At 44.9% G+C, this 72089-nt stretch overlaps 1 long non-coding RNA gene across 1 annotated transcript; it reads left to right on the forward strand.

The window, feature by feature from the left end:
* The first annotated feature begins 3677 nt into the window (after positions 1 to 3677).
* On the forward strand, positions 3678 to 55682 carry LOC143818092 (uncharacterized). Its single transcript, XR_013224303.1, has 3 exons — positions 3678 to 3806; positions 21236 to 21371; positions 55268 to 55682. It is a non-coding gene; the product is annotated as an uncharacterized LOC143818092 (long non-coding RNA).
* Positions 55683 to 72089: the final 16407 nt, after the last annotated feature.

Consider the following 72089-nt stretch of genomic DNA (forward strand, 5'->3'; position numbering starts at 1 on the left):
TACTGGATTCTGGAGTGGATGGGTAGCCAATGTAATGACTGGCACAAGGTAGAAGCATTGGTGTAACGGTTGGTGAGGAATATGATTCTGGCAGCAGAATTCAGGACAGATTGGAGCGGGGAGAGTTTGGTAAGAGGGAGTCCGATTAGTAGAGAGTTACAATAGTCCAGACGAGAATGAATAAGTGAGACAGTAAGAGTTTTTGCAGAGTCGAAAGTAAGAAAAGGGCGAATTCTAGAAATGTTTTTGAGATGCAGATAAGAAGTGCGAGCCAGTGATCGGATGTGGGGGGTGAATGAAAGCTCGGAATCAAGGATGACCCCAAGACAGCGGGCATGTTGCTTTGGAATAATTGTGGAACCGCACACGGAGATGGCAATGTCAGGCAAAGGTAGGTTAGTAGAGGGAGAGAACACGAGGAGTTCAGTTTTTGACAGGTTCAGTTTCAGATAGAGGGAGGACATGATGTTAGAAACAGCGGTAAGACAATCACTGGTGTTTTCTAAAAAGGTCGGCGTGATAACAGGAGAAAAGGCATATACGTTTAATATCCCCCAGAAGGAATACTCAAGTTTTTTTTGCAGCCCTCAGGTTGGTTCAATCTGAAAATACCCTCAGACCAAAAAAAGTCATCCACCCCATGATCTCCAGGCTGCTGGGGCAATGGAGACTTGAAAAAACGAAATAATGGGTGTTTATGAGTTGAGCAACTTTTCTGTTTTGATTTTAGAGGCTGTTCCGATCAGGAGATGTAATAGGGCATATTGAAGGGGTTTTAAAAAAGTTATTAATATTTCTTTTATCTGATTTTATATCTAACAAAATGCCCCAAAATATTAAAAGCTATTCTCTTATAATAAAATTAAACTATAATTGTAATTAACTGAGTGTTGTGCAATAAATATTTTATGCACAACTACTAAGTTAAATGGATTATCGGGGGCTTTTATTTTTTTCCTATGAAGCTAAGAACTTACTAGCAAGTAGTTGCTAACTACCTGCCTGTTCTGCCCTGTGAAAATCAGGATCTCATGTCCTGATTCTGCTCTGAAGCATTACAATGAAACCCTGCAAAGTGCCCTGGATGAAGTGGCACCTCCTATACATAGAACAACTCGGCACAGACGGCGACAACCGTGGCACACGCTGCAAACACGTTTCCTGCAGCAGTGCTCCAGGTGCGCCGAACGTCTGTGGAGAAAATCTAATCTACCCGAAGATTTCATCCATTATAAGTTCATGCTAAAAACATACAACTCTGCCCTTCACCTCTCCAAACAAACCTATTTCAACACCCTCATCACCTCCCTGTCAAATAACCCTAAACGTCTCTTTGACACTTTCCAGTCCCTACTCAACCCAAGAGAGCAGGCCCCAACCACAGATCTCCGCGCTGACGATCTGGCCAATTACTTCAAAGAAACAATTGACCACATTCGACAGGAAATCATCTCCCAATCTCTTCATACCATGCACTGTCCTCCCTCCCCCACTGCATCTAGTTCACTCTCTGACTTTGAACCAGTTACAGAAGAAGAAGTAAGCAGGCTCCTTGCATCTTCTCGCCCGACCACTTGCACCAGTGACCCCATTCCGTCACATCTCCTCTAGTCCCTTTCCCGGGCTGTCACCTCCCACCTAACAAAAATATTCAACCTTTCCCTCACTTCCGGTATTTTTCCCTCCTCATTTAAGCATGCCATCATACATCCATTACTTAAAAAAACCTCCCTCGACCAAAATTGTGCCGCTAATTTTATAGACCTGTCTCCAATCTTCCCTTCATCTCTAAACTCCTCGAACGCCTGGTCCACTCCCGTCTTACCCGCTATCTCTCAGATAACTCTCTTTTCGACCCTCTTCAATCTGGCTTCCGCTCTTTACACTCTACTGAAACTGCCCTCACTAAAGTCTCTAATGACCTACTAACAGCTAAATCTAATGGTCACTACTCCATGCTAATTCTCTTGGATCTCTCTGCAGCATTCGACACTGTGGATCATCAGCTCCTCCTCACTATGCTCCGCTCCATCGGCCTCAAGGATACCGTTCTCTCTTGGTTTTCCTCCTATCTCTCTGAACGATCCTTCACTGTATGTTTTGCTGGTTCCTCCTCCTCTCACCTTCCCCTTACTGTTGGGGTTCCTCAAGGATCAGTACTAGGCCCCCTCCTCTTCTCTATGTATACTGCCGCTATTGGACAAACAATCAGTAGATTTGGTTTCCAGTACCATCTCTATGCTGACGACACCCAATTATACACCTCTTCTCCTGTTATCACGCCAACCTTTTTAGAAAACACCAGTGATTGTCTTACCGCTGTCTCTAACATCATGTCCTCCCTCTATCTGAAACTGAACCTGTCAAAAACTGAACTCCTCGTGTTCTCTCCCTCTACTAACCTACCTTTGCCTGACATTGCCATCTCCGTGTGCGGTTCCACCATTACTCCAAAGCAACATGCCCGCTGTCTTGGGGTCATCCTTGATTCCGAGCTTTCATTCACCCCCCACATCCGATCACTGGCTCGCTCTTCTTATCTGCATCTCAAAAACATTTCTAGAATTCGCCCTTCTCTTACTTTCGACTCTGCAAAAACTCTTACTGTCTCACTTATTCATTCTCGTCTGGACTATTGTAACTCTCTACTAATCGGCCTCCCTCTTACCAAACTCTCCCCGCTCCAATCTGTGCTGAATGCTGCAGCCAGGATCATATTCCTCATCAACCGTTACACCGATGCCTCTACCTTGTGCCAGTCATTACACTGGCTACCCATCCACTCCAGAATCCAGTACAAAACTACTACCCTCATCCACAAAGCACTCCATGGCTCAGCACCACCCTACATCTCCTCTCTGGTCTCAGTCTACCACCCTACCCGTGCCCTCCCCTCCGCTAATGACCTCAGGTTAGCATCCTCAATAATCAGAACCTCCCACTCCCGTCTCCAAGACTTTACACGTGCTGCGCCGATTCTTTGGAATGCATTACCTAGGTTAATACGATTATTCCCGAATCCCCACAGTTTTAAGCGTGCCCTAAAAACTCATTTGTTCAGACTGGCCTACCGCATCAATGCATTAACCTAACCATCCCTGTGTGGCCCATTCAAAGAAAAAACAAACAAACCATAATCAGGTTCCTCTCATACACTTTATGCAATTAATAGCCCTCTGTGTCTGTACTGCTACATACTTAGGCAGTTAATTGGTCCATGCAGCTTTACATGAACACCCGAGCCTTACACTATGGCTGGTCCAAATAACGAAAGCAATTGTTACCATCCACCTCTCGTGTCCCCCCTTTTCCTCATAGTTTGTAAGCTTGCGAGCAGGGCCCTCATTCCTACTGGTATCTGTTTTGAACTGTGAATTCTGTTATGCTGTAATGTCTATTGTCTGTACAAGTCCCCTCTATAATTTGTAAAGCGCTGCGGAATATGATGGCGCTCTATAAATAAAAATTATTATTATTATTATTATTATCTTTCCCAGCTCAGGCAGCGATGGTCCTGTTTCCTTTCATCTCACATATCTCACATCAACAGAGCAGTCATTTCTTTTCTAGGTCTGCTCTGTTAACGGGGCGTTACTGCTAACATCATGGCGACTAAAAGCCAACTGCCCTCATACAGCGGAGAGCTTTGCTGTTAATCAACCTGACATCGACAGTGATGCCCGGTCAGCAGAGCATAGCAGAAGAGAAAAAACTGCTCTGTCTATGTGACATCACAAGAAGCAGATGAACTGTCAGCAGGAACAGTTCAGGAGCTGGAAGAGATCTTTTCAGGGCAGAAAGTGCAGGTAATTAGAAACTACCTGCCAGAAAGTCCTTGGCAGCATAGGAAAAAGAAAGTCCCATGTAACCCATTTAAGTGGATGTACCAATTTGATTAGTTTCTCATAATTAAAATGGACCATAATTTTAGGACACAAAAAGAATAGTGATCCGAATTCTTCTGATTGTTAGAAACAAATGCTTGTCGAAAAATCGGAAGCATAAATAGTTTATAACAAGGTGCCATCACAGCTATTATGTTAGCATGGCCACAGCTTAATTAAACTACGCATTAAAATACTAGCAGTAAAAAATATTAATTATGCTAGAAATTACAGCCACCATTATTGTGTAAATATCGTCCCCATGTTACAGAAGACGTGCATCAATAAAGCAGGCACAAACCTACATATAACATCTGTGGTCCCTGTGCTCATCCTAGCCTGTGCTTCAGGAAGAGAGACGTTCATCTTAAAGCATGCAGATAGAAGCTAAGTGCACTTTGCAAATCTATTGGGAAAACTATAATCATGTATTGGAGAATTGCAACAATTAACAACAATTCCCTAAGGTATTGTAATCTGTTATCAGACCAATACTATGATAGCAGCTCCCACATAAGAGGGACTTTCTAATATTATTCCTCATGAAATATAATGTGACATGATGGAAGTACATTGTGTATATTCTTCATAGACTGCATGCTGATTGAATTCCAATCAAATAATCAAATAAATGTACAATATAATAAATGATATGTGCAAAATGTGGTCATTATCTACTTAGTGTAAGTGAATCTTCAAACATACATGATGAAGCAGTCATACAGCAATGAGTTATGGATGTGAGCTGCATAAAATAAATAATACAGCTGTACCATACTTTTCTAAGTACATAAATACAGTACATGCACACATACAGTACATGCATACATGCAGTCAGCTATGGTGCAATGTTTAAAATACTGATTTGCTAGTAGGGTATTATATATCTTACATTGATGTCTGTAGATAACTTTTTATGACCAGTGCACCTTCTGGGTGGTAGTCATATCTGATGATAAATCGCAGAGGAATGTTCTACTATTTGGATAGTTTCACCAGAGCTGGATTCCTTTTCTCATGGTTGCTGTTGGCCCGAGGGGTCAGTCATCATCGTCCCCACCTTGCTGTCAAATCCTGGATATACTGGTCTGACTGGAGGTCGTTATTGCAGCAACCCAGCCCAGTGACCATTTAGAAGATCTGGTCATGTCAGTTAGGGCGCGGTGGACAAATGTCCCTCCTGGGGGATAAGTCAAAGCTATTATGATGGATAATTATTAGGGAATCTTTTATTTGAGGCAACTGAAATTTTGACAAAGAATAAGCATCAATTACTAGAGAACATTTAACATAGTGACATAATGTAGATTGTAGTCCTGTCTCCCATTGTACCGGTATGTCAATTATCTAGCCATGTTTAGTTCTACTCACTCTACTTGGTTCAGAAAACTTTGTAAAAAAAAGTAAGCATGCCTAAATTGTATATAAAGACATAAACGTTTTGCCTGGGTCTGGGATTCTAAAAAAAATGGCTCATTGCGGACAATATTTTCATATTAAAAAATAACCATTGCTTCCTATTCATCAGCCACTATCCAAAACTGCTGCTTTGTTGCTCCATGCTGGTTCTGCAGCAATGATGTCAGGTCCATAATTCATGTGAACACTGCAGCCAATTACTGGCCTTGGCAGTCACGGGCTTTCATGCAAAAATCACTGCTGCAGCCAGACATTGGTCTTGGAAGCCATGTGCAGTACTTGCCAATGGTGCCACTGCAGCCAATCACTGGATGAGGATGTTAATAAAACTCCATTGGGCATGATTGCAAGATCCAAGGCACGTCTAACCTGGGGGAATCAAGACAGCTTTTCTCCTCTCTGTAATGAGAGATAATAATGCAGATATTTTCCACTGCTGCCCTGCACTGTTATGACCCCAACAATGCAAATGATATACCGTAGTACAGTATTTATCAAGCAGTATATTCCCAATACCGATAGGAGACCCACAGATTCGGACCCATAAAGTCCACCAACTGACAGACTACAGAAGATTAGTGTGTTTAGTCCTTCGACAACGTATGTTACTAAAAGTTGCTGCGTTTTCACAACTGTTTGCACATAGGACAGGACACATAGCCCATTGGGAAGAACAAGTGCCCATTTGGATGCTGCATTTTTATTTTTGCAGAGCACAGGGATTCTGTTTCTAGAAAATTACCATAATTACGTTACTGTTTTATGACACTGGGGTTAAAAATGGATGGGCAAGTTGTAGTTTAGTTATTTGCTAAGGGACCATATTGAGATGTGAAATATTGTTTTTATGCAGCAGTGACTTTTATTTGCAGCAAATCTACTTTAGTCCAAAAGAAACTTGCCATCTGTTTTAATGCTAAAAACACTGACAGGGAAGAAGCACTTAAATGTACTCCAACCAGACAGGAGCGTCAGATAGAAAGGTCTGTGAGAAGAATCCGGAGGCTGGCGGAGTACCCCTTAGAGACTTAGAAGGCATACTTCTCTGGGGTCAGCTATATTTTAGATACTTAGTTTTATTCTGTATATCAGATCCATTTTTCCAGAATGTGTTACTATCAATCGAAAAGAACTGGAAGAATAATAGAGAGGTGACATCTGCTAAATGTACTCTCACTGCCAGAACATTACTGAATCTCTGACTGTGGCCTGCAGTGTCAGGTAGTCTTTATTTTTTTTTATATTGGGAATACATTCTGAACGTATTGATATTATGGACAACGGCTTCTTAGCAGATGATTTCCAAACCCTACAACTATTATCACTGCTGCCAAATGGTAAAAACATCTATAAGATGCTTATCTTTTAAATAGGACACGGATGCCACACCATTAGTACCAGAGTGCTCATAGGCCCAGAACATGACAGTAATAGTCCTTAGCGGGCATGTTATCCATAGTAGGATCATCGCTAGAATCCGCAGTCACATATCCATATAAAGGAACGTGATCGTTCCTTTAATAACATCAATACACTGCCGGGCACAGCCATTGGTGGCAAAGAAATAAGCCAAAAGTAAACTAAAGAGGTCAAAGCTTATTTTGTGCATTTAATTGATTTTAGTTGACATATACAATTAAACTCATACCCAGCTATAGTTATACAGGGTGTCCAATGAAAACATGTTTTCACCTAGACACAAGATAAGCGATAACTTATTGATTGGTGGTGGCCGACCACTGTGACCCATTCCAAATGGCAGAACAGGGCATTTTTATCCCCTGTAGAATGGAGCTGCAGCACCTTTGCTCAACTGCCGCTCCATTCATTCCCTATGGGGCTGCCATCAGGGCAGGGACTAAAATTCAGCCGTGGCATTTGAAGTTACACAGGCCCACTTGTCGCCTGGTGAATGTATAATATCTTTGTATGCTTGTAGGTTACAAGAAGTGAGGGGAGTGTAACATGACTATATAACATATAATCACAGCTGTATCCAGCATTACAGCACAGTCCCCATAGAATGTAATACAGCACAGTCCCCATAGAATGTAATGCAGCACAGCCCCCATAGAATGTAATACAGCACAGCCCCATAGAATGTAATACAGCACAGTTCCCATAGAATGTAATACAGCACAGTCCCCATAGAATGTAATACAGCCAGCCCCCATAGAATGTAATGCAGCACAGCCCCCATAGAATGTAAAGTATCCAGTCCCCATAGAATGTAATGCAGCACAGCCCCATAGAATGTAATATAGCACAGCCCCCATAGAATGTAATACAGCACAGTCCCCATAGAATGTAATGCAGCACAGCCCCCATAGAATGTAATACAGCACAGCCCCCATAGAATGTAATACAGCCAGCCCCCATAGAATGTAATGCAGCACAGCCCCATAGAATGTAATGCAGCACAGCCACCCATAGAATGTAATACAGCCAGCCCCTATAGAATGTAATGCAGCACAGCCCCCATAGAATGTAATGCAGCACAGCCCCCATAGAATGTAATACAGCCAGCCCCTATAGAATGTAATACAGCACAGCCCCCATAGAATGTAATACAGCCAGCCCCCATAGAATGTAATACAGCACAGCCCCCATAGAATGTAATACAGCACAGACCCCATAGAATGTAATACAGCACAGCCCCCATAGAATGTAATACAGCCAGCCCCTATAGAATGTAATGCAGCACAGCCCCCATAGAATGTAATGCAGCACAGCCCCCATAGAATGTAATACAGCCAGCCCCTATAGAATGTAATACAGCACAGCCCCCATAGAATGGAATACAGCCAGCCCCTATAGAATGTAATACAGCACAGCCCCCATAGAATGTAATACAGCACAGCCCCCATAGAATGTAATACAGCACAGCCCCCATAGAATGTAATGCAGCACAGCCCCCATAGAATGTAATGCAGCACATCCCCCATAGAATGTAATGCAGCACAGCCCCCATAGAATGTAATACAGCCAGCCCCCATAGACTGTAATGCAGCACAGCCCCCATAGAATGTAATGCAGCACAGCCCCCATAGAATGTAATGCAGCACAGCCCCCATAGAATGTAATACAGCCAGCCCCCATAGAATGTAATGCAACACAGCCCCCATAGAATGTAAAGCAGCCAGTCCCCATAGAATGTAATGCAGCACAGCCCCCATAGAATGTAAAGCAGCCAGTTCCCATAGAATGTAATGCAGCCCCCCCACCCCAAAAGCCCCACAATCCAATTATCACTCATTGATATATATATAATAAAAAAAAAAATACTCTACTCACCTCTCCTCGTGCCCCGCGTTGCTCCTGGCTCCGGTCTCAGCAGCTGCAGTCTGCCCGCCCAACACACAGCAGGTGCGCGATGATATGACGTCATCGCACACACGCAGTGTCAGCGCCAGGCATAGTGGGGAATGATGGGAGAGGGAGCGTCAGCGGACGCTGTCTCTTCCATCATTGCATTCAACTGTACCGGCGTCTATGACGCCGGTATAGTTGAATGAGGGGCGGGGACTGTGCCAACAGCGGGGGGAGTGTGCCGACAGCGGGGGGAGTGTGCCGACAGCGGCACACTCGAGCAACCCACTGCTGCCACCGGCCCTTCTGGCATTTGCCAGAACTGCCCTATGGCCAGCCCGGCCCTGGCTGCCATGCACTGCATTTGGCTTTTTGCCCTAGTACTATGGATCAGCAGTTGGGCATTCCGGTCTAATGGGTATAAAAGTGCCATGGGTTTAGGTGATAACGTATTTTCACTGGACAATTCTTTAATATTCCACTAAAAAGAACTGGAAAGTAGATATATGCTGCCCAATCTATGGGAAGCATGTATCTGACACTGGATGTATGATTTCAGCCAGGTATGTTTGACTCTGAAACACTGCAGAATTTCACAGAAAAATGTACATAGATTGTAAGCTTGTGAGCAGGGCCCTCATTCCTCTTGGTATCTGTTTTGATCTACTGTATGTGCTTATTGTTATGCTGTGATGTCTATTGTCCCCTCTAAAATGTAAAGTGCTGTGAATATGTCGGCGCTATGGAAATAAAATTATTATTATTCGTACTAAAGCTGCTGGGGACTAATCAGACAGGTTGGTCCCTGGCGGCTTCTCCTGCTAGCTCCCCTTGAGTGACAGCTCTCTCCCCATAGGGAAAAACCTGTCACTCCAGAGAGGCCGCTCTCCAACTAGTCTCTTTAAGGTATGTTCTTCAGTGAAACACTATAGCATTTCGTAGTAAAATATACCTTGCTAAGATCATACAGCCAATGTCCGATACATGCGTCATACGGATCGGGAAGTATGTGTCCGCTGTCAGGTTCCCTTTAAATACACCTCTCTCTTTCACTTCCTTTTTTGTCTTGTTGTGTCCTGTGTTTTGTGTCTTAGAGTTAAGGCTCCTTGCACCCTATGGACCAGTAACTAGTGGGTTTTGTCCATAGGTCACATATTCTTGCATTTGAGCCTTATATCATTACTTAATACGTAAAGCTTCAACTGTCTCTTGCTGCCATTGATTCATCCATGTTTTATCACAAGCTCTTGTTGATGACATTTGTTTTTCTCTATTGTATTTCTCTGTTCAATGCTTGCCATTATTAAAGGGACAGTGTCACCCCCTCCAGCTGTTATAAACTAAAAGAGCCACCTTGTGCAGCAGTAAAGCTGCATTCTACCAAGGTGACTCTTTTAGTTTTTGTTGCTGTTATTCCCAAAATAAAGCGTTTTATAACTTCTCCAAAATACCTTTCTTTAGACCTGGAGGCAGGTCTGAACCCCGCTCTTTGAAGCGCCAAACTGCCGTCAGTCATATCTTCTGGGGCGCTGGTCGCCGCCCCTTCAGCACTGTTTTCCTTGGAAATCCGGCGCCTGCGCTGTGCTCTTCTGCCTGGGGCAGGCGCATTGAGCATTGGCCGTCTGACCTCACCTGCTGGGTTGCAGACTGCGCCTGTGCGGGCAGTGCGGCCACCCAGCTACTGAATCCCCGCCCCGCAGTGTGTTATGCATTATGCACAGCGCAGGCGCCGGATTTCCGAGGAAAACAGCACTGAGGGGGCGGCGACCAGCGCCCCAGAAGATATGACTGACGGCAGTTTGGCGCTTCAAAGAGCGGGGTTCAGACCTGCCTCCAGGTCTAAAGAAAGGTATTTTGGAGAAGTTATAAAACGCTTTATTTTGGGAATAACAGCAACAAAAACTAAAAGAGCCACCTTGGTAGAATGCAGCTTTACTGCTGCACAAGGTGGCTCTTTTAGTTTATAACGGCTGGAGGGGGTGACAGTGTCCCTTTATTTTCTGAAAAATCTCAATAAAAATTACAATTAAAGAAAAAAATGAAACCCTTTGGGAAATTATTGGGGAAATGATAGGTACAATTTGGTCTGGCAGCAATTAACTCGATGGTGATCAGTCACATAACTAAAAAATCTCGCCATAAGGCAGGATTAACATTACATGTAACTTATAATAACAATAGTGACTTAACCAGTAAAGCAAAGCAAAAAAAAAAAAACATTTTCCAGCATCACAACCCTGTCCTAAGGCACTCTAAGATAGCATGTGCTAATTATGTATATTTATCTGGGAACATTTAGGTTGTTGCCTTTATGAAGGCCGTAATTACCTACTGTGAATAATGTGTTAAATCTTTTGTCTGTTTAGTCCAAAATAACTGTTGTTTCCATCCACATATTTGACATGTTCCGCAGCGTTAAAAAAACAAGGATGCAACATGTAAAACATGACAAAGAAAGGCACAAGGCAAGAAAGAAATGCAGGCTGTCCTTGATAAAATTTGCATTACTTTAAATTGTTGGCAGATAGAAAGCTAAGTATATCAGAACCTGTCTTCCCTGTTCTGCGCGGTTTCTTGAGATGCCTGTTATATAAATTGAAAACAAGTTGTACATTTTAATGCACCTTACCGAGCATTACACAGAAAACAAATGGATTCTGCGTGTCTACTGGCCCGTACTCAAATTTAGCCCCAAGAAACATTTTAGAATAGAGGCTTAGAAAGCATTGCCCTCTAGTGGTAATACATTTAAATCATATAACTAAGGAAAACTCGCTGTAGCATGAAAATTTACATTTCTGTGTGTTCTCATGACCCATTACAGCATGCTTCGAAAAGGAACACTAGAAAGACATTCCTTGCTAGCCATGTCGGCAAGTTATGTAAAGAAAAGCGTTAGGTTTTCATATCTGTTTTGCACAGAACTATAAATCATTATTCTTTTTATTACAGTGTGTTCCTTTTGTTATAGGTCTCTTTGTATTAGTATACATTCACCAAAAAGACATATAGTACTGACAAGGTTGATCTTTATATATACAGTGGGGAAAAAAAGGATTTAGTCAGCCATCAAGTGTGCAAGTTCTGTCACTTAAAAAGATGAGATAGGCCTCTAATTGACATCATAGGTAGACCACAACTGTGAGAGTTAAAATGAGAAAGCAAATCCAGAAAATCACCTTGCCTCAACTGGCAAGATTTATCTAGCAAATTATGGTGGAAAATAAGTATTTAGTCACCTAAAAACATGCAAGATTTCTGGATCTCACAGACCTGTAACTTCTTTAAGATGCTCCTCTGTCCTCCACTCATTACCTGTAGTAATGGCACCTGTTTGAACTTGTTATCAGTATTAAATCACCTGTCCACAACCTCAATCAGTCACACTCCAAGCTCCACTATGGTGAAGACCAAAGAGCTGTCGAAGGACACCAGAAACAAAATTGTAGCCCTGCACCAGGCTGGGAAGACTGAATCTGCAATAGGCAACAGCTTGGTGTGATGAAATCAACTGTGGGAGCAATAATAAGAAAATGGAAGACATACAAGACCACTGATAATCTCCCTCCATCTGGAGCTCCACGCAAGATCTCACCCCGTGGGGTCAAAATGATCACAAGAACAGTGAGCAAAAATCCCAGAACCACACGGGGGGACCTAGTAAATGACCTGCATAGAGATGGGACCACCATAACAAAGGCTACCATCAGTAACACACTACGCCGCTAGGGACTCAGATCCTGCAGTGCTAGACATGTCCCCCTGCTTAAGCCAGTACATGTCCGGGCCCATTTGAAGTTTGCTAGAGAGCATTTGGATTAACCAGAAGAGTATTGGGAGAATGTCATATGGTCTTATGAAACCAAAGTAGAACTGTTTGGTAGAAACAAAACTCGTGTTTGGAGGAGACAGAATGCTGAGTTGCATCCAAAGAACACCATTCCTACAGTGAGGCATGGGGGTGGCATCATGCTTTGGGGCTGTTTCTCTGCAAAGGGACCAGGATGAATGTTCTGTGTGCATGAAAGAATGAATGGGGCCATGTATGGTAAGATTTTGAGTGCAAACCTCCTTCCATCAGCAAGGGCATTAAAGATGAAACGTGGATGGGTTTTTCAGCATGATAATGATCCCAGGCACACCGCCAAGGCAATGAAGGAGTGGCTTCGTAAGAAGCATATGAAGGTCCTGGAGTGGCCTAGCCAGTCTCCAGATCTCAACCTCATAGACAACCTTTGGAGGGAGTTGAAAGTCCATGTTGCCCAGCGACAGGCCCAAAACATCACTGCCCTAGGGGAGATCTGCATGGAGGAATGGGCCAACATACCACCAACAGTGTGTGCCAACCTTGTGAAGACAGAAAACTTTTGACCTCTGTCATTGCCAACATAGGATATATAACAAAATATTGACATGAACTTTTGTTAATGACCAAATACTTATTTTCCACCATAATTCGCAAAATAGATCTTGCCAAATCAGACAAGGTGATTTTCTGGATTTGTTGTCTCATTTTGACTCTCATAGTTGTGGTCTACCTATGATGTCAATTACATGCCTCTCTCTGTTCTTTTTAAGTGGGAGAACTTGTACAATTGGTGGCTGACTAAATATTTTTTCCTCCACTGTATGTAGAACTAAATAGAAACATCAGGAACTATTCTCGTTGGATGGTGACATCTGTGGAATTTCTCAAAGAAGGGTGTTTTTCAACAGGCAGCATATCTTCATGAGGCAGGTTTCATGCCATGTCCTACTTCCTGTTCAGAACACTGCCAGGTGCTTCGCCTGAATACTTTTGTCAGAGCCACTGATACCATCGCATACTGAATAAAAAAAAGCTTCTGCAGGCAGGTGCCGGTCATGGCACCTGTGCTGCAGCATAATCGCATGGTTACTTTGCACTTATTCTCAGATTTACTTGAGCGAGATATAAAAAAAGTAATTTTGAAAATGGCGTCGCCCATGCCTGCGCAATAGCAGGTGTCAGCGATCTCCTAGAACTGCTACTGCGCAGGCACGGGCAACGCCATCTTGGTAGAGGACATTTGCGTGCACCATTTTAAAAATGTCATTTTTTTTTACCTCGCTCAAGTAAATCTGCAAAAGGGAATATGTGCAAAGTAACCATGCGATTATGCTGCAGTGCAGCACATTTTTTATTCAGTATTAGGGTTGAGCGAAACGGATCGGACAAATTAAAAAATCGCCGACTTTCGGCAAAGTCGGGTTTCATGAAACCCGACCCGATCCTAGCGTGGGATCGGCCATGCGGTCGGCGATCAGCGCGCAAAAGTCGCGTTTCGTATGATGCTTTCAGCACCATTTTTCAGCCAATGAAGGAGGACGCAGAGTGTGGGCAGCGTGATGACATAGGTCTCGGTCCCCACCATCTTAGAGAAGGGCATGACAGTGATTGGCTTGCTTTCTGCGGCGTCACAGGGGCTATAAAGGGGCGTGCACGCCGACCGCCATCTTACTTCTGCCGATCGTAGCATAGGGAGAGATTGCTGCAGCTTCATCAGAAGAAGGGATATAGTTAGGGAGGGAAGATTAACCCCCAAACTGCTTGTGCTGTAGCGATTTCCACTGCCCAACACCACCTTTGTTTTGCAGGGACAGTGGAGGCTATATTTTTGTGCATCAGCTCTGTAGCTTATTAGGCTGCCTTATAAGGTTCCCTGATAGCTGCATTGCTGTTTGCACCGCTGCTGTGCAAACCAACTGCTTTTTTAAAAGCAAAAATCCTGTTGCTCCTTTCTGCACAGTTATCTTGTTTATTTGTCCACACTTTTGTGTGCAGCAGTCCTTTTTATTGCTGCCATACTTGTCCTGAGATCATTGTAGGGAGATTGAAATTGTACTACAGTCCTTGTATTTTTTCATATATCTTCCAGCCACTTTCTGCCACTTACATTGCGTTGTTTTATACACTGGGCCTGAGTTTTCTTTCAGTCTCCCAAAAAAAAGGAGATTCAAATTCTCACAAAGTGGATATATTTTAGTCCTGTTAGTTTGTCGTATATCAGCCAGCCACTTTCTGCCACTTACATTGCGTTGTTTTATACACTGGGCCTGAGTTTTGGTTCAGTCTCCCCCCCAAAAAAGGGAGATTCAAATTCTCACAAAGTGGATATATTTCAGTCCTGTTAGTTTGTTGTATATCAGCCAGCCACTTTCTGCCACTTACATTGCGTTGTTTTATACACTGGGCCTGAGTTTTGGTTCAGTCTCCCCCCAAAAAAGGGAGATTCAAATTCTCACAAAGTGGATATATTTCAGTCCTGTTAGTTTGTCGTATATCAGCCAGCCACTTGCTGCCACTTACATTGCATTGTTTTATACACTGGGCTTGAGTTTTGGTTCAGTCTCCAAAAAAAAGGGAGATTTAAATTCTCAACAAGTTTATATACACCTTCTACCTTGTTTTACAGTACCATATAACGGTTGTTATTTTGGTTAGATTTTCCAAAAAATGAGGAAGTCTGGTGGAAGAGCCCGTGGTGGTGCATCTGGTGGTAGTGGCAAAAGCACAATAGCACCTAAGGCTGGAGGTGTTGAGCCAGATTTCAAATTATTTTGCCCCACCTTCCCCTGCTGACACGTAGCTTGCCTGAAAAATGTCTTGCTTTTGGCCTCCTCTTACTGACTTCTCCAATTCCTCCATTTGCAGCTGCTGAATGTCCACCATATGCCATTTTTATACCTCCCTAAATGGGCTGACTCCCCCCACAGGGCCGTGGTCACCACCTGGTGCAAGCACCCGTGCGAGTGCCATTTGCCTGGACAGGTGGTTGTGCCCACTCTTGGGCGACGGCACTGGCACAGGGTCCCTCACAGTACAATGAAGTGTCTCTGACGGTGGTGGTGCACAACCAACGTCAGACACACCATCGTAATATGAGGGGCCCTGTGCCAGTGGGAAGTGGTGACCACGGCACTCAGGGATTCTTGGGAGGTGCTCAAGTTGGGGATCCAACCCGTAAATAGCAACTAAAATTATACTTGGCACTCAGGAGACATTTGTTGAAGATCCAAAAGTAGATTTTATTTTAGTGCATCCAGCTCAACATATAAACGTTTTCGGTCTCGACAACTGAGACCTTCATCAGATATAGTTGTCAACGCTGCAGTGTATATACAAAAAACAAGAGAAATGCTTTTAAACAAAGAAAATACTGTTGCACAAAAACACATGAGAAACAGATGACAAGGTATGCAATCCATGCTGTATAAAATAAAGAGACAGTCTGCATACAAATATAAACTGTGACATGCAGTAAAGGTAGCAGGAGTGGGTGGTTGGATCCGGCCTGGACCAGCGTGAATCGTGAGTCCTGTACAAAAAAGTGCTGGAGAGTGTACGTGTTAAGGTTTATGCTAAAAAAAAAAATGAAAAGGTAACATTGAGAAGGTAACATGAAGAACATAGGATGTGACCTTGTGGTGGGTCTAGCATTGCGTCACAAGCACTATCCTAGGTGAAAGGATACGGGAGGTGGACTAATCTCCACTAATGAGTGTAGGGGTATGCAATTAGGGTGCACAGTGAGCTACCTGTAAAAAAGAGAGAATATGCATGAGAGCATTAAAGACAAAGGAGCTGCACAGTGAAGGGGCACAAAATATACTGTGGAATACAGGCCCTGTGCCAGTACCGCCGCCCACGAGAGAGTGTCCCCCCCACCTCGAACAGTGCTCTACCACTTGCAATACTTACCTCTCTCTGCTCCACCACTGTGTAGTCTGTGCTGTTAAATCCTTCAATGGCACTGCCAATACAAATTTGTTGAAATGATAGATGATAGTTAAAATATACAGGGGCCCTGGCCTCCATTTAGACCAGTTAATACTTTGTGCCTACTACCACTGTCTGCTACTCAGCAGAGGAAATTTTTTTGGCAGACATTTAGCCCACTTTATTATTTGGGCCTACTAACTGTGTCTGCCACTCATTACAGTTGACCTCCGCTAAACAAAGCAATGCCACCTGTTTAGTGCTGTTACCAATTTTGAACTGCATTTAGGCTACTTTATTATTTGGGCCTACCAACTGTGTCTGCCACTCATTACAGTTGTCCTCCACTGAACAAAGCAATGCCGCCTGTTTAGTCCTGTTACCAATTTTGAACTGCATTTAGGCTACTTTATTATTTGGGCCTACTAACTATGTCTGCCCCCCATTACAGTTGTCCTCCGCTGAACAAAGCAATGCCGCCTGTTTAGTCCTGTTACCAATTTTGAACAGCATTTAGGCTACATTATTATTTGGGCCTACTAACTGTGTCTGCCACTCATTACAGTTGTCCTCTGCTGAACAAAGCAATGCCGCCTGTTTATTCCTGTTACCAATTTTGAACTGCATTTAGGCTACTTTATTATTTGGGCCTACTAACTGTGTCTGCCCCTCATTACAGTTGTCCTCCGCTGAACAAAGCAATGCCGCCTGTTTAGTCCTGTTACCAATTTTGAACTGCATTTAGGCTACATTATTTGGGCCTACTAACTGTGTCTGCCACTCATTACAGTTGTCCTCCGCTGAACAAAGCAATGCTGCCTGTTTAGTCCTGTTACCAATTTTGAACTGCATTTAGGCTACTTTATTATTTGGGCCTACTAACTGTCTGCCACTCATTACAGTTGTCCTCCGCTGAATAAAGCAATGCCGCCTGTTTAGCCCTGTTACCAATTTTTAACTGCATTTAGGCTACTTTATTATTTGGGCCTACTAACTGTGTCTGCCACTCATTACAGTTGTCCTCCGCTGAACAAAGCAATGCCGCCTTTTAGTCCTGTTACCAATTTTCAACTGCATTTAGGCTACTTTATTATTTGGGCCTCCTTACTGTGTCTGCCACTCATTACAGTTGACCTCCACTGAACAAAGCAATGCCGCCTGTTTAGTCCTGTTACCAATTTTGAACTGCATTTAGCCTACTTTATTATTTGGGCCTACTAACTGTCTGCCACTTATTACAGTTGTCCTCCACTGAACAAAGCAATGCCGCCTGTTTAGTCCTGTTACCAATTTTGAACTGCATTTAGGCTACTTTATTATTTGGGCCTACTAACTATGTCTGCCCCTCATTACAGTTGTCCTCCGCTGAACAAAGCAATGCCGCCTGTTTAGTCCTGTTACCAATTTTGAACTGCATTTAGGCTACATTATTATTTGGGCCTACTAACTGTGTCTGCCACTCATTACAGTTGTCCTCCGCTGAACAAAGCAATGCCGCCTGTTTATTCCTGTTACCAATTTTGAACTGCATTTAGGCTAATTTATTATTTGGGCCTACTAACTGTGTCTGCCCCTCATTACAGTTGTCCTCCGCTGAACAAAGCAATGCCGCCTGTTTAGTCCTGTTACCAATTTTGAACTGCATTTAGGCTACATTATTTGGGCCTACTAACTGTGTCTGCCACTCATTACAGTTGTCCTCCGCTGAACAAAGCAATGCTGCCTGTTTAGTCCTGTTACCAATTTTTAACTGCATTTAGGCTACTTTATTATTTGGGCCTACTAACTGTGTCTGCCACTCATTACAGTTGTCCTCCGCTGAATAAAGCAATGCCGCCTGTTTAGCCCTGTTACCAATTTTTAACTGCATTTAGGCTACTTTATTATTTGGGCCTACTAACTGTGTCTGCCACTCATTACAGTTGTCCTCCGCTGAACAAAGCAATGCCGCCTTTTAGTCCTGTTACCAATTTTCAACTGCATTTAGGCTACTTTATTATTTGGGCCTCCTTACTGTGTCTGCCACTCATTACAGTTGACCTCCACTGAACAAAGCAATGCCGCATGTTTAGTCCTGTTACCAATTTTGAACTGCATTTAGCCTACTTTATTATTTGGGCCTACTAACTGTCTGCCACTTATTACAGTTGTCCTCCACTGAACAAAGCAATGCCGCCTGTTTAGTCCTGTTACCAATTTTGAACTGCATTTAGGCTACTTTATTATTTGGGCCTACTAACTGTGTCTGCCACTCATTACAGTTGTCTTCCGCTGAACAAAGCAATGCCGCCTGTTTAGTCCTGTTACCAATTTTGAACTGCATTTAGCCTACTTTATTATTTAGGCCTACTAACTGTGTCTGCCACTTATTACATTTGTCCTCCGCTGAACAAAGCAATGCCGCCTGTTTAGTCCTGTTACCAATTTTGAACTGCATTTAGGCTACTTTATTATTTGGGCCTACTAACTGTGTCTGCCACTCATTACAGTTGTCCTCCACTGAACAAAGCAATGCCGCCTGTTTAGTCCTGTTACCAATTTTCATCTGCATTTAGCCTACTTTATTATTTGGGCCTACTAACTGTGTCTGCCACTCATTACTGTTGTCCTCCGCTGAACAAAGCAATGCCGCCTGTTTAGTCCTGTTACCAATTTTGAACTGCATTTAGCCTACTTTATTATTTGGGCCTACTAACTGTGTCTGCCACTCATTACAGTTGTCCTCCGCTGAACAAAGCAATGCCGCCTGTTTAGTCCTGTTACCAATTTTGAACTGCATTTAGGCTACTTTATTATTTGGGCCTACTAACTGTGTCTGCCACTCATTACAGTTGTCTTCCGCTGAACAAAGCAATGCCGCCTGTTTAGTCCTGTTACCAATTTTGAACTGCATTTAGCCTACTTTATTATTTAGGCCTACTAACTGTGTCTGCCACTCATTACATTTGTCCTCCGCTGAACAAAGCAATGCCGCCTATTTAGTCCTGTTACCAATTTTGAACTGCATTTAGGCTACTTTATTATTTGGGCCTACTAACTGTGTCTGCCACTCATTACAGTTGTCCTCCGCTGAACAAAGCAATGCCGCCTGTTTAGTCCTGTTACCAATTTTCAACTGCATTTAGCCTACTTTATTATTTGGGCCTAGTAACTGTGTCTGCCACTCATTACAGTTGTCTTCCACTGAACAAAGCAATGCTGCCTGTTTAGTACTGTTACAAATTTTGAACTGCATTTAGCCTACTTTATTATTTGGGCCTACTAACTGTGTCTGCCACTCATTACAGTTGTCCTCTGCTGAGCAAAGCAATGCCGCCTGTTTAGTCCTGTTACCATATTTGAACTGCATTTAGCCCACTTTATTATTTGGGCCTATATCTGTGTTTCCTCCTCATCCTGCCCATTGCCCAGCCACTGCTAGATGAGTCTGCTGGTACATTGACCCAGACCACTACATTCCCCTTGCACTCTACACAGCCAGAATCTGACCCTGCTGAAAGTCAGGTTCCCCTTTCCGCATACTATACCACCTTACACGGGGACAAAGAGGAAGGTGCAGATGAAAGTGCAGGTTCCTTCATCAGGTGGGGGGAGCATACTCGTTGGCGACGTCACTGGGACAGGGCCCCTCATAGTATGCAAAAGTGTCTCTGCCGGTGGGAGGCGCCACCCGCTGTCAAACACCGCCGTACTATAAGGGGCACTGTGCCATGGCCAATGCCAACGAGTGGGCCCCCCTGCTTGCTCAGGATCACAGCACTTGCAAAGTTGAAATACTTACCTCTCCCTGCTCCACCGCCGTGACATATTCCGCGTTTCCTGGGCCCACGAAAATCTTGAGCCAGCTCTACCCCCCCACAACTTTAGCCAAATGACGCCCAGTTTTCAATGCCTAACTATTATTATAAAGTAAATTAAGATTGACAAGCTTCAGTAATAAGAATTTATGTTTTTGGCATTAAAATGGGCACTGTAGGTGTTTTCCTGTCCTCCACTCACTGCCGACTTTGATTCCCCATTGACTTGCATTGGGTTTCGTGTTTCAGTCGGCCCCCGACTTTTCGCAATAATCGGCCGATTTCACCAGACCCGACTTTTGACAAAGTCGGGTTTCGCGAAACCCGACTCGATCCGAAAAAAGTAAAAGTCGCTCAACTCTATTCAGTATGTTATGGTATTCATTATGCAAACTAGGGGGCGGGTTACTGAGGGATCAGTGACCTGTCAGCAGTTTATGAATATCTAATCAGAGCACCATATACATGAACCCCGCCTTAGGGCACGAGAATCTCATTAACACAAAACTAAAGATAAAGATTAATAATCAGCCACAAGATGGATTTCATCAGCCAAGGTATCATTTTATTCAGTATAACGGCGCCAACCTGACACTGTGTTAGTTACTTTGCACAACCCTGCTGACAGGTTCCCTTGAAATAAAAAAATCCAGTGAAAGGTCCTCTTTGAGCAAAAACAAAATAAATAGATGCTGCTTAGTGTTAAGTGAGCGCCCTCAGTTATAGGCCGGAGTCACACTAGCGTAGAATACGGACGAGTGCTATGCGAGAAAATATTGCATAGCCCTCGGACCAGTGTTAATCTATTGGGAAGGTCACATCCCCTTTTTTTTCCTCTGGCGTATTCTACGTGCGAGTGAAATCGCAGCATGCTGCGATTTTACGCGTATATCGGCGGAGTCTCGCCAATGAAAATCTTTGGGTGCGAGAAGTGGCAGGACCATCAGAGGCAGGAAATTGCCTCATCCATTATCAGGAAGCTTTGGCATGCAAATTTTCCTGGCAACCTCTACAAAAAGCCTGGAACACGCCTTCACGGAGTTCAGCCACACGGCCAGACACATTAACGTGGAAATGTTTTGTTGCAGGAGAGGCCAGAACTTTGGGACCAATGTGACGCACATTATTCGGACCGCACACGAAAGGATGCAGCATGGAAGCTAATATGCAGCCACATGTTCACCAATTATGGGGAAAGACCTCGTGAGATGCTGCAGGAAATTAGTAAGTACAATCATAAAAACATAAAAAAAACAGACAAATAAATCAACAAATGACCATAACATCATCATATGTGATGTTGTTGGTAATATCCTGCATATTTCGCACTTTACAATTGCCAAGTAGCATGCCACATTACACTGTAACCTACATTTGGCAATACAAACACTGTGATCAAAATTTAAATCATTTATGGTGTTACTTTGCAGTGTCTGATGTAACTAGACGTTGGCGCACCTGCCGTGACCAGTACCACCGTGAGCTCCAGCAGTGGGCCAGGAGTGGTGCTGAAGGCACACAAAAAAGAAAATACATATATTATGACCGATTACATTTTCTGGCACTCGTTATGGATTTATGTCCATAAGTGCATGCCTGACCGCACATTTTCCAAATGGCCTTACGGCCCTATCTTACCATATTTTCTGGCGTATAAGACAACCTTTTAACCCCTGAAACTCTTCTTAAAAGTCAAGGGTCGTCTTATATGCCGGGTGTCGTCTTATAAGGTGGGTGCGGACCAATGTGCATATGATGGGGGGAAGTGGTCATGATGATGAAGAGAGGGGGCATCTCACAGGGAAAGTGTAAGCAGAGTATCCCCCTATTACCTAATTGTGGCAGCAATGCTCTCTGCGGGTCTCTATGCTGGGGCGGCGGCTGCTCCTCTTTGTGCAGCGTGGGGGCTCTGTACTGGGGGGTGGCGGCTATTTGTGCAGCGTCGGGGCTCCGCCGGCATTTCCTCAAAGCCCGGAGGCCCCGGCAGCTCCATTGCTGCGATGCGGTGGCCTTCGGGAAATTGGCTGCTGGGGGTGGCGCATGCTCAGATTCAGATCTCATCCTGACCGTGATCATGACTTCACAAAGGTCCTTCTTGCAATGCATCCCTGGGAACGAAAGCTGCCGAGTGCACCGCTGAGAGCCGGGAGAACTCCGTGGGCCATCGGAAGGTAAGTATATCCCTATTTTTTATTTCTATTCTTTTTTTTTACATGAATATGGATACCAGGGCCTGAAGGAGAGTCTCCTCTCCTCCAGACCCTGGGAACCATCCGGGGCCACTCCCTGCACCATATGCGGCGACCTCAGAGCTCCACACACGCTGAATAAGACGACACCCGACATATGAGATGACCCCCGACTTATACGGGAGTATATCCCAAACTCTATATTTTAAATGGAAAAGTTGGGGGTCGTCTTATACTCCCAGTCATCTTATACGCCAGAAAATACGGTAGTAAACACATCACGCACTTTAAGTGCAGAGGGCTGACGAAGTGGATGATGTACATGTGTAGTAGCCATGCCATTATTTCCATCCGCACCATCATCGCCATCATTTGCTGTACAGTCATGGATTCTGATGAAGTTGTGAAGTATCACACATGCTTTAATAACCACATTCACACTTCCTTCACTAAGTTGAATGGCTGACTGCAGGACCTGCCAATTGGCACTGAGAATGCCATACGCACACTCCACCAATAGTCGTGTGTGGGATAGGCAGAAATGAAACACTCTGCGCCGGTGGTCCAGAGCTGTACGTGGATAGGTCCTCATGATGTTACGGTTCAATTGAAAGGCCTCATCAGCAACCATAACAAGAGGCACCGCTTCCATGGTAAACCCTGGTAGCTGACTTGGGGGTGGGAGGTCCAAGTCATTACTGTGCAGCCGCCGACCCATTATGTAAGAATTAAAGACTCTGGAGTCTCCAGTTCTTCCATAGTCCCCAATATCTACAATTATACAGTAAACCTGTATGTGCTGTCAACCAGGGCCAACAACACTACAGAAAAAAATTGTTTATAATTGTAATATTGGGACCCTGAGTTTGGCAGCTTACGAACACAAATGTGCTTCCCATCCAGGGCTCCAATGCAGTTTGGAAACTGGCCCATTTCCTCAAAACCAGGGGCTATCCGCATCCAGTCTTCTTTTTTGGGCTCAGTCATTAATGATTGATGCAGTTGGGACCATATTTCAGAGGAAGTAGAACGGACAATGCCTGAGATGGTGGACTTCCCAATTAAGAACTCAACATGTAGAGCCGCATAGGAGAGCCCGGTGGATAGGAATCTGTTAAAAAAAAAGATTAAAGGACATATCTATGCATCATGTTAACAGTTTAGGACATCATAAAAGTTATGGACAGTGCAAACTAAGCCCTGGCTCAGCAAGTGTCAACAGTGTTAAATGGCTACGGAGCAGATCTAAATTACAAACAACAGGGAATGTGAACAGCAAAATGTACTAAACAAATTAAATTTGAACCAAAGATACAAACCATTAAAACAAAAGGAAGGGAACAGTGTATTTAGGTAAAATGCAGAAAAAACATAAGCAACATAGAGGATGAATACATACCGTAATGTAAGTAAAAGGCGCGCCTCTGCAGAAATACACTTGCGCATCTTGGTGTCCTTGAATGTGATCCCAGGGTGCACAGTCTCAAGAAGAAGGTCAAATTTTGGCACAGTCATCCGACAATACTGGTCGAACTTGTCAGTATGGCTGCATAGTGAAGCATACAGACGGTGGAAATGCCCTTTAGTCAGCCGTCACCTCAGAAGCGGATGGACCCACATTCTTTTCCGCCTCCTTGGATCCACAATCACTACGTAAGGCTCCCTAAAACGTTGGGACAAAACCCAGTGGAAAATTACACACTCAGTTGTCTTTAAGGTAAGCCTCTCTGGCTTACGGATGCCATATGGATGTCATACGGATACATAGGTGCAAGGAAATTGCATCATCGCATGACAAACGGATTACACATGGATGACCATATGGAGAACACTCGTGTGACTCTCGGCCTAGTGAATCGGACCGATTTTTTATACGATAAGTGTGACGCCGGACATAGGGTTATTCGAGCATGCTTGGGTGTTATGGAGCATTATGTTTGAGTCCCCACAGCTGCATGATTCATGGCTTTTAGACAACCACAATACATGCGGGCATTGCATAACAAACAGGCAATGCCCACATGTGTTGCACGCTAGTCATGCAACCATGGGGACTCGCACATATTACTTGAGCCCTTCGATACTCTCATAACACCCGAGCATGCTCGGATGTTATATCTGAGCTCGCTCGCTCAACACTAATGCTGCTTAAACACAGTCCACTAACATTTAGCAACTATATCGTAGCTAGTATGGCTCGTGCAGATAACACTTTTTGCTTAATGCAGGCAATGTGGTAAAATAACAAAATTAATCTAAACTCATTTGATATATCCCTTGAGAATTTATTGCTGCCACCTTGTGTCCCAAAATGTTTTTTTTTGTGCTTGGTTGCAGAATCAACGCGACTATCTAAAAATATAGCCTGTGAAGACAATCACTGGACTTTCTGGTGTATGTGGCACAAGACTGGTAAAGTCAGTGACTGGCTGCAGTGGTAACATATGCAGAAAGGCACTTTATTGTTGCAGCCAAGTAAAGAAAGACCTTTTTGGGAGCACTGTAGTGGTGACAATAAAGCAACAAGGGATGTAAAGGGTTATTTTTGCATTCCATTACATTGTAACCTTCTGCCCCAATTTAAGACTCACTTGCAGCTGGATGTGTTCTGTATCTTCCAAGAAAAAAAATGAGCAAAAACTGATAAGCCGAAAAAGAGATTCCCTCATCCCAAGAGTGCAGAAAAATAACACTTTATAGAAATCCTGTAAGCCCGAAAGTTTTTAAACCTTCCTTGAACAGGCTCCAGTGAGTGGAGAAGCTGACTTTTCTGTATACCTAGAAAATTTAAAGACAATTATCAAGATGTCTCTTTCTCCATAATAAATATTGGAAGTCATCTTCCTATTGTTGAGGTAAGGATTCCCTTTACAGACCTCTGTATTTCACTTTGATTAGTCTTGTTTCCAGGGCTAAGATCAACACTAACAGCTATTATGGCCACCAATTGTGGTGCCTATTGAGGTTCTCACTTACCTTTGTTACATAGAGGTTAATATAGAAAGGTGCCTGACCTTGTGGAAAACCTGTCCAGGATAGGTGATGTTTAGGTAACAATCTTGGATGAGTGTAATTCTGGCAGAGACTATTAAATACGAAACCAGAAAGCTACATCAAATGCCATAGTCCGGGGGTAAGCCTGAAGAATAATTAAGAAGAATCTTAGCCACTAGATTCTTTTCCATAAGATAGCCAAGTTGTAGGGAAAAAACATGACATTAGGGTATCCGTGAGTCAAAAGTAGCTTAGATGTTGGTTAACCTACTCACCATCCATCCACCATACCCACCTCTTTCACCGAACTCTTGCCCAAATACCTGATGCGGTGACCATTGCCAAATAAAAACTTTATACTGAAACTGGATTAAATGGCCACAGCAGCCTTTTATTAACATTTAATAAAACGATTTAACAATAAAGTCCAAAAGAGGGGGTGTGGTCAGTGTGGTCCTCGAAGCCCCAAAACCTAATCTTAAGTATCCACAGCCCACCGTGGCCCCAGGTCAAGTCTTACCCCCAGCCGCTATGCACCAGCTCAGGGGCAGATGATAAACAACCTGTCCGAACCACTAAACAATTGACGGGTCCCTTGATTAACCCTTCCATAGGATTGAACAGACCCCGTCCAACCAAAATTCCTTAGGGGAGTCCAGGACCTCGTGAGATCCCCCCTACCAATCCACCATTTCCATTTCCACCAACTTCGAGGACCTTCCCCCCCACGCCACCAACATGAATGTTCTGACCACTTAAACAGTCATGTCCCCCCACACTTTCAAAGCTGTCTCGATACCTTCCTGTATGGCCAAGCACCACATATCCGTGCCCACTGCGTTTAAATGGATGCCATCTGCTCTCCAATAACTTCCTTCACCGGATTCCAAATCCACGTGCCTAACTACCACCGCGCCATTCCTTCCCATAAAATGAGAGACTGCTTTATTCAACGTAATCCTCGCTTTATTAACCCCCGCCACTGATCTTGCTCCTCGCCATACCTTCCTCGGGATAATATCGGACCAAACTACCACCACTTTTAGAAACATCGCCCACAGCTTTAGCATGTCAAACTTAATGTCTTTTATCAACTCTCTGCAAGGCCTCTTACCCAGATCATTCCCTCCTAAATGTATTACAACTATATCAGGAACACGGTCCAACCGGACGAAACGATGAAATTCAGACAAAAACTGACCCCAAACCATCCCACTTTTACCAATCCACCGTAGGGTTGCCGATTCCTGAGGAAAGCCCAATTGACGCCCCGACGGGCGCACCGCAGCCCTCAATGCTGCCCAGAAGACAAATGAGTGTCCCATAATCCAAATTAACCGATGATGATGATCTGCAACAGAAAAAGGAGGGGAGACAAACATCTCAGATCAGGTTTGGCCGAATATAAGACCGAAATCTCTCGGATTCCCAGCGACCAATTTTCTTTATCACATCCTCATGCAAACCCAATTTAGCATCTTCCATTGCTGCCCCAATCCTGAACGAATGACCATTATATTCCGTGGCTGGTAAACCCCCTTTCTCCAAACAACGTCTAAAAACAGCTATAAATTGGAACTGGGACAAAAAGGAGCCGTCAGCATGAACCAACAACGGTTCCTTTAAGGACGCCCCGTGTTGCATAAAATTCCTCAAACAAAACACCGGACACAAGGGAGAACCCCGAACCTCAAACAGTACAACTTTACAACCTCTCCCATTCACGTCTGTTTTTTGAGGAGCGAAGGAACACCACCACCCTATCATCATAGATGTCCACATCTTCCCTCAGCAAGCCCCCACTCATAAATCTGGATGGGCTAATAAGTTCCCCTAGGCGGAACGCGCCAAAAAACGCCAAAGAAAACGCGGCACTAAGCAAATCAATTTCCCATGCAGAAGAGCATATGACCGATAATTTTCTTCCAGTTACCAGCAACCCTTCATATGAAACAGGCCGCCTGCCGTCAACTGACTTCCTCCCTCTCTGCATACCTCTTACCACTTGCCGCACCAAAAATGATTTGGTTTCATCCGTCACTTCTCTGACTTTAAAGCCAAATGATAACCCCACCACAAACTTACCCAGTTTGGACACTGACCAGCCTGACTCCCAGCCATGACCCAACAACAACAACAACAATTTACTCTTGTCCTCAATCTCAGTGCTGATTGATGCCCTCCAAGCCTCCCAAATATTCCATGCTTGGCTGTACTGCCTCCAAGACCTGTCTGCCAATGACCTAGAAAAAAGATGCCTCACGGCCCGCAAGGCAGGTTCCATAATTCCGCTGGACACTCCGTGCCCTGCGAGTCCGACTCCGAGCGACGCTCCCACTGTGAACAAAAAAGAGAATCAGCAACAGAGTTAAAAGAGCCGAAACCAACTTCCGCTACAATCCATAAATTAAATTTCAAACCTACAAACACCAAGTGCTGCAGTACTTTCACGACTGCCGGTGATGCCGACGATAGAGTATTTATCGCCACCACTGCACCTGCATTTTCACAAAGAAAACAGATTTTTCTGTTTTGAACCATCTCCCCCCACCGAGCCAGCGCTACCACCCTGGGGAACAACTGAAGCAAAGTGCGGTTTCACACCAAACCCGAATCACTCCATGACTGAGGCCACATCGACACCATCGAGTCGCCACGAAAATACAGACTGAAACCGCTGCTTTCATCTACAGTCATGGCCAAAAGTATTCACACCTCTGCAATTCTGTCAGATAATACTCAGTTTCTTCTTGAAAATGATTGCAAATGCAGCGCCCCAGAGACCTGGTCGTTGCAGTAACATCGCTCCGCCGCTAAGGGGAGTGATGGTACGTCTGATGGCACTGAAGGAGTTCACCTGACCAGGTATCACAGACACCAATACACTTCATAGTCTGGCCTCCAGGGGGAGCAAAGGGCACTATGTATCAGGCCACTCCTCACAGTCTGGTAAAACTGGGGGTTAGATAGAAAGTTAGACAGAAAGCTGACTGGGTTGGAACCAGGCAACATCCTGTGGCAGAGGGGAAGATTCAAGGGGGTCCCTGTCAGGGGTGGGATCCTGACAGAGGCCTAGCGAACAGAAAGAACGTTACGGGACCGCGCCTGCACTTCATCGCAGCGGTACCCCAAGAAAGGACAAGAAGCGAGGTTTATTGTGAAGAGTGAGAAATGAGATCAAAGCAACAAGGAGAAAACACCAGTAGGAGTCATGCTGTAAGATCGAGGCAACATCCTACTGAGGCGTGTAGCCGGTGGCCGGAAACGCGAGGAAGTACTGGCTTCAAGCCTTACTTCAAACCAACGGCAGGACAGTCAGTTATAGGCGGGCTGTCTCACCTAAATCACCTAAGCAGACATAGGGGGCAACAGTGGGAGAGGGGCGACTCTAGAGTCCCGGAAGAACTCCAGGCCTACCCGTCATACGGGTGCGTCCTAGCCATATCATCTGGGGGACGGAGAAGAACATCAGAATCAGTTGTGAGGAAACATCAGAAACAGACACAACAGTTGTGAGGACTATCCCGTGGTGCTCAGCAGGGAAGGACTACAACACACAAGCGCTAGAAGGAAGGCACAGATTTCCACCTGCAAAGGGAGCTCTGGAGGTGCCATCGGACCGGCCGGTCTCAGACAGCCCTGTTAACCATACTCTGGATTGAGGATCCTGAAGCCTTCAGTAAAGAGGTAAAAAGACTGCAACCCTGTGTCCTCGTTATTCATCGTACCCTGCACCACACATCATCACTTTCAACTTTTACTGGACGCCCCTTAGCAGGGTCACAGACCGGGTCTAGCCACCGTGACAATCCCAGAACCGAGACAGAGAGGCCCGGTACCGGGTACCCCACGGCCATGTGACAGTGGGGGCGCTCCACAAACACAAATTCTTTGGTATTATTATCTTTATTTAATTTGTCTTAAATGAAAAAACACAAAAGAGAATGAAGCAAAAAGCGAAACATTGATCATTTCACACAAAACTCCAAAAATGGGCCTGACAAAAGTATTGGCACCCTCAGCCTAATACTTGGTTGCACAACCTTTAGCCAAAATAACTGCGACGAACCGCTTCCGGTAACCATCAATGAGTTTCTTACAATGCTCTGCTGGAATTTTAGACCATTCTTCTTTGGCAAACTGCTCAAGGTCCCTGATATTTGAAGGGTGCCTTCTCCAAACTGCCATTTTTAGATCTCTCCACAGGTGTTCTATGGGATTCAGGTCTGGACTCATTGTTGGCCACTTTAGAAGCCTCCAGTGCTTTCTCTCAAACCATGTTCTAGTGCTTTTTGAAGTGTGTTTTGGGTCATTGTCCTGCTGGAAGACCCATGACCTCTGAGGGAGACCCAGCTTTCTCACACTGGGCCCTACATTATGCTGCAAAATTTGTTGGTAGTCTTCAGACTTCATAATGCCATGCACACGGTCAAGCAGTCCAGTGCCAGAGGCAGCAAAGCAACCCCAAAACATCAGGGAACCTCCGCCATGTTTGACTGTAGGGACCGTGTTCTTTTCTTTGAATGCCTCTTTTTTTCTCCAGTAAACTCTATGTTGATGCCTTTGCCCAAAAAGCTCTACTTTTGTCTCATCTGACCAGAGAACATTCTTCCAAAACGTTTTAGGCTTTTTCAGGTAAGTTTTGGCAAACTCCAGCCTGGCTTTTTTATGTCTCGGGGTAAGAAGTGGGATCTTCATGGGTTTCCTAACATACAGTCCCTTTTCATTCAGACGCCGACGGATAGTAAGGGTTGACACTGTTGTACCCTCAGACTGCAGGGCAGCTTGAACTTGTTTGGATGTTAGTCGAGGTTCTTTATCCAACATCCGCAGAATCTTGCGTTGAAATCTCTGGTCATTTTTTCTTTTCCGTCCACATCTAGGGAGGTTAGCCACAGTGCCATGGGCTTTAAACTTCTCGATGACACTGCGCACGGTAGACACAGGAACATTCAGGTCTTTGGATATGGACTTGTAGCCTTGAGATTGCTCATGCTTCCTCACAATTTGGTTTCTCAAGTCTTCAGACAGTTCTTTGGTCTTCTTTCTTTTCTCCATGCTCAATGTGGTACACACAAGGACACAGGACAGAGCTTGAGTCAACTTTAATCCATGTCAACTGGCTGCAAGTGTGATTTAGTTATTGCCAACACCTGTTAGGTGCCACAGGTAAGTTACAGGTGCTGTTAATTACACAAATTAGAGAAGCACCACATGATTTTTCGAACAGTGCCAATACTTTTGTCCACCCCCTTTTTTATGTTTGGTGTGGAATTATATCCAATTTGGCTTTAGAACAATTCTTTTTGTGTTTTTTTCATTTAAGACAAATTAAATGAAGATAATAATACCAAAGAATTTGTGTTTGCAATCATTTTCAGGAAGAAACTGAGTATTATCTGACAGAATTGCAGGGGTGTGAATACTTTTGGCCATGACTGTACCTTGATGAACAAACCCAAAACGTCAGCATCCACAACTGGGCGAATCCAAATTGAACGACCATTATAATTCTCCAAAAACCGTTCCCACACTTTCAAATCATCTCTCATCTCCTTTTTTAATCTGATAAAATGGAGAGGGGATTTTACCCCTGACGTCGCCAACGATAGCCGCCGACAAAAAACATGACCCATTGGCAAAATCCTGCATGCAAAATTCAGTTTGCCTAATAAGGACTGTACCTCTTTCAAAGTTAATTTACGTGCACTCGCTGCTCTCGCTACCTCAGCCTTCAAAGCCGTCACTTTTTCTTCTGGCAATCTGCACTCCATAGCCAATGTATCGATCTCGATCCCTAAAAAACTGAGTGAAACAACCGTCTTGTCAGCCGCTAAAGGAATCCCAAATTTTTGAGCCATTCTCTCCATGGTATGCAATAAAATTGAACAGTCGGCTGCCTGTGCTGGAACAATAAATAAGAAGTCGTCGAGATAATGGATACAGGAGTTTAAACAAGAAACATCCTTAACCACCCATTCTAAAAACGTACTAAAAGTTTCAAAGTATGCACACCATAGCGAACAACCCATCGGAAGACAACGATCCACAAAGTATCCTTTATCCCAAAAACAACCTAACAAATGCATGCTCTCTTGGTGCACTGGTAATAAATGAAATGCTGCTTCAATATCTGTTTTTGCTAGCAGTGCCCCTTTTCCACATAATCTCACCCAGTCTACAGCCGCATCAAATATAGTTTATATAAAACCGAACACAACTGAGGATCAATCCCGTCATTCACTGGAACCTTTTGGGAATAATAAATGATGAATAAGTCTAAATTTATTTGGCTCTTTTTTCGGAACTACCCCAAGTGGCGATACTCTCTGAAAGGTTACTGAAAGGGGACGATTCGAAGGGACCGGCCATCCTGCCCAAGGTGACCTCCTTTTTCAACTTTTCTGAGACCACGTCTGGAAACTGCAAAGCCGATTTAAATTCTTTTTTGACAACCTAATCTCTTTTTCAATAAATGGGATCCTACACTGTCTTCCAAATTATTATGCAAATAATATTTCCTCATATTTTCTCTAAATTACCTATCTGAATTGCAGTCATTGTTATTTTCCAGTCATCTACTATTCTAGTATAATTGCAATGTTTTGGAACAAACTGCCTATGAAAACAGTATCTTTTTAAAAAAAAATAAACACTCAAAATGCATGTTCCAAATTATTATGCACAGCAGAGTTTTCAACCTTTTTTATTTTATTTTGAACAAAAAAATGGTCAATTGTGAAGTTATAAGCATTATCAGCTTATTACAAAATGAAATCAAACAGTTTTCAAGTGAAAACTTTATTCTAGGTGATGTTACATTTGCACATAGGACCCCTTGTTCGAAAGAAGCTTCTGAACTCTCTCGTCCATTGAATTTGTCAGTTTGTGGATGGTTTCTGCTTCAATTGTTTTGCATGTGGACAGAATACCCTCCCAGAGCTGTTGCTTAGATGTGAACTGCCTCCCGCCATCATAGACACTCCTTTTGATGATGCTCCAGAGGTTCTCAATGGGGTTGAGGTCAGGGGAAGATGGTGGCCACACCATAAGTTTGTCCTATTTTATGCTCATAGCAGCCAGAGATGCAGATGTGTTTTTAGCAGCATGAGACGGTGCATTATCATGCATGAAAATGATCTTGCTGCGGAAAGCACGGTTCTTCCTCTTGAACCATGGCAGGGAGTGTTTTTAGAAACTCCACATAGATTATAGAGTTCATCTTTACCCCTTCAGGGATCATAAAGGGGCCGACAATCTCTCTCCCCATGATTCCAGCCCAAAACATTACTCCACCTCCTCCTTGTTGGCGCCTTAGCCGTGTTTTCATGGGGTGTCCATCAACCAGCCATCCTCCACTCCATCCATCTGGACCATCGAGCGTTGCACAGCACTCATCGGTGAACAAAACAGTTTGGAAGTCAGTCTTCATGTATTGTTTGGCCCACTGGAGCTGTTTCTGCTTGTGTGCAGTGGATAGAGGTGGTCGACATGATCGCTTACGCACCTCTGAAGGACCCTGCATCTTGTTGTTCTGGGGACGTTGGAGGCACCAGCAGTTTCAAAAACTTGTCTGCTGCTATGACCAGGCATTTTTGCAGCTGCTCTTTTAACCTTACGCAATTGCCTGTTGGAAAGAGTCCTCAATTTTTCCTTATCAGCACGCACACGTGTGTGCTGGGAATCAGCTACATACTTCTTGATTGTGCGATGATCACGATGAAGTGTCTTGGCAATGTTGATTGTAGTCATGCCTTGACCTAAATACTCCACAATTTGTTGCTTCTCAGCAGCCGACACATCCTTTTTCTTTCCCATTTTGGCCAAAAATGTAGGCTGCTTAATAATGTGGAACAGCCTTCTTAAGTAGTCTTGCCTTTATTTGGACACACCTGCCAAACTAATTTGCACAGGTATCTGCAATTGCTTTCAGTGATATAAAGAGCCCTGACACACATCACCGTCAATGAGTTTAAATGACTAACAAAAAATTCTAACCTTATCACTCCTAAACTCTTTGTGCATAATAATTTGGAACACAGTGTAAAACCTTCCCTAAAACCATCTCTCAACAACAATGCCGCCGCTACGTCAGGGTACCTATTTAGATAAGCTTCCATCTCTTCCAGTCGAACTGGAGTCACCCCTTCTTTCAATTGCATCACTTCCTTTCTGCCTGCTTCCCCGAAAACATTTTGCGGCTCCGTGCATTCCCCCACAAGATGAGCATTCGTGCCTAAACTTACATTTTCCCCAGAATCTACAGTTTCCTTCATTAAAGGAGAAACACAGTCCTTTTTGCATAGCCACTGAGTGTCCTGACTGCCCTGAACCCCCAGTGCCCCCCTGAAAAGGCTGACCCGACCTAGAAGGAATCATCACCTTCATCCATAATGCAATATCCTTGTGGTCCCATCTAATACTAGGTCGAACTGCTTTACGCTGGCGAAACTGTTCATCGTATCTTAACCAGCCTTGTCCCCCATAGACCCTATACGCCTCACCTATTGCACCCATGTAACAAAATAGGCCTGAACAATTCTCTGGTGCCTTCTCCCCAATTACACTTGCCAAAATGGCGAATGCTTGTACCAAGAAAGTTCTAGGGATTAACCGGTACCTCCTCCTTTCTTCGTCCTGTTTTTTAGTATCCTCCTTCCTAACCTTATCCAAGTTGAAATGTTCTAACGGCAACAGAGAAAAAATCTCTATATATTCCCCTTTCCATATCTTGTCTCTCACCTTGCTTTTTAAGTGAGCCCCCAAAGGGCCTTCGAAACATACATATACCTCTCCTTTCGCCGCATCATCCAGGTGCACCGTGTCATCCTTCTCTTTCTCATCACCCGCCCCTGTGCTAACACTAGTACTAGCCGAGTCATCCATAACTGTGTTGCCTCCAGAAGCCCTACACCCCCCTGTTACGGACTGAGTACTACTAGCATCAGCAACCACTGTATTTGAATTCCCCCATTGTCAGCAAAACCTCTAGTGCCTAATACGGAATTCCCATCCCCCAACCAAGCTGCCGATGGAGATGCTCCTCTCACACCTCCTCCAGACCCCTGTAAAAAGGCTAAATCCCTAAGCCCGTGTAACAATAAACACATGCCCCCACTCACCCCACCAGACAATAACTCCCGCCCCGTATTCTCAATAAGCGGTAAGCAGGGATTAAGAGGAAAATTAGGCTCACTCTCACCTGGCTGCCTGGGTGCTGTGACCCCACCAGCAGTAGATCCTGCATCCTGATGAAAACATCCTGTAGCACTCATAGATAGATCCTCTGCTCCCTTTGTAGCCACTGGGTCGACCTGTAGGCTCGGCTGCTGGACATTTTCAGCTGGTGCTGTAGCTGCCAGGCCAGGGACCCCTGAGGCTGATGCTATGCTGTAAGTGACTCCTGTCATGTTTTGTGCTGCCACACATGAGCTTCCCTGCGCTTGTGCAGGGAATGCAGAATCACTGCCCGAGGCTGCTGATCGCTGCCTGCCTCCCAGGAAAGCCATGGGAATCGATCCCCCAACTCGGCCTGCACTGCTCCTCTGCCTACCGTGTGGCGCCGTCGCTGACCGCGCGCTGCTGCCTGGGCCAGCCGGCTGCAGCCCGCTATAACTCCCACGCTGAGGGGCTGAAAGGTAAGGCCCCCGCCTCCTGGTCTCCCGCTATCAACCTCGCAGAGCAGGCCTTGCTGCCGTGCAAGCGCCCGCCATCCCTGGTCCCGACTCCTGCTGGGGGACACTCACCACCGCGAGGGAAGCAGACGCCTCCCCCTGCTGCAGGTCCCGCCGTCTGCTCGGATTCCTCCCGGTTCTCTGATGAGGCGCAGGCTGCCTGCGGCCAGTGACAGGAACGGAGGGTCCCTGGAGGGGCTCCGTACTCTGCGTCGGACCCTGGGGGCAGCATCTGGGCTAAGGCACGCCAGAGGCCTAGCTCTCCACAGCCCTCTACCGACAGATGGGGTTTGTGAGCCTCCTGCTGCTGCCCCTGCAATGGGCTGCTGATGGAAGTCTGCAGCCATGCTGTTCCTTGGGTGCCCGCAGCCTCCCTCAAGCTTTGAAGCAGGGCTTCCACCTCCATATCTGCCATGTGATAGGGAGCTTCTTCTAACAGGTGGGTACCTGACTGTTTGTCCCACCAATATGGCTGCACTATTTATAAACCTCCCTTTTTTGAATCCCTCTGCCCCTCCCAAACAGTGATCTCATCACCTCAGCATTACCATTAACCCTATATTTACTTTTAAAACCAAAACGCTCCTTATCATCCCACGTCTCCTTGTCATGCCGGCCTCTCTTTAAAGGGCCGGTGGCCCAGTACGGCCTCACTTGATTTCCATGATTTCTTGACATGTATTTTCTCGTTATTAAAAATCATAGTAGGACCATTTGTTACATAACTCAGTTGCCAACATAGCTTAGGGTTAAGTTTCATAAACGTTCAAATGATCATTATTTACATTATAAAAATGTAGAAGGTTTTTTCAATGACTTCAATATGTAATGCAAATTACCACCATAATGGAGCTAACAGTCCTAAATTGTCACCTAATTTTCCAACAAAGAGAGTTAATGTTAAGATCAACGTATTCAATAAATACAAGAAAAAGTTGTTTGTGTTCTTTATTCCATCAAATACTTTAAACAAGCCATTTTCTCTTATCACTGGGAAAGGAAGCAATTTCCTTTGTATACGAGTCATCATATCATGTTCAATCTGATCCTTTATCTTCAGGTAAATGTTTTGTCCCATTGTTTATAATAGGCATATCCCTACTTGTACAATGGTACATCAGTCAATCTACTATATAATTGTCTAAGGGGCACTTCCGTCTGTCTGTCTGTCTGTCTGTCTGTCTGTCTGTCTGTCCCAGAAATCCCGCGTCGCCAATCAGCGACGGGCACAGTCCTGCCGCAAATTCGCCCCTTCCTACTCTCTGTCAGTGCCCCCTCCAGTCAGCGCTCACACAGGGTTAATGGCTGCGTTACACCACGTTATGCCGATAACGCAGTCCGTTAATGCTGCTATTAACCCTGTGTGACCAACTTTTTACTATTGATGCTGCCTAAGCGGCATCAATAGTAAAAAGATCTAATGTTAAAATTAATTTAAAAATAAAAAATCGTTATATACTCACCGTCCGTTGGCCCCTCGAATCCAGAACTGGCCTTTCCTGCTCCTCGCGACGCCCCGGTGACCGCTCCATGCATTGCGGTCTCACGAGACCGCTACGTCATCATCTCGCGAGACCGCAATGCACTCTTGGGACCAGAGCGCGCGAGGAGCATCGGTAACTGCTTTGCCTGGATCCGGGGCCAATGCAAGGTGAGTATATAACTATTTTTTATTTTAATTCTTTTTTTTAACAGGGATATGATGCCCACATTGCTATATACTGCGTGCAATATACTATGAGGGCTGTGCAATAAAATACGTTGGCTGTGCAATATAATACATGGGCTGTGCAATAAACTACGTGGGCTGTGCTATATACTACGTGGGCTGTGCTATATACTATGTGGGCTGTGCAATATACTACGTGGGCTGTGCTATATACTACGTGGGCTGTGCTATATACTACGTGGGCTGTGCTATATACTACATGGGCTGTGCTATGTACTACGTGGGCTGTGCAATATACTGCGTGGGCTGTGCTATATACTAAAAATGTTAAAAATAATGAACAAAACAAAAAATCATTATATACTCACCTTCCGTCGCTTTTCCTGCTCCTCGTGACGCTCCGGTCCATGCATTGCGGTCTCACGAGATGATGACGGAGCGGTCTCGCGAGACAGCTACGTCATCATCTCGCGAGACCACAATGAATTCTTGGGACCGGAGCGTTACGAGGAGCATCGGTAAATGCCTGGGCTGGATCCGGGGGCCGACAGAAGGTGAGTATATAACTATTTTTTATTTTAATTCTTTTTTTTAACAGGGATATGGTGCCCACATTGCTATATACTACGTGGGCTGTGTTAGATACTACATGGGCTGTGTTATATACTGCGTGGGCTGTGTTATATACTATGTCTTTGTGCTATATACTGCGTGGGCTGTGCTATATACTACATCGCTGTGCTATATACTACGTGGGCTGTGTTAAATACTGCATGAGCTGTGTTATATACTTCATCTCTGCTATATACTACGTGGGCTGTGTTATATACTAGGTGGGCTGTGTTATATACTACGTCTCTGTGCAATATATTACATGGCTGTGCAATATATTACGTGGCTGGGTAATATATTACGTGGCTGGGCAATATACTACGTGTCTGTGCTATATACTATGGGGGCTGTGCTATATACTACGTGGCTGGGCAATATACTACGTGGGCTGTGCTATATACTACGTGGACTGTGCTATATACTACGTGGGCTGTGTTATATACTACGTGGGCTGGGCTATATACTACGTGGGCTGTGTTATATACTACGTGGGCTGTGTTATATGCTACTTGGCTGTGCTATATTTCTCTGCTGTATTTGTGCATCATGAGTCATGGTATGTGTTAAAGAGGGGGGTCCACTGAGACTCTTTTGCCCTCAAAAACCTGGAGCCGGCCCTAGCTTCACTGATTGTTCGAGGCCGGGCGCGACCAATCAGTGACAGGCGCACTCCGGCCGCGAATTGGCGCAGAATTTGAACCAAGCTTCGCTAATTGGTCGCGCCCGACTGGCCGAATCCTGTGTATAAATTGCATTATTCTGAAAACTTCATAAATAAACTACATACCTATTCTAGAATACGCGATGCGTTAGAATCAGGCCACCATCTAGTGTCAATATAACAGTTTAAAAGGAGTTAATCTTTTTCTATTCAAAAATACAGTATACAGTGGGGAAAATAAGTACTTAATATGCAAGGATTTTGCAAGTTTTCCCACCTACAAAGAATAGAGAGGTCTGTAATTTTTATCGTTGGTACACTTCAACTGTGAGAGACAGAATCTAAAAATAAAAACCAGAAAATCACATTGTTAGATTTTTTAAATAAATTGCATTTATTGCATGAAATAAGTAGTTGATGACTTACCAACCAGCAAAAATTCTGGTTCTCACAGACCTGTTAGTTTTTCTTTTAGAAACCCTCCTACTCTGCACTGTATTAATTGTATTTTATTTTAAATCTGAAGCTATAACAAGATCCTCAATAGCCTGAACATATGCACAGCAAATCATTTTTATGTAGAAATGCATATGTTCACTCTTTTGAGGAATATCGCTGCACTTTTCGAGATGGATTTTAGGTGGGATTTCTTCTGAAACAGATTACATGAGCACATACCCTAAGTAAAAAAAATAGCATATTGTCCTATATAGGGAATCTAGATTGTGAGCTCCAATGGGGACAGTGCCGATAATGTCTGTAAAGCGCTGTGGAATTAATGGCACTACATAAGTGAGTAAAATAAATAAATAAATAAATATAGAGGAATATTGCAGTATGTAGTACTCACTCTGGGAAGGCGCAGTCTTATGTACTGTCAGTCATGTGTTATCTGCCCCTGCTTTCTCCTTTCCTATAGTAAGATACATGCTGGCCCCAGTGTATAGCACAAATTGAAAGGTAACAAGAAATGACACCAAACATAATATAATACAGCACAAAACAAGGTTTAACATAAAGCAAATGTAAAATGTTGGTAATTTTCTAACAATAGATTTTCTTTAATAGCGTTGATGGTTAATTGCGCAAAAAATTTTATATTCTATATTTTATAATTTTGCATCCTCATTGACTTGACATGTCACTAAAAGTTTTAGTTTCACAATCTTCTGATCTCACTTTGCTGCCACCACCGTAATGACAAAAATATCTGTTTTCTTGGCTGGTGTTAGCTAGACAAGCATAAACCTTTCTCTCATTCCCTTCATTACTCAATGGGAGAGATTATTTTTATTAAAATAATTGAAATGTTGAATACTGGAAGCCCACATGGTTCCAAGTTTTATGAAGACCCTTTTTATTGGCTCAACATATTCAGGGGTGTAAAGTTCAAGATTAAAGAAAACACAGGGTTTTGATAATACTCTGTCACAAGATGATATGCTTTGTTTCATCGTGTTGCTTTTCCAGTGATTGCAAATGTTTGTGTTGAATTTGGGCATTGACAAATTGGAGTCCTAAGGCTATGTGCACACGATGCGGATTTGCTGCGGATCTGCAGCGGATTTCCCGAGCAGAAACGCTGCAGATCCGCACTGTGATGTACAATACAATGTAAATCAATGGGGTAAAAAAATAGCTGTGCAGATGGTGCAGAAAAATCAGTACGGAATTGCTGCGCATTTCAAAGAAGTGCATGTCACTTTTGTGCGGATCTGCAGCGTTTCTGCACCCCTCCATGTTAAAAATCCGCAGTGGCAAAAACCGCAGAAAATCCACATCAATTCCGCATAAAAACCGCACAAAATCCGCATAAAAACCATGGCAAATCCACGGCTGCGGATTCTGCCAGGGATGCGGATTTTGTGTGGAAAATTCTGCACCTCTTTTCTTTCGTGTGCACATAGCCTTAGAGGAGTTTTCTACTTTAAGCAAAGTGGACATCAAACACCTGCAGGTATGTAAAATAGCAAAGCTAGAGGGATTAAGGCTACTTTCACACTTCCATCTTTTTTCCTCCGTCACAATCCGTCGTTATGGGCAAAAAACAGATCCTGCAAATGTGCTTGCAGGATGCGTTTTTTGCCCATAGACTTATATTAGCGACGGATCGCGATGGATGGGCACACTTCGCATCCGTCGTGCGATGGATCTGTCATGTTTTGGCGGACGCGACGCACAAAGAAAGTTCAATTTAACTTTTTTTGTGCGACGTGTCTGCCATTTCCGGCAGCGCATGCGTGGGCGGAACTCCGCCCCCCCCTCCCTGCTCATCACAATGGGCAGCGGATGCGTTGTAAAACTGCATCCGCTGCCCACGTTGTGCTAAATTTAGCACAACGTCCGTCGGTATGTCGGGCCGACGGTTTGTGACGGCCCCGTACCGACAGAAGTGTGAAAGTAGCCTTAGATACAGCACTGACATCACAATGACATCTCACATCACCACTACAGCCAATAACTGAGCTTTACCGCTCGCCATTGTATATGGCAGAAGCTGCTAATAAGCTCAGCGAATGAATGCAGTGATGTTCACTGAAATCAAAAGAGAACTGCTAGATGTTATCAAATTCCCATTAAATGTACAGGTCCCTGTGAATTTGAACAATTTTTAATTAGATTTTTGTGAATGGCCAAAAAAATGCTCACAGTCTTTTTTTACACATCGCAGAAGATTGCATCAGCTATAGAAAGCTCAATTTCAAGTACACATTTTTTTCTTAATTGTTAATGCACTAGACCAGGGGTCCCCAACCTGTAGCTCGGGAGCCACATGTGGCTCGCGGACCCATGAATTGTGGCTCGCGGCTGTCTGCCAGCTTGGTGCATTAGCTCCAGTTCTAGCAAATAGGTATGAAGAGCACATCTGAATTTTGTGAGTAGCCCTGCACAGAAGAGGAGATCGCGGGGGCGTGGTTTGCTAGGGGAAGGGAGCCGACGTGTTTCACTGAAGCTCCTGCAAATTCCCCTTAAAAGTTTACTAAAAGCCTGCAAAAAGTGGATTTTTGACTAGTGGGGCATTTATACCATGCCTACAAACAACTATGCCCGAAAGGGCTCTATTTCTACTAAGAAAGACCCTATATGGAGCCAGAGAAATGCAAGGGGAAACAGCGGCCCAACAGCACTCGGAGGAACTCAGCCAAGGTCTGCTACCATAAAGCCCGACCCTCCACGCACCCAATGCAGCTTAATCCCGCAGGGATTGCGGCACCAAGAGACCCTGTGCGGCAAGGAGCCCTCCCCGGAATTGACACAGACCCGCGGCGCAGGGAGCGGGAGCCGAGGTGAGGCAGCGGCTCAGCGCTCCCGCAGCACACAGGAAAACAAGATGGCGCCTGCACAGTCTCAGCGGGGACACAGCGCTCCGGTGATCCGCGGCGCCGGGAACAGGAGCCAAGGTGAGGCGGCTGCTCAGCGCTCCCGGAGCACGGGGAAAAGCAAGATGGCGCCTGCACAGTCACAGCTGAGACACAGTGCTCCGGTGTTTGTGCCGGGGCGGCAGGCGGCTGAGAGGTCGATACCACGGGACACAGCAGTGGTGAAGCCAGCGGATGTACGGCTGCAGCAGGACCGACACAGAGAGTTATACGCCGGTAAGAAAGCGGGAGCCAGCTGTGGAATGGGACCGGAGATAGGAGATTGCAGCGGGGATGTTAAATCAGCGGCGGCTGCTGACAAGCTGACTATGCAGGGGGATGGGGACGCTCCTGCAGGCCGGAGAGGCGAGGAAGACCGGAGCAGGACACCCATAATGATAGATGCCCAGCAGCCCCATAGATCAGAGGCTTCCAATGCACTCACACCGTTAAGGAATGGAGATGTAGGCTGCACTACCCAGCTCCAACATCGTGATGGTATACTGCAGCCCCATGCATTTCAAAGGAGGTGTGCCACCCCTAAATCCCCTGATAGCTGCACGAAACTTACAGGGAACATTCAGGGGGACATTATATATGGGGACACACCGGATAAAGGACACTATAATGCATCATCAGCGATGACAAGCAGTGATAAATCTATTGATGACTTTATAGCTTACTTGGAGAAACGCAGGCTTTCATACAAAGCGGAGAATTTACACGCACATGCAGCCAACTCTGACAATGAGACTTTGTCGAATCGCTCGGACGGCTCTCAGGATTCACGGGAGAACTTGGGGAGCATACATTCAGAGGAATTTTTTATAGTTACAGACTCATCCGATCATAGACTCAGTGATTTTTCCGAGGAAAGCTCATCCTCACACTCATCTTCGGAAAAAGCGTCTTCACAGGATTATCTTAAGCCAGCTGAAAAGTCCTGCCCCGAGTGTTCTTCTCCTTTCCTTTCACAAATAGTTGAGATTCCTGCGTCGGATGACCACCCCACAGAAGGTTTTATGATTATGATACTTAAAGCTTTCCTAATCACAATGGTTTCTTTGCCACATAATAAACTCAACCACGGAGTTATACCGGACACCCTCAAAATTAAATGGCCCGAGTCCACGATGACAAATAACCCCAAAGCTACAGAAACCTTTGTTAAAAATATTATCCAAGACATACTAATGACAGCGGTCATTGATAACCACTCCGCTCCAACCAGAACCTCTGATAAAGCTAAATGCGATACTTATATAAAAAGTAAACCCAGCACTACGCAAACTCTTCCTTCACTCTCAGATTCTATAAAAAAAATCCAAAGAGACATTGCCTTCTTCAGATCTGATCTGGATAAGTACGAGAACTATAGGAGAAAAAACAACGTTAAGATTAGAGGAATTTCTGATACGATCCAAACTTCCCAACTTAGGAGCTATGTTTCTTCAATGGTCTCTCATCTATTCCCTGGTACTCATGGGAGCCATCTGATTGATAAAGTATTCAGAATCCGCAGACCGCCTTCTCTCTCGCACAAATTAACAACCGATGTCATAGTGTCATTCTACCCAAATTGGCTGAGAAACGCCCTCCTGGACGTGTCAAAGGAGCAAAAATTTCTATCATCCCCATACAACCACCTAACTTTTTTCAAAGACATTTCAAAAGAAACGCTACAAAAAAGGAGAACTTTTTTTCAAACTACACGCGCTTTTCTACAAGCTGGGATTCCCTATACCTGGACTAGGTCCTCAACACTCCGAGTGAAATACGCCGGTGAATTGATCCAGATACTCTCTCCGGAGGAGGGAGTCGTTTTCCTTAAAGGTGCTGGAATCAAAATCTCAGTGGTCTCCTCCAGACACTTCTCTACAAGAAACCTGGATACTGGCTCCAGTTGTCCTGATTAAGAGAACTATACGTTACTTCTTCACTACTTTAAAAAGTTTTTCCACTTTTCTGACTACTTCCAAGAACCGAACTTTCCCCCCATCTAGTTTAGGGTCACTCTAGGGTGCTTCCAGACACGACGGGCCTAAGTGTACGAAAGAATATAATGTACTTTTACTTTAATTAACTTGCTTTTTTTTTTACAGGTCTAAAGCCTTGATTAGCTTCAATTAACTACGTAATTTTCGAAAGCATTTATATGTACACGGATACGCCTGTCTTATCTTTCCCATTCCCTGTTGTACAGGGAATTATTTATCCTTCCCCCTTACCTACTTTACCTCCCCTCTTCCCTTACCTTCATAAATATCTGTAAAACCAATAAAAACGTTTGGAAAAGAAGAGCAGATCGGGATGCACATATACTGGTCTTAGGGTTTTGAGATGATTTAAGTATGGTACGCTGGAGACAAGATGACACCACCTGTCAGAGGAGGTGTTTGAAACTGGATATGACAGTGTCTTGGGAGTGCTTTATAGGAGAATTCTGAATGGGGGTATTGTAGGAACCCCTGGATCTTTGTATACTGCTTTGCGGTGATTGATTTTTGTGGAAAAGCTTTCTCAAGGCTGGATGTGGCTCGCGACCCTCTCTCAGAGCTGACTGAGGCTCTCAAGGCCAGAAACGTTGGGGACCTCTGCACTAGCATGAAGTAGCAAGACAACACAATTTTTTTTACAGAGAAAATACAATTATTGTCAGTCAGAGATAATGGACTTGCTTGTCACAAGGGAGCAATAATTGTATTTTTATAATTAAAAGAAAATTTTCCAAAAATGTTTCCAAAATTGAGACATGTTGTTTGCGAATGTCTGCCTCACAAAACATTTGTGTCATAAGCAATTTTTTTGCACATCTATTTTATTACACAAATTTTGCATCTTTACATGCTACATAAATACAATGACCTGTTGCAGATGCTGGCTTTTTTTTTTTTATGTGTACCACCCTAGCATTTCTTATCATGTCAGTTTTAGGAAAAGAGTTGAATTTTGATTAAAAAAAATATGTTTGGTTGTTTTTGCACACTTATTTTACTTGTGCAATTAGACAACCAGGCAAGGCACACCTACATTGTAGGTTGCTGCCACATTTGCTTTCTGTACATACACTTACATACCTAGCACTTCTTGTGACATCCTTTTTTGTAAGGTTGATTAACTGGGGTTGAAATGTTTGTCAAAAGTTGTAAAAGATAAAAAAAAATATTACAGCTAAGAATGTGGGTGCCACTAGCAGTAGCAGTAAAAGCACCACCAGCATCGCTGGCACCAGCCATACGGGCAATGGTACTACCATGTGCAATTCACGCTTCCTTTGCGTCCCGCAAGCTTATCAGTGGGGAGGAAGTGTAAAGCTTTATTTTATATACTGCACATAATTTGTCTCAAAGCAGGATGGCTTGTGTAATCACAAGTGATTAAGAAGGATAATTTTTGGACCATTTCTTTTTAATTTAAAACATGAATAGACTGTCAGTACACTGTATTATTAGGTGGTTACTACCAGGTTGCCATTCGTTTCTATGGTGAGGTCACTTTGACATTACTAAGATTTTGTTTATGTTTTAAAGCTTAAAGGGATTGGATACAGTCCTAGGAGACCTCAGAGTATTGTGCACATCATTTCAGGGTAATTGGACGCTTTGCAGTGTTGCGATATGCGGCATATCGATTCACAGAGGATCACATTTTTTAAAGAGATTTCAAACCTGGCAAATTCGAATTTCAAAAGATTTGATAATCTCTAATCACCGCTGCAGCACTCAGACTAGATCAGTAGCAGAGAGCTTTTATTATTTTACCTGGCTTTTTCATTTGACATCATGAATCCTAGGGTCCACCTTTAACTAAATAGGGTGGAAATCCCCTTAAACTAAATTCAAGGAAAAGAAAGGGTTAACACTATGTACATCTGTAAAGGAAGCATGGCATTGGAAAATCTGCGAATGCTTGATTAATGCTCTAATTGATGATAGGTGTGCACAAATTCTCCATGTAGAAGGTCAATAATATCATAACAGTATGCCTGTGCAAGTTCTCTTAAATACAATTCATATTCACATAGTTAATAGACCTAAGTGTATTCTGCAGCAGTGCTCTTAGAGAAAGAGAAGCAGCAGTGCTACATTTTCTAAATGAGTACTTTTGCTTCATACTAGTATTATTAGAGCCAATACAGGTTTTGAAAGAAGGGCTTGAAAAAGGATTCTAATCTGAAACAATAGATATGTGTTTAACTCTGAAACATGACATTTCAAAGAAACACGTAGTTTAATAGCTGCTGGGGACCGCTTGTTGCCCAAGAGTGAGGGGTCTTTCCCTATACATGCACACAGGGAGAGCCTTGTCCTTCCAGGGCATTGAGCAGCCAAAAGCCGCTTGGGAGACTAGCCGGATAGACGGATCCTCGGTACCCGATGCAGCCTTGCAGTGAAAAGGCTCTCCTTGGCTTGGAGTTACGCTATTTTCTGATGTATTTTGTGATTTATTCGAATTGTTTTTGAAGATTTCTTCTAATTATTTTAAAAAGGTCGAAGAAAAAGGGGATGGAAGCTACACATAGTTACATAGTTACATAGTTATTTAGGTTGAAGGAAGACTGTAAGTCCATCTAGTTCAACCCATAGCCTAACCTAACATGCCCTAACATGTTGATCCAGAGGAAGGCAAAAAAAACCCATGTGGCAAAGAGTAAGCTCCACCATGGGGAAAAAAATTCCTTCCCGACTCCACATACGGCAATCAGAATAGTTCCCTGGATCAACGCCTTATCAAGGAATCTAGTGTATATACCCTGTAACATTATACTTTTCCAGAAAGGTATCCAGTCCCCCCTTAAATTTAATTAATGAATCACTCATTACAACATCATACAGCAGAGAGTTCCATAGTCTCACTGCTCTTACAGTAAAGAATCCGCGTCTGTTATTATGCTTAAACCTTCTTTCCTCCAGACGTAGAGGATGCCCCCTTGTCCCTGTCTCAGGTCTATGATTAAGAAGATCATCAGAAAGGTCTTTATACTGTCCCCTCATATATTTATACATTAAAATAAGATCACCCCTTAGTCTTCGTTTTTCCAAACTAAATAGCCCCAAGTGTAATAACCTGTCTTGGTATGGCAGACCCCCAGTCCTCTAATAACCTTGGTCGCTCTTCTCTGCACCCGCTCCAGTTCAGCTATGTCTTTCTTATACACCGGAGACCAGAACTGTGCACAGTATTCTAAGTGTGGTCTAACTAGTGACTTGTATAGAGGTAAAATTATGTTCTCCTCATGAGCATCTATGCCTCTTTTAATACATCCCATTATTTTATTTGCCTTTGTAGCAGTTGCCTGACACTGGCCACTGAATATGAGTTTGTCATCCACCCATACACCCAGGTCTTTTTCATTGACGGTTTTGCCCAGAGTTTTCGAATTAAGCATATAGTTATACATCTTATTACTTCTACCCAAGTGCATGACCTTACATTTATCCCCATTAAAGCTCATTTGCCATTTATCAGCCCAAGCTTCTAGTTTACATAAATCATCCTGTAATACAAAATTGTCCTCCTCTGTCTTGATTACCCTGCAGAGTTTAGTGTCATCTGCAAATATTGAAATTCTACTCTGAATGCCCCCTACAAGGTCATTAATAAATATGTTAAAAAGAAGAGGGCCCAATACTGACCCCTGTGGTACCCCACTGCTAACCGCGACCCAGTCCGAGTGTGCTCCATTAATAACCACCCTTTGTTTCCTATCCCTGAGCCAGCTCTCAACCCACTTACACATATTTTCCCCTATCCCCATTACTCTCATTTTATGTAACAACCTTTTGTGTGGCACCGTATCAAAAGCTTTGGAAAAGTCCATATACACTACGTCCACTGGGTTCCCTTTGTCCAGTCTGGAACTTACCTCTTCATAGAAGCTGATCAAATTAGTCTGACATGAACGGTCCCTAGTAAACCCGTGCTGATACTGGGTCATAAGGTTATTCCTCTTCAGATACTCCAGTATAGTATCCCTTAGAATGCCCTCCAGGATTTTACCCACAGTAGAGGTTAAGCTTACTGGCCTATAATTACCAAGTTCAGTTTTTGCCCCTTTTTTGAATATTGGCACCACATTTGCTATACGCCAGTCCTGTGGTACAGACCCTGTTATTATGGAGTCTTTAAAGATTAAAAATAATGGTCTATCAATGACTGTACTTAGTTCCTGCAGTACTCGGGGGTGTATCCCATCCGGGCCCGGAGATTTGTCAATTTTAGTGATTTTTAGACGCCGCTGTACTTCCTGCTGGGTTAAGCAGGTGACATTTAATTGGGAATTTTTATCTCTAGTCATTTTGTCTGCCATGGGATTTTCTTTTGTAAATACTGATGAAAAAAAGTCATTTAGCATATTGGCTTTTTCCTCATCCTCATCCACCATTTCACCCAGACTATTTTTAAGGGGGCCAACACTGTCATTTTTTAGTTTCTTACTATTTATATAGTTAAAGAATATTTTGGGATTATTTTTACTCTCTCTGGCAATGAGTCTCTCTGTCTCAATCTTTGCTGCCTTGATTTGCTTTTTACAGAATTTATTTAATTTTCTGTATTTATTTAATGCCTCTTCACTACCTACTTCCTTTAATTCTCTAAATGCTTTCTTTTTGTCCCTTATTGCGCCCCTTACAGCTCTATTTAGCCATATTGGTTTCCTCCTATTTCTAGTATGTTTATTCCCATACGGTATATACTGTGCACAGGTCCTATCCAGGATGCTAATAAACGTCTCCCATTTTCTTTGTGTATTTTTGTGTCTCAGGATATCATCCCAGTTAATTGCACCAAGATCCTCTCTCATCCGTTGGAAATTTGCCCTCCTGAAGTTTAGTGTCCTTGTCACCCCTCTACTACACATCTTATTAAAGGAGACATGAAAACTTATTATTCTGTGATCACTATTCCCCAAGTGACCCCCAACCCTTATATTTGATATGCGGTCTGGCCTGTTGGTTAATATTAGGTCTAGCAGTGCCCCCCTCCTTGTTGGGTCCTGAACCAGTTGCGAAAGGTAATTGTCTCTCATAGTTGTCAAAAACCGATTACCTTTGCTGGAACTGCAGGTTTCTGTTCCCCAATCTATTTCAGGGTAGTTGAAGTCCCCCATAATAATGACTTCTCCTTGAGTCGCAGCTTCATCTATTTGCTTTATGAGGATATTCTCCATTGCTTCCATTAGTTTTGGAGATTTATAACAAACCCCTATCAGTAATTTATTATTTTTTCCCCCTCCCCTTATCTCCACCCACAGGGACTCTATGCGGCCCGCCCCCACACCGCCGCAGGGCCGAGGGGTACCCGGAGCCGGGCCTCTAGTTCTCAGTCTCGGGGTTGTCACGGTGGCTAGACCCGGTCCGTGGCCCTGTCCGTCAGTGGGGGACGTCCGGTGAAATAGGTGGTAGTAATGGTAGCGATGTAGCGGTTGTGGGGTGCAAGTCGCGGTAAATAACGAGGACACCAGGTTGCAGTCTCTTTACCTCTTTACTGGAGATCTCTGAGTCCTCAGTCCAGAACACGGTTCACCAGGCTACGCAAGTCCGGCCGGTCCAATGGCACCTCCAGAGTTCTCCTCTCAGGTGGAAATCTGTGCCTTCCTTCTAGCGCTATGTGTTGTAGTCCTTCCCTGCTGTGCTCACGGAAAGTAACCCCACAACGGTTGTGTCTGTTTCTTAAGTTCCCTCACAACTCGATTTGATGTTCCTCTGTAATCCACCCCTTCCCTGTATTCAGGTTGGAATGGCACCCGTTTGTCAGGTAGGCCTGGAGTTCTTCCGGGACCCTAGAGTCGCCCCTCTCCCGCAATTGCCCCCCAAGACTTCATAGGTGATATGTGGTAGACAGCCCGCCTGAGACCGACTGTCCTGCCGCTGTTTGGAGTATGGCTTGAAGCTGTATTCTAATCCACTCCCTCGGCGTTCCGGCCACCGGTAATGCGCCTCAGCAAGGTGCTGCCTCTTTCAGCACAACCCCTGCTGGTATTCTCCTTCTGCTTGATCTCGTTTCTCACTCAGCACAATCTATCTCGCTTCTAGTCCTTTCTTGAGTCCCGCCGCTTCCAGGAGCCTGCGCGGACCCGTTACGTTCTTTCAATGCCAAGCCTCTGCCAGGATCCCACCCCTGGCAGAGACCCTACAGTCTCTCCCTTCACAACACCCCCTGCCACAGGGTGTTGCTCCGTTCAATCCCGTCAGCGTTCTCTCTAACTTCCTGCCTGACCCCCAGTTTACCCACTATGGTGGGGAGTGGCCTAATGAATAGCACCCTTAGCTCCCCCCGGAGGCCCAGCTGTGAAACATATTGGTGTCTGTGATACCTGATTGGAGGAACTCCTTCGGTGCCATCGAACGTACCATGGCTCCCCTTAGCGGCGAAGCCACAGCACTGCAACGACCAGGACTCTGGGGCGCTGCACTCCCCCCTGGTTAAACACAGTACTCCGGGACTGGGAAGAAAAACAACAATACAGATTAGCAAAAAGACATACAATTTTGTTGAGTGCAAAACAATAAGCATACTTGAACAGGCTTCCCTTTATGGGAGGTGAGGACACTTTTAACGTTACAAACATAGTCAACATTATAAATTACAGGCTATGCATAACTCCTGTTACCCAACCGGGTATTCTACTTAGTGCAAATTCTGGAACAATAAATTAACATTGCCTTTAAGAAACATACACTCTTAGTTTACCAAAGGCCTTCCTATAATCACATTACAGGGTAAGGTAACTTCACATTCTCCTACTTTGAACCTGCAGGACCGCCTGTCCCTATGGCACCAGACCTACTGCCTCTCCTTTCTTTTACAGGACCGCCCCGTTCAGCCAGGGCCTACTGCCTTTCGCTACTATACATAGTATAGACATAACATTCCTTTCATTTAAAGAACTCTGAGCCCGCTCTACTCGGCTCCTTTAAGGACTCACTCTCTAACCCCTACGGGTTCGCCTTCTGTCCTTAGTAACAAAGTAACTTTCTATGGGGACGCAGGGTTGACCTTTATCCTCACCTTCATCATTACTTCCTTACTTTCAGCTATGCAGATCTCTACATCTACCCCTACGGGCTCTCTGCATCTTTTCTTTCTGCAAAACATTATTTAGAGTTCACATTTCAACAAATTCAACACATATAACTTACCATGTAAAACAGTTACATTTCTTTTCAAGGCATCATTATGGCATTACTGTTCTGCAACAGTATCTCTCTCAAGTTCAGTTTCTCACATCCCCTTTAAGAGGGGACCAAGTCTTTCTGAGGTAGCTCGTTTTCTCAGCCTACCAGTCCATGCAAAGGTTCCGGTATGGTATCTTCGCAAAGTGTCTTTAACTAGAACCGGTAGGAAAGGTATCTTCACAAAGTGTCTTTGTCTCAAACCAATAGGGCAAATATCTTCGCAAAGTGTCTTTGGCTAAAACCAGTAGGGAGCACCTTTAAGAAGGTGCAAACTATTTACAAAAGAAAGTTCGAATCATGCACAGTCCATGATTTCTGCAGTTTGTGTAACTTTAAAACTTGTATAAACTTCAGGAAAACAACAGTGACCCCGGGTCAACAAAGGGGTCACCTTTAACCCTGAACGGGTCTAGCAGCAACTTGGAAGAACAGTAACTATGTACATTTAGCAGTAATATTACTTTACCGTTGAGATGTGGCCGGGGGTCTTCTCTCCGGCCTCACCAAACCAACAGATCGTTCTGGTGAGCCAGGGCGTCGTTCCGGTCCCAGCAGTGCCAGAATCCCCCGCTGGGAGATCCTCTTGGTCGGTAAGCGTACGCGTCCCCCCGGAGCACGGTGAGGTCGAGCTTCTTGTGGTTCCGCGGGACCGGGCTCTGCTGTCTTCCCCTTCAGGTCACTCTCTTCCGGTACGCCAGCAGCAGCCTGGAAGGCAGCGCACCGCTGCACGCCCCGTGCCATCCAGCCAGCTTCCCCCGTAGCCCTCCTCCATCGGCTATACATCACCGCATCACCCGGCTTCAGGTCGCGGTCGAGTCTCTCGGGACCAGGTTCCACCTCCTCCCGATCCACGTGGGCCTGCACCGGCTCTCCAATCTCTTGGATCACCCCCCTCCCACACTGGGGATTAAAAGCCACCACTACACCCCAATGTGGTGTCGGGATCTCTGGAGTGCTCGTCAAGTCGATCAGCTCCGCAGGCTGGGGCCAGCTCCACCGCGTAGTCGTCGAGCGCCGCTGATATCCATCCTCGGGCACTATCTTCAAGCCCGGCGTCGGCAACGCCTTTCCAACCACGATCGAGTCAGGAGAGGTAGAGGACACGGGAGCCAAACAGATCTCCGCGGCCTGGCCCGTCCCAGCCACCACGCGGGCATCGGCTTCCAGGTGAGCGATAATCTGTCGGGACTCGGCCGCAGCCATACCCTCTTCCGACGGCAGCCGGGGAGATCGGCCCATCGTAGGTCCCGCTAGCGTCAGTCTCCGCAGTGTCGGCGTATCCCGGGCTATATTAGGCTGTCCATCTCTCCTCCGCGGGGATTCTCGTGCGGCCATCTTTGTCGCTTCTCCCGCGTTTTCTTCCCGCGGTCTCTTCCGTGGGCGGCCCCGTCCCCATGGTCTCCACCCTCCGACCAAGATCAGGAGGCGTACCTCAGCTGTTGACGGGCACGTCCTCAGGACACAGAAATACTTAGACTGGGCGGCCATTGCTGTTCGCGCTCTCCAGCTTGCCTACGCCCACTTCACGCCCCTCTTCTCTTCCTGCGCTCTCCTCAGCGCTGCAATGGCGGCGGATTTTGGCGGCAACTGGCGCAGCACAGTCTTTGTAATAAAGTACAGTCCAAGCACAACAAATCACAGTCTCTAGGCACACATGACCTGATTCTTCAGGCTTAAGTAGATCCTGTTCGTGACGCCAAGTCTGCGGCGCGCCCCCACACCGCCGCAGGGCCGAGGGGTACCCGGAGCCGGGCCTCTAGTTCTCAGTCTCGGGGTTGTCACGGTGGCTAGACCCGGTCCGTGGCCCTGTCCGTCAGTGGGGGACGTCCGGTGAAATAGGTGGTAGTAATGGTAGCGATGTAGCGGTTGTGGGGTGCAAGTCGCGGTAAATAACGAGGACACCAGGTTGCAGTCTCTTTACCTCTTTACTGGAGATCTCTGAGTCCTCAGTCCAGAACACGGTTCACCAGGCTACGCAAGTCCGGCCGGTCCAATGGCACCTCCAGAGTTCTCCTCTCAGGTGGAAATCTGTGCCTTCCTTCTAGCGCTATGTGTTGTAGTCCTTCCCTGCTGTGCTCACGGAAAGTAACCCCACAACGGTTGTGTCTGTTTCTTAAGTTCCCTCACAACTCGATTTGATGTTCCTCTGTAATCCACCCCTTCCCTGTATTCAGGTTGGAATGGCACCCGTTTGTCAGGTAGGCCTGGAGTTCTTCCGGGACCCTAGAGTCGCCCCTCTCCCGCAATTGCCCCCCAAGACTTCATAGGTGATATGTGGTAGACAGCCCGCCTGAGACCGACTGTCCTGCCGCTGTTTGGAGTATGGCTTGAAGCTGTATTCTAATCCACTCCCTCGGCGTTCCGGCCACCGGTAATGCGCCTCAGCAAGGTGCTGCCTCTTTCAGCACAACCCCTGCTGGTATTCTCCTTCTGCTTGATCTCATTTCTCACTCAGCACAATCTATCTCGCTTCTAGTCCTTTCTTGAGTCCCGCCGCTTCCAGGAGCCTGCGCGGACCCGTTACGTTCTTTCAATGCCAAGCCTCTGCCAGGATCCCACCCCTGGCAGAGACCCTACAGTCTCTCCCTTCACAACACCCCCTGCCACAGGGTGTTGCTCCGTTCAATCCCGTCAGCGTTCTCTCTAACTTCCTGCCTGACCCCCAGTTTACCCACTATGGTGGGGAGTGGCCTAATGAATAGCACCCTTAGCTCCCCCCGGAGGCCCAGCTGTGAAACATATTGGTGTCTGTGATACCTGATTGGAGGAACTCCTTCGGTGCCATCGAACGTACCATGGCTCCCCTTAGCGGCGAAGCCACAGCACTGCAACGACCAGGACTCTGGGGCGCTGCATCTACATTTTCATTAAATTCACCTATATTATCACGCAGGATGGGTTTTAAGGAAGATTTTACATATAGACACACCCCTCCCCCTCTCTTATCTGTACGGTCATTTCTGAACAGGCTATAGCCCTGCAAGTTAACAGCCCAGTCATGGCTCTCATCCAGCCATGTTTCAGATATCCCCACCATGTCATAATTATGCTCCAACAACATTAGTTCTAATTCATCCATTTTGTTGGCGAGGCTTCTGGCATTAGTATACATGCACTTGATGTTACTCTCTGTACCTCTATTCTTTCTTAAATTACTAACTGTTCTAACCCCACCCCCCATGCCACCGCCACCCCCAACTTCCTTATTTGTGCCCAGGTCTCTATCTGCACTATCTTCCCCTCCTATAAAATGAGTACCCTCCCCCCCAATCCCTAGTTTAAACACTCCTCCAACCTTCTAACCATTTTCTCCCCCAGCACAGCTGCACCTTCCCCATTGAGGTGCAGCCCGTCCCTAGCGTAGAGCCTGTAGCCAACTGAGAAGTCGGCCCAGTTCTGCAGGAACCCAAACCCCTCCTTCCTACACCAATTCTTGAGCCACTTATTAACCTCCCTAATCTCCCGTTGCCTCTCTGGCGTGGCACGTGGTACAGGCAGTATTTCGGAAAATACCACGTTGGAGGTCCTTGCTTTCAGCTTGCAGCCTAATTCCCTGAAATCATCTTTAAGGACCTTCCACCTACCTCTAACTTTGTCATTTGTGCCAATGTGCACCATGACCACTGGGTCCTCACCAGCCCCTCCCAGTAATCTGTCCACCCGATCAGCGATGTGTCGGACTCGAGCGCCAGGTAGGCAGCACACCGTCCGACGATCCCTGTCTTTGTGACAGATTGCCCTATCTGTTCCCCTAATAATTGAGTCCCCCACTACCAGCACCTGTCTGGCCTGCCCTGCTCTCCTATTTCCCTCCTTACTGGAGCAGTCACTCCTCCGGCTTTCAGAGGACATGCCTGGCTGCAGCAGTGCTACCCCTGTACTGGCACCCCCCTCATCTGCCAACTTAGCAAACTTATTGGGGTGTGCCAGATCAGGACTAGCCTCCCTGGCACTCTTCCCTCTACCCCGCCTTCTATCTGTCACCCAGCTAACTGCTACACTGTCCTGCAGCTCCATCCTACCATCCCCCTCCTCATCTATCCCATTGAGCGTCTGCTCTGTGAGCAGAAGACTCCTCTCCATATTGTCTATGGATCTCAGTGTTGCCAGCTGCACATTTAGATCCAGTATCTGGGTTTCCAAATGCACAATGTGCTCACATCTCGCACAGCAGTATGCACCCTCGACCGGCTGGTCAAGGACTGCATACATGTGGCAAGATGTGCACTGGATGGCATTAACAATTGTGGAGCACATTTCCTAATGGGGATTGCACCACACAGAAACGTTAATTAAAAATAAATACAAAGTATTAATAAAAAAAAAAAAAAAAAAAAAACAGAAGCAATTCCTCCCTTGGAAACTCCCTGATTCCAAAGTCACTGAATCACAAGTCACACACTTACCGCCGTTCACACTTACGCTCAGGTCACACTCAGCTCGCTCACACTCGCTGTGCTGAAGATTTATAGATTTTTTTTTTTCTCTCTATCTCCCCTCAACAGCAATCAACCTTGCTGTTCAGATGCACTTCCAAAAAGGAACATAACATAACAGATAAGAATAAAACAGGATAAAACCTGCGGCTATTAAACTATGTTTTTCTCTGAAACATCAGTGTTGTAAAACACATAAAAGAAGCCTGGCAGCTAAAACTTGCTGCCCGATCCACATGCAACATGTACCAGAAGCTGGAATTATGTTTCAGCCATATATGTTTAACTCTGAAACATAACTTGATAACTGCTGTTTTTCTACTGTTGCTGTTCTCGTCTGTTAATAGTTCTTCTGTGTAACAAAAACAGAACAAGGGAGCGCTTCTAGGATTACACCCGATGGTCAAATGAAGTGTCCGATACAACGGAGATCCACTCACCCATCTGGGATGTGCACCCTTGCACAACCTTGGAAGAAGCCTGCCGTGAGAAGCCGGCCGTCAAGCTGTGGGGCGTGGAATCTAAGCTGACATGCGACTGGGCCACATGACCACAGGTCCTGCAGGTCTCCTAGTGGTGATGACTGTGCTGCTCCATCCGCAACTCACAGCGGAGTGTAGGTAAAAGAGTAGGTAAATGAGTTTCAGATCACTTCCTGTTCATTTGTTATATATAAGCCACCTGCTTGTAATGTTTTTCCGCACCTGATGAAGGCAGCATTCAGCCGCCGATATGCGTTGTATGTTCAGCATTTTTATTAAAGGTCTGTACATTTTAATAACTTTTTGCCCCTTTCTGTATGCCCAGCGCTCCGCTTGACCACACATTTTTTTCTTCAATAGTTCTTCTGTGGACAGATTCTCTCAACTGAGATGTGGATCGCTGCAGCTCCTCCAGAGTGTCCACAGCCGTCTTGGCTGTTTCTTGGTGGGTTTGCAGTTGTGCCATACTCCTTCCAATTTTGGATGATGGATTGAACAGTGTTCAGTGAGATGTTCACAGCTTGGGCTATTTTTCTTTATAACCTAACACTGCTTTACTCTTCTCCACAACTTTATCCCTGACCTCTGGTTTACTCATTGATCTCCATGTTGCAGTTTGATTCCTATTGTTCTCAAACAAACCTCTAAGGTCTTTACAGAACACTAGTAGTTATACTGAGAATAAATTACACACAGGGGGACTCAATTTACTAATCATGTGCCTTCTGGAGGCAGTTGGACACTCAGGGTTTTACTTAAGAGTATCAGACTACAGGGGGCTGAATACAAAATGCATGTCACAATTTTCAGATTTGTATTTTTAAAATATTTAAAATTCCCTGTATAATTTCCTCTACATGTCACAAATACAAATGTCACAAAAGGAGGAAAAAGAGGAAAAAAACCTCCACTATTGTAGAAAACACACGAGAAACAGGCAAAGGTGCTTACCTCACACAAGAAAAAACAGTATACTGTGCTATATTAAAAGAAGTATCTTTATTAAACAAAACTACAAAATCCTGTAGCCAAAATTTCTAGTTCATATTTGTCTAAATACCAGCAGGTATAATATAGGTCACTACTTGATAAGTATAGGAAAATACATCAACGCCTATTTGATCTACCATTCATGTAAAAAAGTGCTCAGTGCTATTCACAATTACAGCCCCAGGTGGCGTCCTAATATAATAGACACCCAAATCACTGTGGGATCAGTAAAAGCATGTTAAATCAGACACTTACATGGCAAGGTGGTCTAATCGGCATGGTTTTCCAGAGCGCCCCAACGCGCGTTTCGTCCCTTCGTCAGGAGGCTCGTGGAAAACCACGCCGATTAGACCACCTTGCCATGTAAGTGTCTGATTTAACATGCTTTTACTGATCCCACAGTGATTTGGGTGTCTATTATATTAGGACGCCACCTGGGGCTGTAATTGTGAATAGCACTGAGCACTTTTTTACATGAATGGTAGATCAAATAGGCGTTGATGTATTTTCCTATACTTATCAAGTAGTGACCTATATTATACCTGCTGGTATTTAGACAAATATGAACTAGAAATTTTGGCTACAGGATTTTGTAGTTTTGTTTAATAAAGATACTTCTTTTAATATAGCACAGTATACTGGTTTTTCTTGTGTGTGATTTGTACCATAGTCAGTTTTATGTGCCTTTACATACTAAGGGGATTTTGTGATGTGCAAAGGTGCTTACCTGTCTAGGCCTTGAATCAAATGCACTGTCATGGTGCAGCGGGCCCAAGTAAAGATGGCAACTACACAGGTGTGGTAATACCAATGAGACAGTCAGCCTACAATCAGGGATTGGCCACTTGGCACACTTGGCGCTGTACCTGGACTCCAGAAGTCACTTAGCAACGGGGACGCTCTGACCTGAAATAAAAGGTACGGTCTTGTGGCGCGTTGCTATGGAAATAAATTCACACGCGTCACCGGAAGTGACGCGTGCGGTCCAGCGATGCGTTACACGCTGGGCACTCAGGATATGATGTCAGCCCGGGATCCTGGGTAAGAGCTCGGCGGGCTATTTAACAGCAGTGAGCGCTGCCTCTCAGAGATTGCCTCTTTACCCCCGCGTTTAGTGTCCCCCACAGAGTTGGAGGGACAGGACATAAAAATTTCCCCTGATGAGTAAATGAAACGAAACGTGTAGGGAAATGTATTGTTTATTTTGGGGTTAAGTAAACTTTTGGCAGTGTGGGTTTGTGTGTGGCCAGAATATGCCCCCCCTCCCGGATGCCGCGCCAATATTAAACGGTCTTAACCATACCAGAGAAAGGAAGTCCAGAGGTGAGATTGTTCCAGCTTATATGTCAATCACTGTTACTGCAATTAACCCAGAAAGGATATCTGTGATATGGGACATGCGGTCTGTGATTGTTTTATGATCCTCATGTGATGAGAATTTTTTTTTCCCCTAAGAGATTGGCATATTGACTTGTGGCTTTTAAAATCTCGGGGATATTGTGGCTTTACATTCCCATGAATGTGAATTTTTGTGAGTCCTTTATGTGTGTTTTCTTCCTTGTTGGTTATTTATGCCATTTTAAGAATTATATATATTAAAAGTTAATTTTTAGGTAATAATCACACCCTGCTTTGACACACAGTATACAAAGCCATCTGGGCCCAACTGCACCCCAAAAAGTAAAAATAAATAAAGTGTACAAAAACATATCAAAATATGTAAGGTATTAGTTAATATTATGGCCACAATACGTAAGCTGGCAACCCACGTCAAGGGTCCTCACACTTGCCAGTCCTACTCTAACAGCAAAAACCACAAAAGGAGGAAAAAGAGGAAAAAACCTCCACTATTCTACAAAACACAAAAAAACAGACAAAGGTGCTTACCTATCTAGGCCTAGAATCAAATGCACTGTCATGGTGCAGCGGACCCAAGTAAAGATGGCAACTACACAGATGTGGTAATACCAATGAGACAGTCAGCCTACAATCAGGGATTGGCTGCTTGGCACACCAGTACAAACAAATAATCTGCAGCAGTGTTCACACAGAGAATGCAAAGCATCTGGATCATAGCCTATTAATAACGCCCTTTGGCGGGCTGCCCAGTGCTAAATATAATGTGTCCTGTGTGAACAGAGGCCACAGTATACAAAGCCATCTGGGCCCAACTGCACCCCAAAAAGTAAAAATAAATAAAGTGCACAAAAACATATCAAAATATGTAAGGTATTAGTTAATATTATGGCCACAATACGTAAGCTGGCAACCCACGTCAAGAGTCCTCACACTTGCCAGTCATACTCTAACAGCAAAAACCTGATAACATGTACAGAAGTTGACACAAATGGGTTTCAATGGCTGCTAAAGGTAACATCATCACCTGTGACCTGTTTGCTTGTAATCAGTGTGCGCACAAAAGCTGAGTGAGTTTCTGGGATCCAGTCAGACTCTTGCATCTTTCATCCAGTCACTGACGTTTCTGGATTGTGAATCATGGGGAAAGTAAAGAATTGTCAACGGATCTATGGGAAAAGGTAGTTGAACTGTATAAAACAGGAAAGGGATACAGAAAGATAGCCAAGGAACTGATAATGCCAGTCTGCAGCTTTCAAACTGTGATTAACAAATGGAAAATCAGGGGCTCTGTAAAAACAAAACCACGGTTAGGTAGACCAACAAAAATGTTGTTCACAACTGCCAGGAAAATTGTTCGGGCTGCAAAGAAAAACCCACAAATAACATCAGCTGAAATACAGGCTCTCTGAAAACTAGCGGCGTGGCTGTTTCAAGATGCACAATAAGGAGGCATTTGATGAAAAATGGGCTGCATGGTCAAGTCGCCAGAATAAAGCCATTACTGCTCAAATGCTACAAAATATCTCGCCTACAATACGGAAAACAGGACGAGCCTCAAAACTTCTGGAACAAGGTAATTTGGAGTGATGAGACCAAAATTGAACTTTTTGGCCACAACTATAAACATTACATTTGGAGAGAGGTCAACAAGGCCTACGATGAAAGGTTTTGGGGATGTGTGAGCTACAAAGGCACAAGAAACTTGGTCAAAGTTGAAGGAAAGATGAATGGAGCATGTAATCAGCAAATACTGTTGGAAAATTTGAACTCATCAGCCCTGAAGCTGCGCATAGGACGTACTTGGACGTTCCAACATGACAACGACCAAAACACAAGGCTAAATTGACCTGTCATTGGCTACAGCAGTACAAAGTGAAGGTCCTGGAGTGGCCATCTCAGTCTTCTAACCTCAATATCATTGAGCCACTCTGGGGAGATCTCAAGCACGCAGTTCATGCTAGACAGCCCAGGAATTTAAAGGAACTGGAGGCTTTTTGCCAAGAAGAGTGGACAGCTTTAGCATCTGAGAAAATAAAGAACCTCATCCACAACTACCACAACAGACTTTAAACTGTCATTGATGTTAGAGGGGGCAATACATGGTCTTGCTGGTCGGGTTGAATATTGAGTATGATACAAGGGATATATTTGTGACATGCATTAGATTTGGGTGCACTACTTCACATTGAACCATGTGTACACTCTGAATGAGTAACCGATATGAGCTATACCCTGGCATTCATCTTTTTGCATAGTTTATTTTGCTTATTCTCAGCATTATGGGATGAATTTATATGCATCTGAATTGATGTCTTATTGAATGTGTATGACTTTATCTACTTAATATTGAGGCTATTTTGAAGACTCTATATCTACAATTCCTCTTTACATCTGAATTGTTTCATTGCTTTGCATGAATGCATTTACCTTGAAGAAGAGCCTTGGATATAGATAGACATTTACATTTTTGAACAGCTTCCTATTTTTCTGCTGAAAATCTTTTTTTCTATTTCTTATTAAAGTCATATACACTGTTTTGCGATAATTGCTTTATTCCACTGTTTGTGCTTTTTATTATAGTATAGGGCTTTCAAGGCTACTAACATGGAGCGGAGGTGCCATATCGCCAACATTAGGGTGTCAGCCTCCACTGTCAGGCAGGGTGATCACCAGGGATTTCTAGGGAATGAATAGCACTTGTAATTATTTATTTGGACTTTGGTTCATTTGTGACTAAACCCTGATTTGCCCGTATTGGTTACACCTTCTTGAATATTATTTTTAGAACAGTATTTGAGTAGTACACTTTTAATTGTATAATAAAAGTTAATTTTTAAGGGTCTATTTTTCTTTGTGGTTCTTTTGATATTGAGGCCTGTGGTCTATCTATTCTTAGGTTTCCTCTTCCACTCAGAAAAAGCCTCACCATGGTCAACCAAAGAAGTTGAGTACACATGCTCAGATTCACATCCAGAGGTTGTCTTTTCAAAAAAGTATCAAACACCGGGCACACTCAGGGATTTTTGGTGCAAAAATCAAAATTTAATACATACAGTAGCCTCTAGTTACAAATGTTTCGGTCGTGATAGACCTTCATCAGTGTACTAGGGTTAATTTTTAGATGCTAGTGTGAGTAGAACACAAACAGTAGCCAAAGATCAGCTAAAGAGTGTAGCCCAGAGTGTAGGTGGTCAGTGACCTGCAATCAGGTATACTGTGACCCAAACTAGGTCTGTGTGGAGTATCTGCAGCGCCCCAGAGTCCTGGTTGCTGCAGTAATGTTGTTCCTCCACCCGAGGGAGCAATATTACGTCTGGAGGCAATAAAGGAGATCTTCTGTCCAGGTATCACAAACACACCACACACTTCACACTCCAGCCACCAGGGGGAGCAAAGGTTCTATCTATTAGGCCACTCCTCACAGTTAGGTAAAACTGGTAGTTGGAGGGAAAGTTAGTCAGAAAGTTCCTGGCTGGAGACTGAGAGAGAAAGGTCTCCAGACCGAGCTGGCTGGAGTGGGTTCCAGCCAGATCCAGACTGCGGTCTGTGGAAGATGAGGGTCCACAGAGCTGCGCCTGCCCCACATGCGGCAGCATCCAAAGAAAGAGACATTGAAAGGAAGCGTGTTGTAGTGAGTGAGAAACGAAGGCATAGCAACAAGTAACTTGTGGGGGTCGGGGCGTCTCTAGGGTCCCTATAAACAAGCCTCAGGCCATTAGTCATACGGGTTTTGTTCTATCCGACCACGGGGAACAGAGAGAGAAGAGTAATAACAGTGAGGACTTCATTAGAGCTTAAGCAAGTGAGGACCTACTGTGTTACTGTGCCCATAGGAAGGCTATTGCATTCCACCTGGATAAGGAGACTCTGGATTTGCCTTCAGACCAGCCGGACTCTGCCTACCCTGTGATCCGGTGCCCAGGACTGTGGACACTGAAGCCTTCAGTAAAAGGTAAAGAAACTGAAACCATGTGTCCTCGTTATTTACCGCACCTTACACCATCACTATCTACATTTCTGGGAAGCGCTGGGGATACACTTCACCTGTGGGAAGGTATACCATCTAGCTGCCATAACACCACCCCAGCGGGCCCCTAAGCAGCGTCGGTCACCCTGACCGAATACCACAGGTGGCATCACGAACATCATACAAACTTTCCTTTTCATTGGACGTCCCTCAAAGGGCCACGGACCGGGTCAGGCCACCGTGACATCTCCTGAACTGAGAAGGACCCGGTACCGAGTACCCCATTGCACTTAACGTGGGGGCGCTACATATCATATGTCGCAGTATCCACTGCAAGACAAAAATCCCTGAGTGTGCCCAGTATTTGATACTTAGCTATAAGGTTTGGGAACCTACTGTGTGGCACCTCCAAGTTTGGCTGTGCTAACATTTATTCCTACAAGTCTTTTAAAAAAAGACCTATGCGTGCTGCCAGTATACTGCACTGCCCACAGTCCATATAGAATAATGCACTCCCCATAGTCCTCCATATACCATACTGCACTTCTGATAGTCTTCTGTAGCGCCCCCACTGCCGCAGGGCCGAGGGGTACCCGGTACCGGGCCTCTGAGTCTCTGCTCTGGGGTTGTCACGGTGGCTAGGCCCCGGTCCGTGACCCTGCCGAGGGGCGCACAGTGAAAGATGTGGATAGATGATGATAGTGGTGCAGTGCAGTAAATAACGAGGACACCAGGTTGCAGTCTCTTTACCTCTTTACTGAAGATCTCTGGGTCCTCAGTCCAGAATACGGTTCACCAGGCTGCGCAAGTCCGGTCGGTCCAATGGCACCTCCAGAGTTCTCTTCACAGGTGGAAATCTGTGCCTTCCTTCTAGCGCTATGTGTTGTGGTCCTTCCCTGCTGTGCTTACAGAAAGTCCCCACAACGGTTGTGTCTGTTTCTTAAGTTCCCTCACAACTCGATTAGATGATGTTCTGCTAATCCTCCGTCCCTCCCTGATGTTCTGGTTGGGACGGCACCCGTTTGACGGGTAGGCTCGGAGCTCTTCCGGGACCCTAGAGTCGCCCCTCTCCACAAGTTGCCCCCCAAGACTGCATAGGTGATTTAAGTGAGACAGCCCGCCTTAGACTGACTGTCCTGCCGCTGTTTAGAGTATTGCTTGAAGCTGGATGTTATAATACTCTCTCGGCGTTCCGGCCACCGGTAGTGCGCCTCAGTAGGATGTTGCCTCGGTCTTACAGCACGACTCCTACTGGTGTTTCTCCCCTTACTTTGATCTCGTTTCTCACTCAGCACAATCTATCTCGCTTCTAATCCTTCCTTGGGCACCGCCGCTATCCTGAGCAGGCACGGTCCCGTTACGTTCGTTCAAGTTGCCAAGCCTCTGTCAGGATCCCACCCCTGACAGAGACCCTACTGTATCTTCCCCCACAACACCCTCTGCCACAAGGTGTTGCCTGGTTCCAACCCAGTCAGCTTTCTCCTCTAACTTCCTGCCTGACCCCCAGTTTACCCACTATGGTGGGGAGTGGCCTAATGAATAGAACCCTTAGCTCCCCCCGGAGGCCCGACTGTGAAATGTATTGGTGTCTGTGATACCTGATCAGATGAACTCCTTCAGTGCCATCAGACGTACCATAGCTCCCCTTAGTGGCGGAGCCACAGTACTGCAACGACCAGGACTCTGGGGTGCTGCACTCCCCCCTGCTTAAACACAGTACTCCGGGACTGAGAAGAAAACAACAATACAGGTTAGCAAAAAGACATACAATTTTTGTGAGTGCAATAACAGTAAGCATATTTAAACAGGTTTCCCTTTATGGGAGGTGAGGACACTTGAACGTTACAAAACATGGTTAAAGATCATAGCAACATGCTATAAATAACTTTTCTTACCCAACCGGGTATTCTACTAGTACAAACTTTTGAACAATAATTTAACATCGCCTTTAAGGATGTACACTCTGAATCCGCTAAAGACCTTCTTATAATCACATTATATAAGGCAATTTAACTTTTGCATTCTCCTTCTTTAAATCTGCAGGACCGCCTGTCCTAACGGCATCAGACCTACTGCCTCTCCCTTCTTACAGGACCGCTCCTTTCAGCCCGAGCCTTCTGTCTTTTCAACTACTATACACAGTATAGAACATAACATTACTTTCAGTTTAAGAGCACCGAGCCATCTCTACATGGCTCCTAGGAGGACTCAGGGTTCACCTTCTATCCTCATTATCTTTCAACATTATCAACCATTTCCTATAGAACATTAAATCTTCTTCTAGCTTTCACTTCCTTTCAGGAAACATCATCAGCATTCCTTTACAATTAACTAATTGGATACATATAACTTTCTCACACAAACATTATCATCACGTTCTCTCTATCAAAACATTATTGCTATCTCTCAGTCTTAAAGCAATACTATTCTCTTAAGTGCAACACATGAACGTCCCCTTTAAGAGGGGACCAAGTCTCTATGAGGTAGCATGTTTTCTCAAGCTACCAGTCCGTACTCAGCAAAGGTTCCAGTGTGGTATCTTCACAAAGAGTCCTTTTTGAAGTAAAACCAGTAGGGAGCACCTTTAATAAGGTGCAAACTATGTACAAAAAGTTTGTATCATGCACTGTTCATGATTGCGGCAGTTCTTTTCAACAGGAAACAAAAAGTGGAAAAACAACCAAAAAGTAATAGGGATCCCGGGTCAACAAAGGGATCCCTTTAAAAGTTAACCCTATACGGGTTTAATAGCAACATAACAAGAAACAAACAGTTAGAAGAACTATGTACAATTATTAAAGCATTCTTGCTTATTCAAACCACTCAGGAGGCAGCACCGGCGGAGGCAACCCCTTTGGGTATTGAGAGCCGCCCGGTACTGCATAAGGGGGTCTGTTGTCCCATCTGGGGGTCTGCGTACCCACAGTCTTCAGTCCTTGGGCAGTAGACACGCTGGTCACCTGAGGAGGTGCCTGCGTGGCCACGACAGCGGTGGAGGTCATAACGCGGCAAGTCGTGGTCTTCACAATTGTGCCTGTTGGGGTGACCACGGTGGTCTCAGTGGTAATCATGGGCCGGCCACAAGGGGGCACCTTGGCCACGGGGGACAACTTTTCAGACACCCTAGGCAAGGGGGTCACGGGGCTGTGCCTCTTGTGGACGTTCAGAGCAAACCACCCCTTCTCCCCAAGGTGCCGGGTGTAAATGACATCATCCCCTGGGTAAAGATCCCGGCCTGGGTGGCCCTCTCTAAGATGCGACTCTACATCCTGCCGGTTAACAAAAACTTCGGCATATAGACCCGGTTCTTTTATAAAGCCCCAGCCTCCACGGAGCTTAAAATCAATGACGGTGCCTTGCCTGCGCGGGGTCTGCTGAGCGGTGGGATCCTTGCGGGCCCGGTCCTTGACCGCCAAGTCTTTTTGATGGTGGGCCTATAGCCCGGCCTGGTATGTTTTCTCCTCCTCTTTCCACTGTTGTTCTAACTGGACCCGGTATTCCTCCCAGCTTAGGGCCTGTACCATTTCCACCTCTTGGGTCTTCACCCCGGGGAACCCCATAAGGTTAGATCCTGGGTTCACCCAGCGACACACTGTGCGCTCTGCACGGACTTCACACAGCAGAGCAGTGGGTCGAAGCGGGGCTTTCAGGCGGTGTTCCATACCTGTGGGCTCCTCCCATGGCAACAGGCGCTGAAGTCTATGGGTCCCAGGGAGAGGGGGTGCCACAACGGGGCCTACTAGTAAGCCCTCGGCCGGCGGGACGGGGTCGGCGGACTCACCAGCTGATGCAGGCTCCCCCTCCGCGGTGGGTTCCTCTAGCAGTATCAACGGGGACCCCGGCAGCAGTATCGGATCTGATGCTGGAAGACTGCGGTCCGGCGCCGCCTGGTGCGGAGCCTGGGCCTTCACATTCAGCTGAAGGAGCTGGTCGAGCAAACTCTCCATCTCGACCTGCAGGAGTCCGGTGCTGTCCACGGAGAACGGGCTGCTGTGCTCATCCGGGTAGTTGGGGGAGACCTCCGCTTCTACCCCACCTTCGGGTTCAGAGCTGCTGGCCATGGCGTCCTCCACGTGGGTCGCTTCCTGGTCTTTTTCCCGCTCTCTCTTTCGTGGGCGGTGTCGTTTTCTCGGTCTCCGCCCTCCATTGAGGATTAGGAGGCGGATCTCCGCTGCTGACGGAGACGTCCTCACGGTGCAGAAATATTTAGACTGGGCGGCCATTGTTTTTCGCGCTCCTCAGCTTGTCTACGCCTACTCCACGCCCCTTCTCTCTTCTTGCGCTCTCCTCAGCGCTGTAATGGCGGCGGATTTTGGCGGCAAATGGCGCAGCACAGTCCTTGCAATAAAGTACAGTCCAAGCACAATAAATCACAGTTCCAAGGCACACATGACCTGATTCTTCAGGCTTAAGTAGATCCTGTTCGTGACGCCAAGTTGTAGCGCCCCCACTGCCGCAGGGCCGAGGGGTACCCGGTACCGGGCCTCTGAGTCTCTGCTCTGGGGTTGTCACGGTGGCTAGGCCCCGGTCCGTGACCCTGCCGAGGGGCGCACAGTGAAAGATGTGGATAGATGATGATAGTGGTGCAGTGCAGTAAATAACGAGGACACCAGGTTGCAGTCTCTTTACCTCTTTACTGAAGATCTCTGGGTCCTCAGTCCAGAATACGGTTCACCAGGCTGCGCAAGTCCGGCTGGTCCAATGGCACCTCCAGAGTTCTCTTCACAGGTGGAAATCTGTGCCTTCCTTCTAGTGCTATGTGTTGTGGTCCTTCCCTGCTGTGCTTAAAGAAAGTCCCCACAACGGTTGTGTCTGTTTCTTAAGTTCCCTCACAACTCGATTAGATGATGTTCTGCTAATCCTCCGTCCCTCCCTGATGTTCTGGTTGGGACGGCACCCGTTTGACGGGTAGGCTCGGAGCTCTTCCGGGACCCTAGAGTCGCCCCTCTCCACAAGTTGCCCCCCAAGACTGCATAGGTGATTTAAGTGAGACAGCCCGCCTTAGACTGACTGTCCTGCCGCTGTTTAGAGTATTGCTTGAAGCTGGATGTTATAATACTCTCTCGGCGTTCCGGCCACCGGTAGTGCGCCTCAGTAGGATGTTGCCTCGGTCTTACAGCACGACTCCTACTGGTGTTTCTCCCCTTACTTTGATCTCGTTTCTCACTCAGCACAATCTATCTCGCTTCTAATCCTTCCTTGGGCACCGCCGCTATCCTGAGCAGGCACGGTCCCGTTACGTTCGTTCAAGTTGCCAAGCCTCTGTCAGGATCCCACCCCTGACAGAGACCCTACTGTATCTTCCCCCACAACACCCTCTGCCACAAGGTGTTGCCTGGTTCCAACCCAGTCAGCTTTCTCCTCTAACTTCCTGCCTGACCCCCAGTTTACCCACTATGGTGGGGAGTGGCCTAATGAATAGAACCCTTAGCTCCCCCCGGAGGCCCGACTGTGAAATGTATTGGTGTCTGTGATACCTGATCAGATGAACTCCTTCAGTGCCATCAGACGTACCATAGCTCCCCTTAGTGGCGGAGCCACAGTACTGCAACGACCAGGACTCTGGGGCGCTGCACTTCCATACAGTGTAATGCACTCCCATTAGTCCTCCATACAGTAAAATGCACTCCTCATAGTCCTCCATACAGTATAATGCACTCCCCATAGTCTTCTATACAGTATAATGCACTCCCCATAGTCCTGTATGCAGAATTATTACCACCTCAATGAACTCATTGATTTAAAAAAAAAAATACAATACTCACCTCTCCTCCTCGTTCCACCGTGGCTCCGGTCTTTCCAGCAAGCATTCTGAATCCCCGCACATCTCAGCACAGCGGGCACCATGTAGTGATGGGCCCCATAGCAGCTGCATGGCCTGCTACCATCGGCGGTATGCCACTGGGTTAGAATACTTTTCAGTAGATACTGAAATTATATTTCTGCTGGCTCAGACTGGATGTGTTGCAGCTGTATGATTCTTTCCTACTTGTAAACAGTGTTTTGCCTTTATAAGGACTGTGAGAGCTCAGTGCCTTACACACTGCTTGTGCTTCTTTTATGCAGGTTACATGAATTCAACAGCACTGACAATGAGGAGACAGTGGTACTTAACCAAGACTATTTATTTGACTAACACAGAAGGGAAATCTACTTATAAGTATATATAAATATTGTGAGACAGTGAGGGGGATCATATGCAAGGGTTGATATGTGTCCCCAGGATACGGACGGAGTCCTATTAAACCCCTTGGAGGGCCTTGTGTTCACAGTAAGATGCCTGTGAGTCACAAGGCAAAATAAAAGAAAGAATGGATTGTGTCCAAGTAGTGACTCAGTCAGATTATTAGGAAAACCCGTTAAGCACTTTTATTTTTACAGGGATTTGCAGGTTTGGTAGTGGGGTGAATCCCTTTCTCGACTCCGGGTTTTGGAAGTGGCTCTAAGTCCACAATTCCATTTAAATCTGTCTATTGTGCCTTGGGTGTGTTAGTTTGGAGATTGCAAGCTGCAGAGCAGATGGCTCTGTGCAACCCAGGTCTGTGTGGAGCTAACACAGAGCCAAGGACTTCCAGGAGGCTGACGCCCCCAAAAGACATGGCAGTGCAATTCTCTACGGCAACGGGTTGTGAGTTCTGGACTGTGCTTGCGGAAACCCAGCTGTGATCCGTCGGACATCACTCCTATATATGAGTTCTGAAAAAAACATCCTTTATGTTGAGCTTTATGTGGTCCCTGCCTGGCTGTCGCACTGCACCTACACCGTTGCGCAACAATATACAGTGGGTACGGAAAGTGTTCAGACCCCTTTAAATTTTTCACTCTTCGTTTCATTGCAGCCATTTGGTAAATTCAAAAAAGTTATTTTCTCATCTATGTACACTCTGCACCCCATCTTGACTGAAACAAACAGAAATGTAAAAATTTCTGCAAATTTATTAAAAAAGAAAAACTGAAATATCACATGGTCATAAGTATTCGGACCCTTTGCTCAGTATTGAGTAGAAGCACCCTTTTGAGCTAGTACAGCCATGAGTCTTCTTGGGAATGATGCAACAAGTTTTTCACACATGGATTTGGGGACTCTGCCATTCTTCCTTGCAGATCCTCTCCAGTTCTGTCAGGTTGGATGTGCCAAAAGGTGCGTTTTATTTTTTTTACTACTGATATCTCTTTACTTTAGGATGTGAGGAGCGGCTGTTATGGTTGGCGAATTGCGCTAAACTAAAAGACATAATAAAGTGGAATCGCAATCCGGGGCCCACCATGCAGAGATGGATAACTGCTGCTCGAGAAGAATGATGGGATTAAACAGTGAGCGATCACTATAACCGCACTGTGTTAAATGCCACACAGTGTGAACAGAACTCTTGAGTACCCAGCTCAGTTACAGCACAGGACTGCTGAAAGTATGCAAGATGCTAAACAATGTTAAACGTCACAGGAGAAATAGCACGTGGGTAGTGCTCTCTCTGCAAGTAAATTGCATTAAATGCACACGTGTAATGAAGCAGATACCGAGTCAAGGGGAAGATCTCACGTGACGCTAGGTGTAAAGCCCCTGACGCTTCCCTGAAAGGTGTAGCCTGACGGTTGGACTTGCTCTGTAACTCCACTGTGCTAACTGCACACATGAAGGAGACAGATGCTAAGCCACGGAGTGTTACCCAGTCCTAACCCTACCTGCCAACGTAAATACTCTCAGTGTATAGAGCGACACGTGCAAACAGAGTGGTAGAGTATTCACTCACATACACCTCACATAAGTGATACTAGCACGCCTTTCCACTGGGGTCCTTTTATACACTAGGCTCTACCCCAAACACTCACACCCAGTAGACCGAGACATCACTCGCGGATCAATCCGAGGCTGCCACCTCACCAGAGCAGCAAACGTCCGACCACCAATGAGCAGACGCCACATCACGGACATGCTCAGTCGCGTGAACTCCGGACTTAGACTCCCAAGCATCAGGCTGCACCTGCCTCTCACTGATTACCATAGACTTGGCTGGAGAGCCAGCAGTAACGACATGAATATCACGAGCCTGAGTAAGACACTTGTACCGACATCTGTGCTGAGCAGCACTCGCAGTGGCTGGGCTAGAATGGGAGACCACAGCACCAGGCAATCCCTGGGATCTAACCCGCACAGCGGAAGAATCCCAACGCTTAACAGCGGCACTGCAGAAATTGTTTCAGAAGAACCTTGCAGCATTGTTCAGACCTGGTATTTGCAGGAGGTTATGTTATGGGTCAGGCACTTCATCAGGACCACCATTGCAAAGAACGGCGCTGTGTGCTAGTGTTGGAATTTATATATTATTTTTACACAAAATTACCTTCTATACTAGTTGTTTCAGATTGAGAGAAGAGGTTAATTAATTCCATCATCAATTACAAGGTGGGGGCACACATCTTCTATGGATGATCTCAAGATCATTGATGAGGTAGTATTATGTTATTGAGGTTTGGAGGACGAATCAAAATATGCTTTATGTCTTTTTCAGAAAATAGACACAATTCTAAATGTTGTTCATTTAGAAGGTTAAGATTCTGTGATCTCTTACAAGGATAAGTTTTTTCACCTATGGTATTTCAGGTCATAGATTCAGAGGCGGTATGGCATTAGAATGGAAAGTCCATGAAAAACAATCCTTTATTATTAAAAGGTTTTATAACGTTGCTTCCTTTCCAGGAAAATCACATCTCTGACTTGGAAAGAACACCTAAAGTAGATGTTGCCTTGGCTAAACGTTTCACATGCATGGTGGTCTCTTCTTAGGATACTGAAGCTCTTGTATTGATTATTCAATCAGGGATATTGATTACTTTTCCTAAGGATAGGTCATCTATATAACTTTTTTTTATAAAATAATTGATTATGATCACTGTTTCCAAAGAATGCTTATTCCTTATGTGATCTGACAGTTTATGTCGGCATAAAAATCATAGTTTTCAGCACATCACCATATATAAAAATGGTGCTATATAGACACAGAATAATTGTATTAATGATCATTCTGTTTTCATCAGATTTTGTTGACCTGTATATGTCAGTAAATGAGCGCTGATCAACAGGTACTGTATATAGATTAAATGGGCCTATAACCAGTTTCAGAGGACAATATGAAAAATAGTATGTTCTTCAGCATGAAAAAATTGAGGATTTTACCTCCATATGCTGTTCCATATGCCCGTTTTGTTCCATCAGTATGCCTGGATGACATCCATTTTTTTTATACTCATGATCTGTAAAATAATAAAAGGCCATGCCATATCCTATGTAATCTGCAATGAGTTGGGTAAGAAAAAGTGCCATATGGATGATGTCTCTATGACATCTGTTCTATTTTTTTTTACATATCCATTGAGTTTAATGGTTGAGTCTCAACCAAAAAATGGAAGAGACTAGTGTACGCTGCTTTTTTGCACACAGACACTCTCTGTTGATGTGATAAAAGCTTAGCCTATTAATTTACATTTGTCTATGTGCTGTCAGTTTTTCACATGGACAGCATGTGGACCGAAAAAAGCTCCTCTCATCACAGCCTCAAGCTGCAGACTTTTTTAAAGGCCACCTAATTAAACAGCCCGTAGCTTGGACTGTCCTGACTATAATGAAATCTTCCTTTCTCCACTAAAATTCATCCTACATGCCCCATTTCTTAAATTAAATCTGCCATTCTGGTAGCTGCCCTGCTACAATATATTTCTTTGGTTGCATTCAAAACATATTTAAATGTATAGATAGTAGTTTGATTTAATTTAACCATTTGGAAAAAATTGCAAAAATTTGGTTTAGAGTGATACAAGGCAACAGTGGGCAAAAAATGGCTTAAATATAAATCAGCTATAAATAGTTACTAGAATAATGAAATACAGGGGTTTTATATAAGAAGCTTAATAATATAAATTAGATTGTGCAAATTGATAAAACCAATATTTTTGTAAAGTAGGCAAAATAAGTTAATTCTGCCTATAATCTCTGTTTTTAATGTAATAATAATAGGTTAATGTCATATTTATGTCGTATTAATCACTATACTTTCAACAAGCTTTGCAAAAATCAATAGTGTAAGCAATTCTAAAAATCTTTGTAATCAGTATAGATCTGGAGTACCCTGGGCCCACCAGAGGAAATTACTATTGAATCCCTCTATGCAGCTATATGGAAATAAAGGAAGATCACCAATACAGTAATGTGGCAAAATGTGCTATTACTGTTGTATGATATAACTGTTTCTTAACCAATAAATAATTTACCTTGTTGAATAAGGGTAAGATCAGACAGTGAGGCCAAGCTGCAATGCGGTCAAAAACCATGGCGGCCATCTGCAGCCACATGTGTCCTATATGCAGTCCAAATGC

Source organism: Ranitomeya variabilis, chromosome 3, assembly GCF_051348905.1.
Source record: "Ranitomeya variabilis isolate aRanVar5 chromosome 3, aRanVar5.hap1, whole genome shotgun sequence".
In the NCBI taxonomy this organism is placed as follows: Eukaryota; Metazoa; Chordata; class Amphibia; order Anura; family Dendrobatidae; genus Ranitomeya; species Ranitomeya variabilis.